This window comes from Ornithodoros turicata, chromosome 1 (genome assembly GCF_037126465.1).
Source record: "Ornithodoros turicata isolate Travis chromosome 1, ASM3712646v1, whole genome shotgun sequence".
In the NCBI taxonomy this organism is placed as follows: Eukaryota; Metazoa; Arthropoda; class Arachnida; order Ixodida; family Argasidae; genus Ornithodoros; species Ornithodoros turicata.
The window spans coordinates 26,016,937-26,089,025 of record NC_088201.1 but is presented as its reverse complement, the minus strand read 5'-3'; the positions used below and the strand labels follow the sequence as shown (position 1 = coordinate 26,089,025).

The window sequence follows — 72,089 nt, the reverse complement described above, 5'->3', positions numbered from 1 at the left end:
CAAGATCACCCACGTATCTCCCTGTCTCTGCAACAACAGATCACACTGCAGAGATACAAGATCACCCACGTATCTCCCTGTCTCTGCAACAACAGGTTACACCGCAGAGATACAAGATCACCCACGTATCTCCCTGTCTCTGCAACAACAGGTTACACCGCAGAGATACAAGATCACCCACGTATCTCCCTGTCTCTGCAACAACAGGTCAAACTGCAGAGATACAAGATTACCCACGTATCTCCCTGTCTCTGCAACAACAGGTTACACCGCAGAGATACAAGATCACCCACGTATCTCCCTGTCTCTGCAACAACACGTCACGCTGCAGAGATACAAGATTACCCACGTAACTCCCAGTCTCTGCAACAACAGGTCACACGGTAGAGATACAAGATCACCCACGTATCTCCCTGTCTCTACAACAACAGGTCACACTGCAGATTTACAAAATCACCCAGGCATCTATCAATCTCTGCAACAACAGGTCACGCTGCAGAGATACAAGATCACCCACGTATTTGTCTATCGCTGCAACAACAGGTTACACCGCAGAGATACAAGATCACCCACGTATCTCCCTGTCTCTGCAACAACAGATCACACTGCAGAGATATAAGATCACCCACGTATCTCCCTGTCTCTGCAACAACAGGTCACACGGTAGAGATCCAAGATCACCCACGTATCTCCCTGTCTCTGCAACAACAGGTCAAACTGCAGAGATACAAGATCACCCACGTATCTCTACTCTGTAACAACAGGCCACACTGCACATTTACAAAATCACCAGGTATCTATCTATCTCTGCAATAACTTGTCACACTGCCCAGATACAGGACCACCCACGTATCTATCTATCTCTCCAACAACAGGTCACACTGCAGAGATATAAGATCACCCACGTATCTCCCTGTCTCTGCAACAACAGATCATACTGCAGAGATACAAGATCACACACCTATCTCTATCTCTGCAATAACTTGTCACACTGCACAGATACAAGACCACCCACGTATCTATCTATCTCTCCAACAACAGGTCACACTGCAGATTTTTCAAAATCACCCAAGTATCTATCAGTCTCTGCAACAACAGGTCACGCTGCAGAAATATAAGATCACCCACGTATTTGTCTATCGCTGCAACAACAGGTCACACTGCAGATTTACAAAATCACCCAGGTATCTATCAATTTCTGCAACAACAGGTCACACTGCAGATTTACAAAATCACCCAGGTATCTATCAATCACTGCAACAACAGATCACGCTGCAGAGATACATGATGACCCAGGCATCCATCAATCTCTGCAACAACAGGTCACACTGCAGAGATAGAAGATCACCCACGTATTTTGTCTATCTCTGCAACAACAGGTCACACTGCAGAGATACAAGATCACCCACGTATCTCCCTGTCTCTGCAACAACAGGTCACACTGCAGATTTACAAAATCAGCCAGGCATCTATCAATCTCTGCAACAACAGGTCACACTGCAGAGATACAAGATCACCCACGTATCTCCCTGTCTCTGCAACAACAGATCACTGCAGAGATACAAGATTACCCACGTATCTCCCTGTCTCTGCAACAACAGGTCACACTGCAGATTTACAAAATCAGCCAGGCATCTATCAATCTCTGCAACAACAGGTCACGCTGCAGAGATACAAGATCACCCACGTATCTCCCTGTCTCTGCAACAACAGATCACTGCAGAGATACAAGATTACCCACGTATCTCCCTGTCTCTGCAACAACAGGTCACACGGTAGAGATCCAAGATCACCCACGTATCTCCCTGTCTCTGCAACAACAGGTCACACTGCAGATTTACAAAATCACCCAGGCATCTATCAATCTCTGCAACAACAGGTCACGCTGCAGAGATACAAGATCACCCACGTATCTCCCTGTCTCTGCAACAACAGATCATTGCAGAGATATAAGATTACCCACATATCTCCCTGTCTCTGCAACAACAGGTCACACGGTAGAGATCCAAGATCACCCACGTATCTCCCTGTCTCTGCAACAACAGATCACTGCAGAGATACAAGATTACCCACGTATCTCCCTGTCTCTGCAACAACAGGTCACACGGTAGAGATCCAAGATCACCCACGTATCTCCCTGTCTCTGCAACAACAGGTCACACTGCAGATTTATAAAATCACCAGGCATCTATCAATCTCTGCAACAACAGGTCACGCTGCAGAGATACAAGATCACCCACGTATCTCCCTGTCTCTGCAACAACAGATCATTGCAGAGATGTAAGATTACCCACATATCTCCCTGTCTCTGCAACAACAGGTCACACGGTAGAGATCCAAGATCACCCACGTATCTCCCTGTCTCTGCAACAACAGGTCACACTGCAGATTTACAAAATCACCCAGGCATCTATCAATCTCTGCAACAACAGGTCACGCTGCAGAGATACAAGATCACCCACGTATCTCCCTGTCTCTGCAACAACAGATCATTGCAGAGATATAAGATTACCCACATATCTCCCTGTCTCTGCAACAACAGGTCACACGGTAGAGATCCAAGATCACCCACGTATCTCCCTGTCTCTGCAACAACAGATCACTGCAGAGATACAAGATTACCCACGTATCTCCCTGTCTCTGCAACAACAGGTCACACGGTAGAGATCCAAGATCACCCACGTATCTCCCTGTCTCTGCAACAACAGGTCACACTGCAGATTTACAAAATCACCCAGGCATCTATCAATCTCTGCAACAACAGGTCACGCTGCAGAGATACAAGATCACCCACGTATCTCCCTGTCTCTGCAACAACAGATCATTGCAGAGATATAAGATTACCCACATATCTCCCTGTCTCTGCAACAACAGGTCACACGGTAGAGATCCAAGATCACCCACGTATCTCCCTGTCTCTGCAACAACAGGTCACACTGCAGATTTACAAAATCACCCAGGCATCTATCAATCTCTGCAACAACAGGTCACACTGCAGAGATACAAGATCACCCACGTATCTCCCTGTCTCTGCAACAACAGGTCACACGGCAGATTTACAAAATCACCCAGGCATCTATCAATCTCTGCAACAACAAGTCACACTGCAGAGATACAAGATCACCCACGTATCTCCCTGTCTCTGCAACAACAGATCACTGCAGAGATACAAGATTACCCACGTATCTCCCTGTCTCTGCAACAACAGGTCACACTGCAGAGATACAAGATCACACACGTATCTCCCTGTCTCTGCAACAACAGATCACTGCAGAGATACAAGATTACCCACGTATCTCCCTGTCTCTGCAACAACAGGTCACACTGCAGATTTACAAAATCAGCCAGGCATCTATCAATCTCTGCAACAACAGGTCACGCTGCAGATATACAAGATCACCCACGTATCTCCCTGTCTCTGCAACAACAGATCACTGCAGAGATACAAGATTACCCACGTATCTCCCTGTCTCTGCAACAACAGGTCACACGGTAGAGATCCAAGATCACCCACGTATCTCCCTGTCTCTGCAACAACAGGTCACACTGCAGATTTACAAAATCACCCAGGCATCTATCAATCTCTGCAACAACAGGTCACGCTGCAGAGATACAAGATCACCCACGTATCTCCCTGTCTCTGCAACAACAGATCATTGCAGAGATATAAGATTACCCACATATCTCCCTGTCTCTGCAACAACAGGTCACACGGTAGAGATCCAAGATCACCCATGTATCTCCCTGTCTCTGCAACAACAGGTCACACTGCAGATTTACAAAATCACCCAGGCATCTATCAATCTCTGCAACAACAGGTCACACTGCAGAGATACAAGATCACCCACGTATCTCCCTGTCTCTGCAACAACAGGTCACACGGCAGATTTACAAAATCACCCAGGCATCTATCAATCTCTGCAACAACAAGTCACACTGCAGAGATACAAGATCACCCACGTATCTCCCTGTCTCTGCAACAACAGATCACTGCAGAGATACAAGATTACCCACGTATCTCCCTGTCTCTGCAACAACAGGTCACACGGTAGGGATCCAAGATCACCCACGTATCTCCCTGTCTCTGCAACAACAGATCACTGCAGAGATACAAGATTACCCACGTATCTCCCTGTCTCTGCAACAACAGGTCACACTGCAGATTTACAAAATCACCCAGGCATCTATCAATCTCTGCAACAACAGGTCACGCTGCAGAGATACAAGATCACCCACGTATCTCCCTGTCTCTGCAACAACAGATCACTGCAGAGATACAAGATTACCCACGTATCTCCCTGTCTCTGCAACAACAGGTCACACTGCAGATTTACAAAATCAGCCAGGCATCTATCAATCTCTGCAACAACAGGTCACGCTGCAGAGATACAAGATCACCCACGTATCTCCCTGTCTCTGCAACAACAGATCACTGCAGAGATACAAGATTACCCACGTATCTCCCTGTCTCTGCAACAACAGGTCACACGGTAGAGATCCAAGATCACCCACGTATCTCCCTGTCTCTGCAACAACAGGTCACACTGCAGATTTACAAAATCACCCAGGCATCTATCAATCTCTGCAACAACAGGTCACGCTGCAGAGATACAAGATCACCCACGTATCTCCCTGTCTCTGCAACAACAGATCACTGCAGAGATACAAGATTACCCACGTATCTCCCTGTCTCTGCAACAACAGGTCACACTGCAGATTTACAAAATCAGCTAGGCATCTATGAATCTCTGCAACAACAGGTCACGCTGCAGAGATACAAGATCACCCACGTATCTCCCTGTCTCTGCAACAACAGGTCACACGGTAGAGATCCAAGATCACCCACGTATCTCCCTGTCTCTGCAACAACAGGTCACACGGCAGATTTACAAAATCAGCTAGGCATCTATCAATCTCTGCAACAACAGGTCACACTGCAGAGATACATGGTTACTCAGGTATCTATCTATCTCTGCAATAACAGGTCACGCTGCACAGATACAAGACCACCCACGTATCTATCTATCTCAGCAGAAACAGGTCACACTGCAGAGATACAAGATCACCCACGTATCTCCCTGTCTCTGCAACAACAGGTCACACGGCAGATTTACAAAATTACCCAGGTATCTATCAATCTCTGCAACAACAGGTCACACTGCAGAGATACATGGTTACTCAGGTATCTCCCTGTCTCTGCAATAACAGGTCACGCTGCACAGATACAAGACCACCCACGTATCTATCTATCTCTGCAGAAACAGGTCACACGGTAGAGATCCAAGATCACCCACGTATCTCCCTGTCTCTGCAACAACAGGTCACACTGCAGATTTACAAAATCAGCCAGGCATCTATCAATCTCTGCAGAAACAGGTCACACGGTAGAGATCCAAGATCACCCACGTATCTCCCTGTCTCTGCAACAACAGGTCACACTGCAGATTTACAAAATCAGCCAGGCATCTATCAATCTCTGCAACAACAGGTCACGCTGCAGAGATACAAGATCACCCACGTATCTCCCTGTCTCTGCAACAACAGATCACTGCAGAGATACAAGATTACCCACGTATCTCCCTGTCTCTGCAACAATAGGTCACACGGTAGAGATCCAAGATCACCCACGTATCTCCCTGTCTCTGCAACAACAGGTCACACTGCAGATTTACAAAATCACCCAGGCATCTATCAATCTCTGCAACAACAGGTCTCGCTGCAGAGATACATGGTTACTCAGGTATCTCCCTGTCTCTGCAATAACAGGTCACGCTGCACAGATACAAGACCACCCACGTATCTATCTATCTCTGCAGAAACAGGTCACACGGTAGAGATCCAAGATCACCCACGTATCTCCCTGTCTCTGCAACAACAGGTCACACTGCAGATTTACAAAATCAGCCAGGCATCTATCAATCTCTGCAACAACAGGTCACACTGCAGAGATACATGGTTACTCAGGTATCTCCCTGTCTCTGCAATAACAGGTCACGCTGCACAGATACAAGACCACCCACGTATCTAACTATCTCTGCAGAAACAGGTCACACGGTAGAGATCCAAGATCACCCACGTATCTCCCTGTCTCTGCAACAACAGGTCACACTGCAGATTTACAAAATCAGCCAGGCATCTATCAATCTCTGCAACAACAGGTCACGCTGCAGAGATACAAGATCACCCACGTATCTCCCTGTCTCTGCAACAACAGATCACTGCAGAGATACAAGATTACCCACGTATCTCCCTGTCTCTGCAACAATAGGTCACACGGTAGAGATCCAAGATCACCCACGTATCTCCCTGTCTCTGCAACAACAGGTCACACTGCAGATTTACAAAATCACCCAGGCATCTATCAATCTCTGCAACAACAGGTCTCGCTGCAGATTTACAAAATCACCCAGGCATCTATCAATCTCTGCAACAACAGGTCTCGCTGCAGATATACAAGATCACCCACGTATCTCCCTGTCTCTGCAACAACAGATCACTGCAGAGATACAAGATTACCCACGTATCTCCCTGTCTCTGCAACAACAGGTCACACTGCAGATTTACAAAATCAGCTAGGCATCTATGAATCTCTGCAACAACAGGTCACGCTGCAGAGATACAAGATCACCCACGTATCTCCCTGTCTCTGCAACAACAGGTCACACGGTAGAGATCCAAGATCACCCACGTATCTCCCTGTCTCTGCAACAACAGGTCACACGGCAGATTTACAAAATCAGCTAGGCATCTATCAATCTCTGCAACAACAGGTCACGCTGCAGAGATACAAGATCACCCACGTATCTCCCTGTCTCTGCAACAACAGGTCACACGGCAGATTTACAAAATCAGCTAGGCATCTATCAATCTCTGCAACAACAGGTCACACTGCAGATTTACAAAATCACCCAGGCATCTATCAATCTCTGCAACAACAGGTCACGCTGCAGAGATACAAGATCACCCACGTATCTCCCTGTCTCTGCAACAACAGATCACTGCAGAGATACAAGATTACCCACGTATCTCCCTGTCTCTGCAACAACAGGTCACACTGCAGATTTACAAAATCAGCTAGGCATCTATCAATCTCTGCAACAACAGGTCACGCTGCAGAGATACAAGATCACCCACGTATCTCCCTGTCTCTGCAACAACAGGTCACACGGCAGATTTACAAAATCACCCAGGCATCTATCAATCTCTGCAACAACAGGTCACACTGCAGATTTACAAAATCACCCAGGCATCTATCAATCTCTGCAACAACAGGTCACGCTGCAGAGATACAAGATCACCCACGTATCTCCCTGTCTCTGCAACAACAGATCACTGCAGAGATACAAGATTACCCACGTATCTCCCTGTCTCTGCAACAACAGGTCACACTGCAGATTTACAAAATCAGCTAGGCATCTATGAATCTCTGCAACAACAGGTCACGCTGCAGAGATACAAGATCACCCACGTATCTCCCTGTCTCTGCAACAACAGGTCACACGGTAGAGATCCAAGATCACCCACGTATCTCCCTGTCTCTGCAACAACAGGTCACACGGCAGATTTACAAAATCAGCTAGGCATCTATCAATCTCTGCAACAACAGGTCACACTGCAGAGATACATGGTTACTCAGGTATCTATCTATCTCTGCAATAACAGGTCACGCTGCACAGATACAAGACCACCCACGCATCTATCTATCTCAGCAGAAACAGGTCACACTGCAGAGATACAAGATCACCCACGTATCTCCCTGTCTCTGCAACAACAGGTCACACGGCAGATTTACAAAATTACCCAGGTATCTATCAATCTCTGCAACAACAGGTCACACTGCAGAGATACATGGTTACTCAGGTATCTCCCTGTCTCTGCAATAACAGGTCACGCTGCACAGATACAAGACCACCCACGTATCTATCAATCTCTGCAGAAACAGGTCACACGGTAGAGATCCAAGATCACCCACGTATCTCCCTGTCTCTGCAACAACAGGTCACACTGCAGATTTACAAAATCAGCCAGGCATCTATCAATCTCTGCAACAACAGGTCACGCTGCAGAGATACAAGATCACCCACGTATCTCCCTGTCTCTGCAACAACAGATCACTGCAGAGATACAAGATTACCCACGTATCTCCCTGTCTCTGCAACAATAGGTCACACGGTAGAGATCCAAGATCACCCACGTATCTCCCTGTCTCTGCAACAACAGGTCACACTGCAGATTTACAAAATCACCCAGGCATCTATCAATCTCTGCAACAACAGGTCTCGCTGCAGAGATACATGGTTACTCAGGTATCTCCCTGTCTCTGCAATAACAGGTCACGCTGCACAGATACAAGACCACCCACGTATCTAACTATCTCTGCAGAAACAGGTCACACGGTAGAGATCCAAGATCACCCACGTATCTCCCTGTCTCTGCAACAACAGGTCACACTGCAGATTTACAAAATCAGCCAGGCATCTATCAATCTCTGCAACAACAGGTCACACTGCAGAGATACATGGTTACTCAGGTATCTCCCTGTCTCTGCAATAACAGATCACGCTGCACAGATACAAGACCACCCACGTATCTAACTATCTCTGCAGAAACAGGTCACACGGTAGAGATCCAAGATCACCCACGTATCTCCCTGTCTCTGCAACAACAGGTGACACTGCAGATTTACAAAATCAGCCAGGCATCTATCAATCTCTGCAACAACAGGTCACACTGCAGAGATACATGGTTACTCAGGTATCTATCTATCTCTGCAATAACAGGTCACGCTGCACAGATACAAGACCACCCACGCATCTATCTATCTCAGCAGAAACAGGTCACACTGCAGAGATACAAGATCACCCACGTATCTCCCTGTCTCTGCAACAACAGGTCACACGGCAGATTTACAAAATTACCCAGGTATCTATCAATCTCTGCAACAACAGGTCACACTGCAGAGATACATGGTTACTCAGGTATCTCCCTGTCTCTGCAATAACAGGTCACGCTGCACAGATACAAGACCACCCACGTATCTATCAATCTCTGCAGAAACAGGTCACACGGTAGAGATCCAAGATCACCCACGTATCTCCCTGTCTCTGCAACAACAGGTCACACTGCAGATTTACAAAATCAGCCAGGCATCTATCAATCTCTGCAACAACAGGTCACGCTGCAGAGATACAAGATCACCCACGTATCTCCCTGTCTCTGCAACAACAGATCACTGCAGAGATACAAGATTACCCACGTATCTCCCTGTCTCTGCAACAATAGGTCACACGGTAGAGATCCAAGATCACCCACGTATCTCCCTGTCTCTGCAACAACAGGTCACACTGCAGATTTACAAAATCACCCAGGCATCTATCAATCTCTGCAACAACAGGTCTCGCTGCAGAGATACATGGTTACTCAGGTATCTCCCTGTCTCTGCAATAACAGGTCACGCTGCACAGATACAAGACCACCCACGTATCTAACTATCTCTGCAGAAACAGGTCACACGGTAGAGATCCAAGATCACCCACGTATCTCCCTGTCTCTGCAACAACAGGTCACACTGCAGATTTACAAAATCAGCCAGGCATCTATCAATCTCTGCAACAACAGGTCACACTGCAGAGATACATGGTTACTCAGGTATCTCCCTGTCTCTGCAATAACAGGTCACGCTGCACAGATACAAGACCACCCACGTATCTAACTATCTCTGCAGAAACAGGTCACACGGTAGAGATCCAAGATCACCCACGTATCTCCCTGTCTCTGCAACAACAGGTGACACTGCAGATTTACAAAATCAGCCAGGCATCTATCAATCTCTGCAACAACAGGTCACACTGCAGAGATACAAGATCACCCACGTATCTCCCTGTCTCTGCAACAACAGGTCACACTGCAGATTTACAAAATCAGCCAGGCATCTATCAATCTCTGCAACAACAGGTCACGCTGCAGAGATACAAGATCACCCACGTATCTCCCTGTCTCTGCAACAACAGATCACTGCAGAGATACAAGATTACCCACGTATCTCCCTGTCTCTGCAACAATAGGTCACACGGTAGAGATCCAAGATCACCCACGTATCTCCCTGTCTCTGCAACAACAGGTCACACTGCAGATTTACAAAATCACCCAGGCATCTATCAATCTCTGCAACAACAGGTCTCGCTGCAGATTTACAAAATCACCCAGGCATCTATCAATCTCTGCAACAACAGGTCTCGCTGCAGATATACAAGATCACCCACGTATTTGTCTATCTCAGCAACAACAGGTCACACTGCAGAGATACAAGATCACCCACGTATCTCCCTGTCTCTACAACAACAGGTCACACTGCGGATTTACAAAATCACCCAGGTATCTATCAATCTCTGCAACAACAGGCCACACTGCAGAGATACAAGATGACTCAGGTATCTATCTATCTCTGCAACAGACTTGTGCCCGTTACTCCAAAAAAGTAATTGATTACCGTTACCGTTGCTCTTCTAACAAAAGTAATTGATTACCGTTTTAAATTACTCGACTCAAAACGTAATTGAGTAACGAGTATAAACGTAACGCGTTACTCAGGCCGTTACTTTCAATTATCCAAAACTTTCCGCCCCTGTGTCCGCCTAAAGTGTCACGTCGAGAGAGTATTTGCAAAAAAGTGACGCGTCTGCGAAGCAGATATAGCTATCACCAATGTGCAGATGGAGAGAGATGGACAGGAAGGAATGGGAATCAACCTGCCTTAAAACCTGATTTTAAAATGTCATACCCCAAGTTTTAACCTTGTTAAAAATTCTGTCACGACTACAGGAGTTTTCGAGCGTAAACATTTTTAGGGCACGAATTTCAGTATCTCCATCCCCCAAAAGAAAATAAAGCGAAAAATACAGAGGTACCGTTAATTCTCGAAGGGATGCTTTGACAGGTTACATGGTTACAGGAAGACTTAAGAAAGATATAGTGATGATATAAATTGTTCCTGGCGGATAAAAGGTGTGTCATATCAGTATAGTACATTATCTGTGATCTCCACCAATTCTTGACTTTCTGTCGCTGGGTTTTTGAAAGCCGACAGCTATACGGGGGGACATCTTTCAGGACATATGATATGCAAGGGTGCTGTTCCGCACTTCAATTTATAATATGAATAGTCCGGGCGGATAGGTCCGTCGTATATGTTGTCTTCCGAGGCTGTGAGCATTAATTGCGCAACTATATACTCCGGCTCATGCAGAAGCCTGTCGAACTTTAGTTTGTATGGAGCGCACGTGCGTAATAGGCCGCATACGGTCCGGCGTCAAGTATTCCAGACAGCCCTTCCAAGCCACAGACAAAACCTCCTCACAATTCCAGAAAGCCGTCTGGCAACACGTGTCGGCTTTTCTAACCCCACCAGCTGGACTCGGACGCCACAGCCGCCTCGTTTCCACCACCGTCCGCCAGCGTTAAGAACGAAAAAAGCGAGAAAAATAGCGCTACTCTCATGTACACCCACACACGAATTAAAAGGAAGACCTTCCCTCCAAAATCAACAAACACTCGACATCTTCCAGCGAATACTGGCAGCCACAAATAAGAAGCATACGCGTGCAGACACAGAGAGAGCCACTCACGTATGCATATATTTATCACCCACCCTCCCCCTCAGCGAATACGTGCCACCCTTGCAAATCTGGCAACCTTTGCGGCACGTGCCAGTCACGCTCTCCCTTGGCGAAACAAAATGAATTTGCCGCCAAAAAACAAAATGGCTTCCAAGATGGTGATTCGGACGACCTAGAATGGAAGGAACAGCGCCACACCCGTACAGCAGACGGATAGTACGCGTGCCTGGCGCGTGCCACCGTCTTCCCCCACCCCACCCGACCCCACATGCATGTTGCCACCGCATCCAGTCTTTCAAGAAAAGAGTCGTTTCCAGAAAATGCCACCGCTAGACGTCGTTCCCTGTCTGGCTTTGAAATGTCCAGCCAGACATTCGCGTCCATATCCGCTCACCTTTTATTCGCACCGATGACAACCGGAAACGGCTGCTGTAACCCCCCTGAGCAGAGGGCGCCACGTACTATATATACTCGAAGGACCTCTCATTCAGTAGTGGCTTTATTTTTGCGCAAGTCCAGGGACACCACATGCGGTAGATGTGTGTCTAATTCTGGTAGATTCGTCTTCATCTTCCACCGGGGGATAGGTAACTTTCTTCGGGGAGAGCGACACATGGTTCCTGATGAAGGTGAAGGTTTGAAAGATGTCAAGGGAGGTCACGTGGCACGCGCTGGGGAACTTGGTGGGTAATGATGGGGATGCTATTTTCAACTGGCAGATGGTTTCCAGTGGAAGTCGGATGCAGTCGTAAAGTACGGTCATGTTCCTCCTGTCCGGAGTTCAACGGGCATACTAAGAGAATCGGTGTTCTTAGGTCCCACTTAACAATTCTGAGAGGAATGATCTACCATATAGAAAAGCTCAAGAACAGAACGGTGTTAGACGGACGTCATCAAAAACGTGGCAATAGAAAGGAATAGCCGTTGAAAGACGTATAGTGCAATCTTTTCCCTGGCAACCTCCAGCATTCATGTCCGTCCTCCAACGCGATGAGCAAACACTAAGGACATTGGAAATGAACTGACAACAGAAAGTCAGGTGCTCAGCTTCATCGGCTCCTACAGCACAACAACAACAACTTTATTTTAAGATGATGAATGGGGAGTTTCATAGCCAGAGGCGATACTCTACCCCATTGCCGGTGGTGATGTGGGGAATGAAATAATGAGCCCCTTCACAATAAGGATCGAAGTCCGATTGTGTCCAGAAAGGTCAAAAGAACTTTGAGCGCAGAGCGTTGGTGGGCTGGATAGGGCCAGGGACCAAACAATTTCGATAGGGAGAAGGGGCGAGAGCCCAGCTGACTAAGAGACCCGGAGAGTGCGGCTCGGGAAGGTTGGTAGTGTGGTCCTACAGCACGTCGTCCACGAGAGCGGTTCCTCTTATTCATTCATTTTTCTTGCACTATGCAGCGCCTGTGGTACAAGAGGTCTTTTAATGCATTCGCTATGGCACCTCTGGTTCTGATAAGGGCACTCTATGGGCATTAGACTGCCTTCACCCTACGCACTTTATTCGCAGCAGTCCCATGGTCACTAAGAATAAAAGAAATGACTGGAGGAGTGACGGAAACTCCCAGTAGCTCTTTCAAGGACTGTCACCAGTAGACGACCTTCGCCGCCACGTCATCAACTACGTTTCACCGCCGCGTAAAGTATGCTGGTGGGCACTTATCAGCCTTATCAGCCGACGCGTTTTTCTCGCTTCTTGCCCACCACAGCAAAATGTAACCGGTCCTCTCGTTACGTCACATGTTTGTATGCAGAGAGTCGTCTATACGCAATAGTCAGTGACGGGAAGTACTAGATGTAACAAGCACTGTTCTACTTTAAGTACGTTTCTGAGTGCTTGTACCTTACTGTACATTTCAAACTGTGTCCTTTGTACTATAATTAAAGTACTTTTTTCGAGTGCTTTCCCGTCAAGTACTTAAGTACCCAACTGGGACTGCGTTATCTCCTGACTCGTGTTTTTTTTCTCCTGAAATTATGTCTGTTTGCATTCTCCCCTATCATCAGAAGACTGCGCACTGGGCAGATGGATCAGTCAGGAAATAATAATACTTTGCACTACACGACAGAGGTGATCACCTGTGTGCATGTAAATGCAAATTATGACATTTGGTTCAGTTCATATTCACAAATAAGCAGTTAACTAGCAGGGCTTTGTAACTAGCAGTTTCCAGAAATGCTTACTAAAATTTTGTTAAAACATTAAAGCGTAATAACCTTTCTCACTTTTGCAACCAAATGGTGAAGCGGTAAGTGACATAAACTAAATTTTCAGTGTATAGTTAAAGTATTTTGCCTAGTACTTTGTACTTTACTTTAAGTATATTTGCAATGTGGTACTTTGTACTCTACTTAACCATTGGCGCCATGTACTTACCTTAGTTAGTACAATTATGAGGTACTTTGCCCACCACTGGCAACAGTGACGGTTGGTGCTTATAGCACTCCGTGGTTTCGCACTGGCACCTAACTTCACACTGAGGGAGAACATCAAGGTATGTGTTACTGTTACATAATCCAGTGCGTTGCAAGGAATACTGGTAAGACAAATCGGATGGCATAGCTTTCGCGAGTTTTAGTAGATCGCCAGGGCCAGGTGTTCACAATAACGACCCGATAGCATAAGCCAATCGCCTTATTCCTTTGAAGTGGATGACGTCACGTTGCTGATCCTTGATTGGACATTTTTTTACATTTTTTAATTACATGTATTATACTTCACAAAATAATAGAGTTGGAGAAGAAGCTTCCTCTATCGTATCGTTTGCGTGGAGTGCTTATGTGACCTACCGATACTCCCTGGTGGCAGAGCCGCTACATCCCTATTACAAAAAATACGCTGATGCACGTCAGGAAACAGAGTTTGAGATACTCGTAAAAATACTTGCCCTGTTATTCATCGTATTCGATAGGATTTAACGCGAGTGACATTGACATCGGAGAGGAGTCGTGAAGGCAAGATTAAATAACCCTGCTGTGTCTGAAGATTTTGTGTGTGTCTGTTTTTTGTGTCCGCGCCTCTGGTTTTCAACATGATTCAGTACCCGCGCTTGCCTGCACCCTGTCTCTTCGGTCGAAGGTCTAACATATAAAACACGTGCAAGCCTCTGTGAACGCATTCACAGCAGGAAGTATATGCATATGATCTATTTTCACTGAAGTGTACCGCAGGACTGAGATACTTACTCCCCCATTTCTTTCTTCCTCTATGGCATCACATCACGCTTATTATAACAATATATTTATGAAACATGCAAACACGTGGATGCCAAACGCAATAGTACTAAGTAAGTAAGTGCATATTTGTGCGGTATCCTGGCAGTAATACTGTCGATACCCGATGTCCAAGAAAACTAATAATCGATAGCAAGCCAGTTGCGACGAGAAAAGCCTGAGCATGGGCGATATAGAAACAAATTAGATTACACCAAGGCAGCTTGTACAAGTCAGTTACGCCCGTTGAACTACAGAACAGCACAGTGTTATATACAGAGGGACCGACTGCTGTGCTTCTGGCTTGAATATGGCACTGAGCACGAATTGTCTAACAGCTGTTTACGAAACCACGAACATCAGTGTCTCATTGCGGCAATAAATCCCGAGTTTGTTGTCGCAAGGAAGTGACGCTTGTCGTAACGTGCCGACTTCTGCAGAATGTCGGCCGACAGGCAGCTGACAGACAGACGACCCATTCCACTAGGGATCTACAACGTTTACGGAAGCAGACACAGCTAGCTGCAAAGCAGAAACAAGCACCGTCTGCCGGCGAACGAACAGACACGCCGCTGTTGTTACTGAAGCAATAGAGACACCCATTCTGCCTATCATCGATGACTGCGTTGTTTCCTCGTGGCAGTGGCTAACAATGCACACGATGCTTATATGGACAAAAACCGCGAGGATCAAGCCTTAAAGCAGGGAGGATTGAAGAACGGAGGAAGTGTTGGCAGTTCATCCTGGCTGCGTTTTATGTGCAGGCTGGTGGAAACAAAGCAGATGATGTGCCAAACTTCTCCGCGAGATGGATTACCTTGTCGTCTGGCACCGCACGAGAGAGTGTTAGAGTGTTAGCTTCGAGTTCCAAATGACTGGGAGGTTCATGAGACGCGCTCGAGTTTGTTTGTTTGCTTGCAGAAGCACGAACTGAACTGAAAGTTTAATGAGAAGATTCAGTTTCGGAGCCGAGAGCCTGGACGCCAAGAGGAACGAGCCCGTGCAACAAGCGCTGTGGAAGCGTAACACTAGAAGAGCACCATAGCTTGATTTGTACGTGTAGATAATGGGTTTGATACTCTCCTCGCACGTGGATAAAAATGGTGCGTAGTGGTTGTAGCACCAAACATTTATTGAAGGAAGTGCCTTACGGCCATAACTGGGATAAGACGAGGTAAGGGTTAAAGACGATAAATATTTGTGGTTGAAGGCAGAGCCGTCCTGAGGTAAATTTCCGCCTGGGTCAGGGGGAGGGGAGGGAATAAGTGTGACCAACATTCAACCTGGAACACTGTAAGAAAAAATTCGGTAATTTAACTGCACAAGTGACTGCTAACTTTGTTGCCGGTATGTGTGCCGTAACCTATATGCTGCACAAAATCCGTTTTGAGTGCACACTGAACAGTTCCGGACTGAGCTTTCGCAGTTTAATATCCCTTTAATCTAAGCGTCTTTTTTTTTTTCGCTTATGGGAGCTGTACAGTGCGCACTCCAAACATTCTTTTTTTTTTTTTTTTTTCAATAACTATAGGTTACGGCGCATATGCCGGCAACAGAGTTAGCAGTCAGTTGTGAGGAAAATTGCGAATTTTTTTACAGCGAAAAAGTGGGGCTCTCAGGTTTCAAAACCAGCGTTGTCAGTGTCGAAATTTGTGAGCCTTTTGCGCCGCTGTCTCGACTCTCTGCTGATCCACTTTGATGGTATAGTGTTCACCCCAAAAGGCAGGTGTTTGCATGAGCTCATGTGCAGTCCCTGTTTTGAGTGAAATTTATCTACTCGCGTTTGACAGGGCCATCAGGGACAATCTGAAACAACTTCATGAGAGGAACTGGCCACCATTTTGAGATACGTAGATGATTATTTAATCTGCCATGGCCGGTCTGTGAAGAAGTAAAAAAATCGTAAGCTCGGACTACATTTTGCTGAAGAGGAACCTGGCGTCTGGATATCTTCGGTTCCTGGATCTTCAACTGTCGGAATTGTGCTGATTATGTCAGCAACGATTAAAAAAACACACACACACTTCTGCATTGGGACGAAGCTACCGTCACGGCGCGGTATCATCGCTCTCAATGGCCAAAGACTCGCGTTCCCCCTTCTTCCCTTTCTCAACTCTGATTTCCTGGAGAAGTCCGTAGACTGTCCAGAAGCCAAAGGCCGGGTGGTATCGCATCTTAGTTGAAAGTGTCTTGCACCTTTTTGACGGAAGGAATTTCGTCGCCCATTGAAAAAGCTGTCGACGCAGCTTCGCAGCGGTGCCTGCGTAAAGCTGTCGTACTTTTGTCTTTTGCATTCGACAGCAGTAACCACTGAGCCCCTTTGAGAGAGTTCGCCGTTGCTTTTCTTTCCTTCTTTCTTAATACTCGTGACTATCTTTAGTTGAACGACAGTGTTCGTCATGTCACATTGGCTCATGACGGTCACGTATGGACGCAGTTCCCGTAGCTTACAGTAACCTATTAATTTCGGCGGAAAGCATACGGACAGTATTGTACTTAGTGAATCATTTCTGGGGCGAACGGGAAGGGCACAAAGCAGCACAATCTACCTACCGTGTTCGACGCCGTGATGGAAAGTAGCATCTTACTTTCGCCATTACTGACCCACGTCGGGAAGTGCTGCGCAGTAGACTTCGAAATATTCACGATGAACTCAGACTCAGTGCGGTTACTTCCCGCATTTCGACTTTCCTTTTGCTGTCGAAAACGCACGAGATTTTGATTGAGATGAAGTCTCAAGTTGCCCTTTTCGACTTTGACCAAATGTTGCGAATTGCGCAGTGGAAAGCGCAATAAGCAGATGATGAACGCAGCGTTGAAACCTGCGGGTTCCTATAGCGAATACGAAAACGTTGATGCCTCCAGCGATACTGCTAGTCTTGAACTTGACTTTTTCGACAAAACTGTCTTGTTATCCTAGCATCCTCATGCAATAATCCTGTTGTTTTGTTTCTGTTAATTCAGGCTTACAAGATAGGTATCGGAAGGTATTAATGGTATTTTTATGTTACATTCACGTTGCGCTCCATGCACGGGCCTCTTTATGCCGAACCTCACAGCAAGGCTTATAAATGACGCTGCAGCTTCGTGTGTGCTTGGCGTCACATAAAAGCCGGGAGAGGTAACGGAATCTTTTTCGTTTCCTTTACCGCCTCCGTTACTGGCACATATTTGTTTCTGTTTCCGTTACCACCATTGTTGTTCTCCTTCTTCTTCTTCTTCTTCATCATAGGGATTGTTGTTGTTGTTGTTGTTCTCGTTTCCGTTAGTTGTTTTCCTTCTTCTTCTTTTTTTTTACGTTTTGAAACCGTGACAAAACCTGATATACAAAACTGACAACCGTGACCTCCACGTATATATTCTGAAATATATTTTGAGGACTTTAGGGATACGTCCTCGCAAGAAACATTTATGCGAAAATATATACGTGACTTCTTCGTACTAATATGAGGTAATACAAACATGGTTTTCACGAATGTTACTCACGCTTGCAACTTGTGAGTCATGATACGCGTATAAGAATTATGCTTCTTCTGTTTATTATACACTATTTACTTATGTACTCCAGTTTGACTGTTCATTGTAGTTTTACTTCCTCAATTAATTTTAGTTCGTTTCACTCGGCTTTATTTCATAAATTTATCTAAATGAGACGGTAAAGGATTGTAATAATTCGGGTCCTCCAGTACCCGAATTATTAGCCTGAATTATTTTCGTCTTCGTTTCAGTTTCAGGTATTCTGAGTGTGCAATACCCGTTTCTGTTTCTGTTACCTGCAATATTACCGATATATACTGTTTCCGTTTCTGTTACCTTTCCCTGGTGTAAAAGTGTGCCAATATGCTCTGCGCTGCTGCTGCTCGTTGTTGCACCACTGGGGAAGGTTGTTGGAGCCTTTAGGGGCTGTTAGGTGGCCGTTGGTTGTTGGCTTGTGTCATGCATGTAGCTGTTGTCGTTGTCACGAAGAAAGTAATATTTCCTCGAATTTGGGGTAAGATGGGAAAGACGAGGCCCTAACGGGAGATGAGCGGGCTTTAATGCACAGTCCGTAATGTCCACTTAGTTCTGTCTGCTGTTTGCCTTCTAACCAACTAGCTTCCCTTCTCGTGGTATGGACATCTTGAGAATCTGTATTTAAATACAAATTATAAGAGCTGAAATCAATTTGAAATATGAAGCATTACACTTCTCGAGCCTTCTGTTGGTGGTGGGAATGAACCGATGATTTCCAGCGACTTCACTGCCTCCCGGGGCTAACCCTAAAAATCACATTCTTAACATGTTGGACTCCACCACTTTAACTCGTTCATCTGTTTGTATTTTCTGTGTGTAACCGTCCCGGGGTAGCCAGTTCGACTTCGTCGTGACTCACATCCCAATTTTTTATTTATTTGTCAGATTACCATCGCACCATCACCCATTCTTAATTTATTCTCCATTCAAAAACTGCATTCAGTTTTTCTTTCGAAATAACACGTATGGTAAATCACAGTATTGCCATCTTGTACTAGGCATGGTTTCATTAAACATAATCCACTGTGGGATTGATTTGATTCAATTGATGTGATGTGTGATATATAGCCACGAGGTACTCTTGGCGCACTACGATTTCGTTACACCCATTTTAGGTCGTTGCATTACAAGTCCCATGTCGTCAATGCATTTCAGTTCGGAGATCACGAAACTTAAACGGGTTGTGAGTTGTTACACTTTGATATATGTCGTTGATTGCATCACGCATGCATTATGTTGTACGCCGGAGCGGTGAAAAAAAAGAAGAAGAATTCTACGTAGCGTAGATGGCGAGATGCAAGCCCACGAACACTCTTCGAGCTCTGAACGTCAGAGGAGCGAGAGTACGGCGAGACCCTCAGCCATTTCCAATGGGTACTCGTAAGCACGTGACCTCTCGTTCGGCCGGCGAAAATGCCAGCCGTGATGTCAGAACCGGATGAGTGTCCATTACCCCGTTAGTTGTAAAACTTGGAATGCAGATCTACATCGGTGCATATAAACGTCTTTTACATTTATCCGGCATAACTTACATGCGGGGCGAAGTGTCACACGTCATCGCGGCGCCAAACCGCACTTTATGACAACCTTCGGCGTTACAGTTAAAGCAATGGGATAAACGAATCAGAAGCACCACATATGTGGACCGTGTCACCTGTATTTGGCGTGTGCGAGCACGGACACCCCCGCAAAGTGACTATTGACCGCGATATTGATTTCTACCTTTTTTCGTAATACATACGAAATTTACGCAGATTTCGCCCTGTATCATATTCCGTCCGACTCTCCCGGGGTCCTTCCGCTCTGGGTTACGTCACCGGCCCCCCCAAAAAAAATAAATAAATAAATGCACTGAAGGCTTTTCTGTGCTAAAGAGGTTGTGAGAGTTTGATAGATGTCGAACAGTGGAAGATCCATCGATTGGATAAAGGTCCGTTTGTTGCATCATAGCATAGGCATTGTACTACACGCCAGAGTATTCAGGAAATAAGAATTTCTTGTATACGTGTCGTACGTATTGAGATATAATGCCATTTCTATTTGATTTTGAAAGCACGTGACTTCTTCCGCGGCGGCCTCACTGATGGCGAAGATGCCTGGCATTATATCAGAGTCGGATGAGATTCGTTATTCGCGGTGCCAGCTTTTTACGCATCTTTTTCATGTGTGAAATACGGAATGCAGGTTCACATCGATGTAGTCTTTTACATTTGTCCAACATGATTTGGGACGAATCATGTTGCGCGTATATGCAAATGACAAATTTGGAACGAAGTGTCGCAACTCCGTTACGGTTTCAGCACGAGCTCTATTTGAGAAAATCGGACGACTCGGTGACATACAAAAAATGTCGGACGCTTTTGTTGCCCGGCTAGTTCAAGTAACTGATGCCTTTGGATTACACGTGGTTACCTGCTACGAGGCAATGACTGCAGCTGAGCTACTCTCGAAGCCGAAACCAGACGGCGCCAACCGCGAGCACGTCGTCTGTTGCCGAATGCTTAGACGGACCATGCATTTTCGGGAAGCAAATGATGTCATTGCTTGAATCCTATCCAGGTTTCAGCACACTTGCACCACTCGCAAATTTGTGTTTTGTCTTTCCGCCTCTTTTTACGCTTGCTCACTGCTATCGTAGCTCCTCGAAGCTTCGCAGAGCATAAGGTGGGAGCAGGTTATTTTGAACCACCGGCGGCCCCAAGATATTTCGGAACCAGATGATGGGCAGCGGACCAACAATTTGCACGAGTAAAGCAAGAGCAAAAGCAACAGCGCATGCGTGCAGACATCGAGACAAGAGGCTCCAACAAGTGCTGGGGCCTCCACCTGTTAGTGCGTGGGTTAGGACCAAGACAGTGGGAATACACGCACGTGGAATCACGAACCTGAACGATCAAGTACGATTGGATATCAACGAACGACGGGAAACACAGTGCGACAGTTGAAATTGTTTTACGCAGACGACAATAAGAAGTCGAACCCATCGAAGCGAACGAGAGTTATGCATCGTGGATGAAGGTTCTGCTTCGGCAGCTGTGGAGGACTTGTGGAGACGTTACACACGCTGCTAGTGGTCTTCAGTGTACTTATCATGTTTCTGTGTACAAACTGGAAATTTTACGGATGATGGTGAGCGGAGATGCGCAGTTAAGCGCGCAGGTTGATGACGAAACCGGGGCTGGGAGCTAGATGTCATCGTCGAGTTAGGCTTGCAGCGGAGTGCAACTTCTGTCGGATATTTACCTTGGTAGATTTCTGGTAAGTCGCTTACAGATGTGAGGTCGAAAGGGCATGTTCGTTCATCGATTACATGGTTACGTGTCTACTCATCTTTCAGAGCGACCACGTATCAATTACACTGAGCATTCTAGTTTATCATCCGTAGATGGCCTTGGCATCCGTTGTGGAGAGTTTTTAATCTCCTTCCAACGGTTGTCTTCTACACTCTAAAAACAGAACTTGGCCACATAACACGCTCATGGCTAATGAGTATTCAGAGGGACGTCGTTCTGTCTTCCGAGGCGTATGCGCCTTTTCTGTAACACTTTACACACGCGTAAAGTGATACAAAAATGGCGTACGTCCCTCGTCCTCAACAAATCAGAAGACAGATCGGTTTCATTCTAAATGCTGGTGCACCTTGAGCGTGTTATTCGACGAAGTCCTGTTTTCAGAGTGTAGTTGAAGTGCTCGCAAACGTTATCCAATCAACACGCGTGTTGCCGTTCTCCAGCATTTCGAGAGGTGATCGTTGAATGTCTATCTATGGTGGCATGTTGCTGAGGGAGATTTGTGCGTCGTGGACGGCTCCACGGGGACCTGCGTCTGTTTGAGATTGCATGTACGGCATTAAAGGACGGCCACCTATAGACGCGCCGCAGGCGTATAACGCTTTGGCACGTTTGTATTTTTGCGACCATGTGTTTCTTACGAAACGGTTGATGGATGCCACCAGATTTCCATGTGGGCATCCCTCAATCGCAGTAAAGTGAACTCGCTAGTTTTTTTTATCTGACTGGAATGTGCATGAACGTCTGTGGGTATCGACACGCTTGAACCAATACAATCTATTGGTTGATGCGTTCTGGTACAGTGTGTACACGTGCTCTTGTGTATCTGTATGCATGTACGTGCTTCTTTGAACCTATTGTGAAAATCTACGCCAGACCACGGCACAGTATACCTTACTATATGGCTTCAGAAATGTACAAGAACAGTTATGGGCAGCTGTCAGTATGTCTTCTGCTGCCACCATGGCGTACGCTTGCGGTAACTGTCATGTGTTATACGGGAAGAGGTTCCTAGTTGTTTTGGTGTATTGCATGCGACGCCAAGAAATAATTACACGGGGTGCGGAGCAATTAATGCGGGGTGCAGGATAATTGTACTGAAACACCTCGGTGTGAGGGAGAGGGATATATTTACTAGAACAGAAAGGGGGAAAGAAGGGAAAGGAGGTGTTTCGGTCGGGGCGCTCTACGAATTTCTAGTCGACATGCGCATCTCGGCCCTTAAACCAATATTGTAAAAGTTAGCTAATTAGTCTTATTTCATTAATTAGTTAAGCGCAATGAAAAATAACTGGGGACTTCGATACACGTCTGCTAAACACACTGTTAATTTCAGTCGTGTATAGGGCGCTCCGTCTTTTTTACAATCTTTGTGCACATTAGCTGGGACACTCTGTGTCTAGACTCCTCTGGTGTACTCGATTGGATCAACCAAAAGTTGAGGCTAGAGCAAGCAACAAAATGACTCGTTTTATGTACAAAGCTGGCGACGGTGGGCCTCTGCAAGGGTATAGTTTCCGTAAACTGTTTATGGCTCCTCAGTAGCCTTTTTGCGGAATTTCCCACGTTAGATTTACATTAGATTTTTGTTTGTGTGTGTGTGTGTGGCAACCGTATATGACTTTTTTCGGCTTTAACGCTCATCCTTCGAATTTCTGTGTTAAAGCATCTCACTGCCGTGACCCACTTCTTACGCATCATAAATCCGTCGTCCAGTACCGGACTGCGTGGCCCAGGACCAGAAGACTCCACCATGAAACAAACACACTTTCCTCGCACACAGTATAACGGTATAAAATTTCCGCTTTACAACCGAATCTTCCTCCCCGCCTGCACTAAGAGGGCGAGAGAGACCTGCTGACGCACAACAGCCTTCGTATTTTTTAGGGTTTCCCGACCACAACCATCCTTCTCCGCACACCGCAGTGGTCCGGTGTCGAGTTTCACTTTTAGTACCAGGCGACTCTGTTCTCAAGCATAATCTTCCCTCGGCGACAAGTAAAAAACACATGAACGCAAGAGAGGTCAGTGGGCCAAACTAAAGGCAAGGGCGCGGCTGGGAAAGGTTGGGAACAGTGCTGCCACAGATGCGAAGCAGGCGACGAGGCACACGGGACACTTGTTGCTCCGTCGTCTTTGTGGGAAAGTTTTCTTTTTTGGAATCGGGGGGGTTGACTTCCATGTACGAGTGCCGTTTAGTATCTTCAAATTGAAGTGAGCCTATGTACGTGTGTTTTTTTTTTCTTTTATTAGATAAAGATTTTTAAAAAAATAAAAAGTATGGGAATAGAATACATGCCGTTTTTGCGGGTGAGTTATACGGCAAGCGCGACAATTCCTTCGAAGAGAGTATGTAGCTACTAGATAATTACTTAACATTCATAACTAACTTTTTAATTGGAGGTTTTCGGGGAATGTGAGATAAGAGAATTGAAGCCAGTCATTATTTCTGAAAAATCTGTGTCGCATAAAAATAAAACACTATGTATATGTAGTTTGCCAGCCACTTGGTTTGCTGCAGTGGATGGGCTACGACTGGAGGCCGTCTACGCAAGTATCGAGCCCAAAACGACAACGAAGACATATATGTAGAAGTAAAGTAACAGACAGATCTCGATTTGCGTACATCTTGAGTACTGTTCTGACGCTATTTTGAGGTCAGCTACAAGTTAACAAAAGAGCAATTTATTTACTGAAACCGTGTGGTAGTGCATAGAACGAGGTTAAAAGAATGAGGTGTGCAATGTCAGTACAGGAGGAATACTTTATACGCAGTGTGGCCGGCGAGGAAGCTCTTATTTAATTGTTAAAAATAAGCTACATGACATAACCATTCGCAACATCTTGAGCATTCAGCATGACATTCAGCTTTTACCGCACGCTATGGTACTTTGCATTCGTGCCACGCATTAGTTTAGCTAAGTTTATTAACTGAACTTGAAAATTTGCCAAGCAGAGGTAGCATTTTTCTTCATGAATTCGAAAGCATGTGGCCACTATTCCGATTAAAATCTCGCGGTTTTTCGTAAGGAATTCCCACGGATTTTTTTTTTTTTTTTTTTTAGACTTCAGTCGTCGAGATGTAACGTGCAAAGCTGGAGATGAGGATTGTACAGGAGGCGAATAAAATATTCCCGCCGAGACTGGGAGGTGAAGCGGGTTCGAATCCCCGTACCGGCTGTGCTGCCTGGAGGCTGTGCCCTGGGTTTCCTTTCGACTTTCTAGACGAATGTCGGCACAGTTCCCCCCTGAAGTTGGCCCAGGACGCATACTAACCCGCCCCCCTGTTCCCCTATTCCTTCCTGCTCTCCATCTGTCCACATCTGTACGCCGCTCATAGCCACAGTTGCTTCGCGGCGCTAACACGGAATTTAAATAAAATGCTCCAGCAAGAAGCGCCACACAAACGTGCAACAAGAGATAATATTGCGAAGTTCTGACGAAAACTTTTTGGAACACTTCAAGGAATATCTTCATTCATGAAGTGCTTGCTCTACGTGTCACATCTTTCCTATCTCAAATTTCACGATCCACGCCCTTGCAGCGCAACACTTTTTGTGAATACATATACAAAGGCTCACACCCCTTTTAGTGCTGTAAGCATCGCGCTCGAACATGCACTAAAACCTTGATACATGAAACACGAACGTCCGCAATTTCGAGTTGGCCACGTTGAAACGGGGAGAAATGCTTGCACACTTCCGCGTCGGATCAGGCTGTATCCCCACCAAAGGCGCGACTGCCACTTAAACTTCTATCTCGATGCCAGTTATGCGTAGTGTCGCTCGTTAATCCTAAAACGTGAAAATTTTTGAAGTAAACTCCGTTGAGTTTTTTCTTCTTCTTCTTCTTGGCTTGTTCGACCGGTTGGGGGGGGAGGTATATGTTTATTCACACAAAAGGAGATGTCGGCCAGGCAAGCGCCATCTTGCTACTCCTTAAAAAAACGATTGGAATTTCTTCGAAAGTGCCAACTGCCAAATGTCTCGTGTGCTTGACGCTAATGCATTACGGATCCCGAAGTGAGATAGTGAGCTTAGTACGCCGCTCAAAATCACAGTTGCTTCTCGACGCTAAGACGGAATTAAAAACGAAAGTGAGCTCGGTAAGGGTAGTGTGACAATGCACAGGAGAACTGGGTGAGGCGCTCCTGTCTTTGAAGGACTGGACAGAGTTCAAAATATTTCTGTAGATGAGACGTGCCCAAGAGTGATATAAATGCCAATGGAGAACGAAACAAGAGTGTCCATACGTGTGGCGTAGGTTTCGTTGTCGGTGTAGGTTTAGTCATTATTTTTGTTTTTAGTGCAGGTTTAAACGCGTTTGGCCGCCACGAAATGATATAAAAAGGCGTTTAGATGTTTCCAGATTTGTTTAGCTCTTCCAGGATATTGTTTGTGCACAGGAGCAATGTCTCCCGCAACTTTCTAGCCAAATTCCGTTTCCTCTGTGCCGCAGTCTCAACGACGTTTGGCGATCAAGGAAAGAATGGCAAAGTAGTATTTAGCGCTTAGTATAAGCGCTTATCAGCGCGGGTGGCATCATCTACAAAATAATGTAAGCGCAATAATTGGGCACTCGCAAATCCATATTTCTTAAGTGCTCGGTTGGACAGTGTCAAGATTCCACTCGGAATATTAACGAGGCTCGGACTATTCAGAATGAAAGAAATAGTACCTTATTCAATAATTACCACACGCGAACATAAGAAGAATGGGTTTCGATGTACGACTGTTAAACCCCCGCTGAGCTCCAGCCTGCAACACGCAATCGTACACACGCGCTATCTGTATCATCTCGTCGGCTAATAAACACATGCAAAGAGAAACAGCCGGATGGTAAGCCTAAACAAAGAAGAAAAAATCCACACGGAGCAGAGAGAGGAAAAAGAAGGCCCGCTACCGAAATTCGACACCCGATACCTTCTGCCTCCTCCCAGCCCGCACTCAAACCCCGATGTGGAGAGGAGGGGTCAAAACATAAGAGGGGAAGGGGGTTGAGAGGACGATCCCGAAACGTCACCGTACCTCATCTGGAGGTTTCTTGCAGAGGGAACTGTGATCTTCACCGGGGTCGGACCGCAACGGAAACCCCACGCCGCGGGAGACTTGAAGGCATAGGACTTCTCTGGCAAGACGTGAACATCTCGTCGAATTAAGCGGAGGCGATGCCCCGAGCATTTCTCATAACGAACCGAAGGTACAAGAATGAAGTCGAGTGTCAGGAGAAAACGCAGGGAGAGAGAGGTAAGTCATTTATTTAGTTTTATCTATTTCTTTGTTTTGTTTTTTCTCTCTCTAAATTTCGGTGGTCATGTTCTCCGTACTTTATGCGAATTTTTCGTTTCTTTCTTTTTTCTTCTTCTTCTAAAGATCACATCTTTTCTCGTCATAAAGTTAAATCGATGTGTATAGTTTAATTTAATCGAGGGTGACCCAAGAAATTGTCATTTCACGCACCGCGCTGCAATTTCGATGGCTGGGAATCGACATTTTGGTTGTGGTGCGCAGCACACTTGTCTTTTCCCACGCTTATTTACAAACACAAACACACAGTGCACATTCCGCCCAACTGTTCAGCTGGCAACAACTGAAAAGTCGGAACCATATGGTTGCAATACCTGACTTGGTTCTGACTTATCGGTAGTTATCCTTTTCCGATCCTCTTCGGTGTTTATACCATAGAGTGCGAGGCTTATCCTAGTCTTTGAAGTGTGTTTTAGAGGGTCCACAGAAGGTCAGCTATGTAGCCTAAATGGTCTTCCGACCTGCAGCACGACGGTAACGGTGCTCATTGGGCTGTGGACATTCCTCAAGTGGAATAGCAATAATCTCCAATACCGGCCTCGGTGGGATCAGTTGCTAGCATGTCCACCTACTTACCCCAAGGTGGCGGGTTCGATCCCGGTCGAGGACCCTAGCAAATTGGTGGTAGAGTGCAAGTTGCTAAGACACGCCGTCTTCCGTGAGGGACGTTGAATGTGGTGTGCTGTGTGTCGATATATCGGCGCACGTTAAAGAACCCTCAGGTGGGCAAAATTAATCTACACACCCGATAACTGTGGTGTCGCTCATGATCACAGTTGTCTGGCGACGTAACCCAAGCAGCACAATGTACTGAAAGTCGAGTGCAATAGGGGTGGACGGTATGTGTCTTATCGATGTTCCTTAGTTTCACGAGTCTGTTCAAGGTCTTCCACTTACCCGTACACCCCTATTGCACCCGACTTTCAGTACATTTTGCTGCTTGGGAAAGCCCCAGGTTATCAACAATAATCTAATAAACTAATATAAATCTTCATTTCTTCCCTTCGCTTCTTTTTCTTTTTTAAGTATATACGCATGTTGGATGTCCTATGTGGCCTCGATATGGCTTAATAATTATGAGTGGGAAAACAAAAATGCTGGAGGCTCTCAAGTACAGTAAGTAGCTAAGTGTGTCCATCATCGGCAACGTGAATACCCAACACTCGTGGGTTAGAATCAGTTGTTCCCATTTGGCCTTCGATCCATGGATTTCATACTAACGCTGTCGATAATAGAGAGTTTTCGGAAACCGATTATAACGTTACTTGCGTCGAACCGTATACCAACTGGAACCAGTCAGTGGATAAGATTCTGAGTCACGCACGACTGCGATTGGCTCCGATAGGCACGATAACCTTACCAACGGTTTGCTAAAACTGCCTAATATGCCCTCGAAATTCGATATTTTAGGAGCGTGTGCTCCGTTATCAAGTTTGGAGAGAGGCAATGATAGTTGGTCTTACAGATATTTATTCTTACGAATTGCTGTCGTGAAGGCGTTGCATAATACTCAAGCTGTTGCGCGGCTTAAACATATTAAGCCTAAATATATTTCTGTACACACATTTCAACAGGTATGTGATTGCTAAAATAATTGCGCGTTGTGACAGAAGCCACAGCTGGACATGCTCTATTTAAGGTCTCAGTGGCTGTCCTATATTGAAAGGCATCGAGCGAACGATAAACAGACATCTATACATCATGGGCTGCCTTATGGCCTTTTGTGCATTGCTGTGATGGTTTCTTTTGGAGGGTATGAAAACGATGTAGAAAATACGCTGTCGTGAGAATGAGAACCAAGCTAGACGATTTTTTTTTCTTAAGACTGCCAAACACATAAAGCCGTTACAATTTCCGACAAGATTTTCTGTATTGTAACTATGACGACTCACTCTATCTCGTGAGGTAAGGAGGCAGGTTATGCCCGGTCAAATCATTTCCTCAATCGCTGAGGTGACCGATCTCGAGGCAATTGAAAGTGAGGTCATTTTAGAGACCTCTGGTTGGAATCATTTTCAGTGCACTTCCTTGACGCTGTGGCAGGCTGAACGGTATTTATTTATTTGCACGTTAGAGACCTCTATTAGTGGTCTTTTTTTACTGCTTAGCAACCAACACATAGAGCGCAGAGCGGAAGAATAGCAAAGGTTCATGAAATTTGTGGTGACAGATAACGCGCCCCCCCAAAAAACAAAGAACAGCCTAATTACTATTATAATTACGCCCTAATATAATAACCAGTGATTGCCACTAACTACTTCTACAGTGATTTAACTATAACTAGTACTAACTACTTCGCGATGGCGTAGTTTAACTAGTAGTTTAACTACTTTTCAGGAGAGGTAGTTAAAACGACTTCTTTAACTACCGCAATGTAGTTTAACTGCATCTATAACTACTTAACGTACGTTGTCTATCAACACCAATCCCATTCTATAGCGTTCTTGGACACCTAAATATGAATCACAAGCACTGATAAAAGTGAAGATGTAGTACACATGAACGGCACAATTACTCTGAACCTTCGTTCTCATCAAACGAGTAGCTCAAGGTAAAAGTCGGAAGCACAATCGTGCCGTAATTCTTGCGGAAAAATCGGAAATAGTTGGCACCTGCAGTAACCTAACTACCGTAGTCAACTACTCGAAATATTAGTTTAACTAGTAGTTGCCACTACATTTCTGCAAGTAGTTGATAACTACTGTTTAAGTACAATCAGGTAGTTTAACTAGTAGTTTAACTACATGTAGTTAACTACTGTAGTTAACTACTACATGTAGTAGTTAACTAGCCATCACTGGTAATAACACTCGATACATTGTGACGAGGAAAGGGGCAATCGAGTACGGCAGTATAACCAAGAGGTTAATGAAAGAATGAACGAATGCCAATTCATTCTCTCCCTCTTCGTAACAATACCATAATGGTATTGCTGTTTGGTGTATCATAATAGTACACCAAAGTGGCCCATTAGCAGAGTTCTTCAGTGTTTGTTTAGCATGTTTAACAATATTATATTGTGGAAGGAAAATGCAGTTTATTATCAGTGTTTAAAATTTCACCGCGCAGAACAATAGTTAACGTGCTAATCTGGACAAATAGCAGAATAAACGTATTAAGCATTGAAATTAAGGGCATTATTTATTACTTAGTACATATTCATAAATTTAAGCATTGTTTGGACATTCTTCGCATATTGGGTTAGAATGGTTCGGGTGGACAGAATAAATGTCGGTAAACACGATGCAACTTTACTTGCGCAACCACTGCGCCATGCGAAAGGCGGCTGTTCGCTTGCACGAGTTGCGGGGGAGATTACTTCTGGGCGGAATCAACTGGCAACTATCAAGCGCAACTTTTCCGTTCTTAGCACGTTGTACGCGCCGTCGCTGACGTAATAAGTGCTCTGGGCTGACATTTGAAATTGCGAAGTGAAATGAGCAAAAATCAACCACCGTCGCACGTAAGAATCTTGCGGTTATTGCCTCATGAGTTGCGCAGCAGTTGCGCAACTCGTGTGTCACGCTTTGCGAGGACGTTGCGCGGATGGAAATCGACCACAGGCCGACCGCGTCGGTCTTAATCTCGCATTCGAATGGCACTAAAACGTGGAACACCGAAAGTGGGTTCCAAACGTGCTGAAGGCGTAGGCTGACCAAGCCTAGGCTCTACGGGAAAGCTTGTTCTTTGTTAAATATATTCTTTGAATGTTGCAATCTCTTTAAAAACTTATCTGAAAGAGACTCGTGCGACCATGCCAGGCAATGCCGCGGAATCAAAGAAGCCGTTGAATAAAGCGAAGAGCGTAAAACTATGTTTTGTAAGCGTGCTTTGAGATGTCAAGTCATAACAATCATTCCTAAGTCATATCAGACATTAGCGAGTTTTAGTACATCGAAAGAACTCCAAGAAAACGATACGATAAAGGAAGTTATCAAATCCAAGCTTAGCAACGTGATGTCACCTGCTTGAAAGAAACAGGGTGATTGGCTTATCATGTTTTCGGAACTGTTATCGTGAACATTTTCCGATGTACTAAAACTCGCTATAGGCAGACAAATCTTAACATCACGGCCCCATTATTATTTTTTATTATTAAAACCCGCTATTCAGTTAACGCGGCTGTAAACCTAGTTTCGCTTCGACCCTTATTTCGTTTGCCATAGCTTTGGTGCCCCCCCTACACCGTGTAGGTCCGTCCGTGGCTTTAGAAGGCCACGTGACATCACGTGATCGCAAGACAGTGTTTGCGGTACACTGAAATTGTGTTACCACTACAGTAGCAAAGCAAAACAAAAAAAAACAATTTCACACAATATTACAAGGCTTTCCATAAAAATTTAACAGCATTTCAAAAAGTTTTGCCAAAAATTTACCACCAACGATGACCCCATGAAGACACCGCATGGTGATGGTAATCGTGATGTGATGAAGAAAAAAAACTGGCAGATATGACGCAAGTTACGGTGGCATCAAATCCACCACAGCGACAGAGCTGTTTATTTGAGCTCGCCTGTCGCTACGTACATGGTTCGCGCGCCCTGTCGATTGTAGTTCGCAGGAAGATAATCTTCAGTACGTACACTTCTTAGGACGGCCCATAATGCCGTTGTTCATCTCCGCATACACACGCAATACCGTCCCCGCCGCTGCAGTGGGCGACGAGAAGCCGTACGACATGCTATGACATGTAACGCCGCTGCCACTTTTTCTCTGGGGCACGCGACGCCAACGTCAGTAGTATAGATATAGACTGTATAATTTTCGAGCGGCATAAGAACCGAGCGGCATAAGAACCGAGCGGCATAAGAACCGAGCGGCACAAGAACCGAGCGCTATAACGGGCTCTTTTTTTCTAATCCAAGATGGCCGATTCTAAGCCAACACAATCCAGTTCTAAGCCAACACAAGCCAAATCCAAAGCCATCTGATTGGCAGCCATTAGCTCCGCCCACTTCACACGTTGATTGGCCCATGCTAAGCCTACTGATCTTTGATTGGTTGACCGTAGCTCCTTCATGCTAATTAATTGGCTCCGCCCCCACTTCACACGCTGATTGGCTCATGCTAAGCCTTGACTGAGCATTGATTGGTTTACCGTAGCTCCACCCCTTCATGCTAATTACTTGGCTCCGCGCGCGCCCGTTGATTGGCCACCGCTACTGATCGCGCGCGCGTTGATTGGTTCACCATAGCTCCGCCCCCGCCCGTTTATGTTCATTACTTGACTCCACCCCAGCGGGCTTCACGCTGATTGGCCGGCGCGACCGCTGATTGGTCCAGGCGCGGCTGCAGCGACCCCGCTGCGGCCCTATCTCAGATGTCCAAACTTACCCATCTGATTGGTCCATTCTAAGCCACTCTCCTAGCCCCCCCATCTGATTGGCCGTCGCCACTGCCTTCACCGGCACCCACCCGTTGCGGCCCTATCTCAGATGTTCAAACTTATACCGATTGGCTCGCCACCAGACGGCGCGCGGCGGCGGCGGCGGCGGCTTCAGATGGTTCTAACCTATCTCAGATAGCTCTATGAGATCGAACAGACAGGGAAAAAAATACCTTTCAACTAAAACCTATCTCAGATAGCTCTATGAGATCGAACAGACAGGGAAAAAAATACCTTTCAACGTTTATTGAGTACATGTTTGAGGAAAAGCATGGCAGTTTTGGAGAGGTTGATTCCCTTGATGCTGGGCATGGTTCCACGGAAGTGACGGATCATGTAGACGTCTCCGGGACAGCGGCTGAGAAAAATTTCGTCCTCCGTGAGTTGGCACTTCCGCGTGCACTGGATATCTTCGTAGCTGTCGCTCACGTCCAGCGAGTGAAGGCACGTACGCAACGATCCAGTAGCGTTCCTGTCCAGGTTAATGCCGGACCGCATAGGTACCACGTGCCACTCTCTGATGGCCAAGATGTCGCCGGGGCATTCGTGCGCGTACGTGTGCTTATCCTTCTCCAGCTTGATGCTCGCAGTGCAGTTGCCGGCGTCCAGCGCCAGTGCGCACGAGACGAGCGAGAAGAGAACGAGGTACCACATCCTTCCAGTGACGCAGGTCAAATGACGCTACTCCTACTCATCCTCTGCATTATCTGTGCGACGGAGGAAAGAATGCCGTGTGAAATCCCGCTATCTACGTCATCCACTCGAGCTTACCATATTCGCAGCTTCCGTACGGGTAGGAGTCCACGTTATTGTAGAGGTACCGTTTGTCGTCGTACGCCATCAGACTTCTTTTCACGTTTCGGATGGTGTACATGCACTGTTTCTTTCCCACTATTGACACCTGTTCGTGCGATACGCTGGCGTGCTTGAATAGGGTATCGCGGTACGTGTCATGGAGGAGGTGTTTGCGCACAATGTTCTTTTTGACCCCTTTAGCTCTTGCAATTTGTTTTCCCCCGGCTAATTTGATGGAATACATTTTGGCTTTCAGGCATATTACTTCCTCGATGGGTACGCTACCCGTTTCACTTTTGAACGCGCCAAGTCTACCGCGATTCCTCTCGCTGTACAGTGGATGATCACGATCGAAGGAAGACAAGTCTAAATGGTCGTCGGCGATCGCGCGTAACTGATCTTCGTAGTCCTTGCAGAATAGGCCGAGGATCAGAGAATCCGTGTCAAAGTAGCAGGTAATCACCGGACAAGTGAGCTTGCTCAGCAGGGTTTCATAATAGAACGAGTACATGGTTAACTTACTCAGTTCTAAAATCGTGAAGCCAATCTGCAGGGGGAAATCGCATCGCACTTTTCTCTTGCGCATTTCGTACATGACACAATCGGGGGACAAAATTTCCATTCGCGCGCATTCCGCCCGACTCCCGAGGCGACTCGCCGTCTCCTCATCGAAGGCTACTCGAATGTCTCGCATATTAAATTTATTTAGCAACGTACGCCCGAAGACCGCATTATTTGAGATTTTATAGAAATTTTTCTCGAACGTCGTGCTCGATGCGACGCGTCTGGCAACATTGTCCTCAATGTAGGGACGCAGGAATGGTGCCTGACGAAATTTTAGAATTCTGTGAATTTTCGTCACCCGCATGCCCAATCTACAATAGAGCGCGAGCAGCGCGTAATGAACGACGTACTCGACCTTGTCCTTGCACGTGAGCAGCAGCTTTTTGCTGTTCGCCGGCTGATACATTAACTCTTCGAGGAGCCCTCGCTGGAATGGTGAGAGCCATTCCTTCGGAACGACAGCCTTCTCGGGAGCCAGGGGGAAGTACCGCGTCAGCGCGTGGATAGATTTTGGATACTCCAAATCGCACACGTACACGTATCCCACGTCCGAATCTGTGGGATGACGCATAAAATCCACGGAGCTAAAATCCTCGACCCATTCGAAATCGCCGACTGGGAGGTGCTTTATCATACTGAATCCGTAAAGATTGTTGCAATCTATGTACGATATGTACACCTCCTCTTTATCGGGATCGTAGCCACTGCACAGCGGGTTGTTAGCCCGTAAATGACGCCTGCTCGCCTGACAGAGTCCACCTCTAACACCCGATTCGATGGTCCGGTACATGTCCTCGGCGATGATCAGCTCCAATTTTGCCCGCGTGTAATTTAGAGCGCATTGCCACGAATAGGATGCCAGCGAAACACAATGAAGCAATTCCAATCCGCGCGCGTCGTAGCACAGGCGCCGGAAGTGCTGCATTACGTCAGCATGTAACAGGGCATCCGTTTTCAGGTACAATGCATTATAATCCCTCAGATTCGAGCATCCAAAACGTTCAAATACGTGCAGCGCGTACTGATAGTCTTCGTCGCTTATATCCTCCCCCGTCAGATCGTTTCGGAAGGCTGATTTTGCCGGCAGAGCCAATTCGTCGTAGACCGCGAACGAGCTAACGTGGCTGTACGGGAATACACCTTTACGAAGCAAAATTTCGTAGTCGTCTCCAAATACCTGCTTCAGGCATTGGAACGCCTCTGCGCCCCCCATGGATTTGACGGTTTCCACGAGCTCTCCCAGCGACGAATTTAGGTACTGCATGGTATCTCTGAATAGGAAGGTGCCAATTTCGAACGATCGGATTTTTTCCATGGAACTGGCCACGATGAAGGGAGCTCGCTTCCACCCGAGAAGGTGAAATTCCCGCAGTAGTCCGGCCAAATCGTAGGCCAGATTGTGCACCATGATGGGCAGTTTTTCCCGCGTCGTGCACGCTACGTTACAGGGGTTGCACAGCGTTGCGATGTAATTTGTCTCGCCAGCGGTACAACGCTTGGAATGGTCGTGGTGCCGGACACGGGATACATCTTGCGCGAACTCCCGCCCGCAGTACGCGCAGTGGGTGGCAGCTCTGTGCCGCGCTCGTTGCTCATCATTCAGCACCATTTCCGCGGGGCAGGCGTTCAGGGCGATCATCTCGTCCCGCATTTCCATCAAAGCTCTGACGCACTGCCTCGCAGAATCTTCACCGTGGTGCGTCCTGATGCGCATCACCTTCGAGTCGTGGGTGCGTACGAGCACGGCACAAAAGCTCGAGGTGACGTGACGCTGCATGCCAACACCACTGGGCGCGAGTACGCTCTCCGTGTCCAACGCGACGACGTAGTTGTACTGCTGCTTGTACTGTATTTTAGTAAACTCTACAAAGTTTTTGCCCGGTTCGCAAAATTCCAATATGATTTCGTTTACGTCCGCGCACAGGCGACGATGTTTCGCCATGCTCTCTTCCTTGTTAAAAGAGCGCGTGCAACGCTCGCATACGAAACGCCTGTTGTCTCTCATCAGTAAGCGCTCGAGAGACTTGATTCCGAAAAAATGTTCATCTACAGCCAATAAGTGAATTTTCTTTTCATACTCGAGTTTTGGGGATCGCGACACGTGCACTCCCTGATCGACGTACTCGTATACGTACACGGATATCTTGTTTTTATCTTCGAATTCGTCCAGATCAGAGTAGGAAACGGGGAAGCGACTAGGCCACCAGTACTCCGCGGCATAGTTTTCACATTTTTTCCACGAATTACTTTCCTGCGGGTGCAGGAGGGCAAGCGTATTGTATTTAAAACACTCACCCTCCTTATGTGCCGGTAAATGAATATTCGTCAGCACGTTCCTGCGTTTAGCCAAATGATCGGGAAGTGCCCCTTTGCATCCGAATTTTTTAGTTTTCACCGCGGAAATGCATATTTGAACCTTTTGGACGTCGGTGGACACGAACCCGCTCCCTTCCCGCTGATAATTTTCTACGCGTCCCGTGGACTCCTGAATCGCGTCCATTAGGGTATTCGCGACGGCTCCGTCGCTGTGGACTTCGCGAGCAAACGCCATAAAGTGGGCTATGTGCGCGGTTATCTCCCCCCGAGTTTCCCTCACCATTAAAACATCGGAACAAATGCAAAACCTAAAGGGTATTCTTTGCGCTCTCAATATGGCGAGCATATCGTGAAAGTGACTCATTAAATATTGTCGTAAATCCTCTACTCCCTGATCGTGAACAGATGCCAATAGCGTGAATCTTTTGACGATACCTCTAAATGCGGCGTCAGTCTGGAAGAAGGGCAGGAAGGATGTATCCACGTCGGGGTGCGATCGCATCACGTGAGCAGACAGTGTAGGAGGTGCGCCGTCCCGAGAATCGTCGTCGTCGTCCGATTCATCCTCGATATCGTGAGGATCAAAAAAGCAGAACACACACCGAGGCACTGAAAATAAACGCGCATCAGTAAGAAACGTGCAACAAGTAAAGGAGGGAATAACTTACTTGTGAAGCGAGTGAAAGCAGACTGTTCCCCCCCTGAGGCGATCGCGCGGCTTATAAACCGGCATCCACGCTACATGCGCCAACACGTCGGGGCTCGCTTGTTTCCACGCGGTCGTAAATCATGTGGCACCTCGAGGATGAGGCCGCGTTGGGGGCCATCTGTTTAATATCAGAACGCGCGCGCGCGGCCGCAATGGTGAGCATTCACCGTCGAAGAAAATGTTGCGTCAAGGTAATGTAAATAGGTCTTCTCCGAGAAATTGGGTCACCTTGAGTCGGTTGCATGTTCCAACACGTTGGGGTCGCCTGTTTTATATCAAAATGCGCTTCATGGTCAAAATGAGTTTATACTATAGAACGGTGAGCTTTGTTTTATTCTCGGGGAAGTTGCGTCAAGGTAATGTAACGAGAAATTGGGTCACCTTGAGACAAGCCCCAACACGACGGTGCCATCTGTTTAATATCAAAAACGCACTTCCACCCATCGTGGCGGGCCCTAGTGAAAAAAATGTTGCGTCAAGGTGATGTAACGAGAAACTGGGTCACCACGTAAATCATGTTTTCCGAGGCCACGCGTATTAAAACCAAAAGTAAACTGTTGTGCTTGATGAGACAAGTCTATCTGAAGGAAAATATCCCTATGAGCCAACCAACTCATTGCCGAAACAAGCGCCAAAAACAAAAGGGTTCGCTTATGCAGTTTCCAAATGTCCTTCGCGCGCGCATCATATATCACATGCTGTTCCCGTGTGATTGTGTAAACAGAATCGCACCACCCTTGCGCTCCTCCGGAGGTGCTTTATATAAAAGTCGCGATATATACAACTCATTTGAGGTCTGTGAAGCCGTCGGTCGACTCCTCGTGAAGCGCACAACGAGAAAGGTATGTTTCACTATTGTCTTCAAGATGAGGAAAGTTAGGTAATAGTCGTCCTCATTTTCAGTTCATTTGGCGTGCGTAGAAACTTGCACTGAGAGATATGTCATCTATTGTCGAGAAGCTGGATAAACTAAAGAAACCCGGTGATGGAGACATTCAGAAAATGAGCATTGTTCCAAACAACGAAAAGCTCGACGTGTTGGACTTACGCAAAGTGGACACTATCTATGGGGAGTCCGTGTACGTGGAACTCCTGATGAACAACGATAAACGCGTGAAGGTGTAGCTACCCAGTCGTTTTAGGCGACTCACGGATGAAGATTTGCAAGAAATGCGAGAATTACCAGATCTGAAACTAGAGAAGAAGGAGAGATTCGGGGATGGTAAAAGAGCCGCATCGCCCGACATCATCTTTACTCACGCGAAGAAGAAGTGACCGCGACGAAAGTCCGCGTCCCATATGTAATCAGCGGGAAAAATAAAAATACATGTATTTCTGATTTTAAATGTTGCGTTGTTGTGATGGATTAGGAAGATAGGCTGATATGATGGGAAGCTCTATTGATAGAATGATATGATAGGGAGCTATAGCGCGTATTCATTGACTAAGCAAGTGTAGTTTGTGGGGAGCTATAGAGAATAAAGGACGCCAGGCGTTTTTAAGCGACAAACAACTTTTCTAGCAGCTTTATTGATTTTAGGTCATTAGCGGCGAGATTATCGGAAAACAGGGATACAATGCTCTTCAGTGATTTCCCTTTCGCCAACAATGTCGCCGCGATACAACAGTACACACCACACATTGGAGAATACAGGCTTTGGATACAGACATCATTATATTCGTCGACGGTGAGGCGTTTCAGCTCGGGTTCGATGGGCGGCAATCCGAAGGAATCAAAGTAGATGAGGTCATCCTTCATTTTCGCGTACAAAATCCAGTGCTCCCCAGCTTGCTGTCGCCGATCGGTGTTCACCACGATCATACCCGGTCTATCCAGTGCGGGCAGACGGTCGTCTCGAGCGTATACACCGCGGAAGAGTGCCGAAGTGTAGTCGTTGTACTTCAGGAGTCTCTCGATATCTTGCTCGAACATCGCTAATCCAGTGTGACGTTCCTGTTCTTATCGATGGACATAATTCGCACACTCTCGGACAGTATCAATACGGTTGTGGGTTCGGCTAAGGCACGTCGGAACTTGAGCTGCAGACGAACGTTTCCACGCCTGATCGGTGACAGGTGGACGGAGGATTGATCCGGATCCAGGTCGTAGTACAGTAGGAACTTGTTTCCAACGTAGTGGTCGTATTCGTAGGAGACGTGCTTCTCACACAGCTGCTCCAGGAGGTTGAAGTAGCTTCGGTGGTTCAGGTTATTGCTGAAGTCGAACGTGTCTATTCGCTGCGTCCCGTTCACGGTGAGCGTCGCCGACTCAATGTCGCAGTTCACGAATCGGTACGGGTCCCGATTGAATGCTCCCTGGTAGGCTAGGGTGGGCACGAATGCGACCACCACCTTAGACGGTATCTTCTCAGGAAATAAATCTTCCAGGCATGCATCCAGGTTGCCAACTGGTAGCGAACGAATACGCGATTCACTTCCGGCCAGTGTGTAGAGAGCCTTGCGCTTCTGCAATTCCGTTTCGTGTCCGAGGAATAGGCTGGGAGACACGGTGATTTTCTTTATGTACAAGGTGGCACTCATGATTTCCACTTTATGCGCGTGCTGCTCCTGATCGGTCTTCATAATGCGGAACGCGTCGGAGCCTTGATAAAAAACAAGCCTAATTTCCACTCCCGATATGAGTAGCTTAGGCTGCAGGAAAATGTCCGAGTTGATCTTGGAAACCAGGTCGATGGTCTTGCCGCCGCGTGTGAGGTTGTATCGTTCGGCCGGTCCACGAGCGCGAATGTTGTTTTCCGTTTGACGCGCTTCTTCTTGCGTGTACAGACCTGCTTTATGCACGGTATTTTGCTCCGTGGTGCTGGCGTGAAGCAAAATATCCAAGTAGCTTCTATAGCTATACAAATCATTATTCGTAATCATGGTCTGATTCAAGAAGACGGCTACGTTCTTGAAAAGCGAGCTGGCGAACGCGTTGACGGGGTAGACCTCGTCGTAGGTCGTCCGATCGCCAGCCTGTGTTTCCGGTAGCGAACCATCGTCACGTACGATGCGGACTTTCGTCACTATGTACGCGGAGTTCAAATCGAGATAGTGGTGCCCCAAATTCGAAAGCTGGAACTCTATGACGGAGGATATGTCAGCGACCGGGTAGAATACCTCATATTCCCCCTTCAGTATATGCCACTGCGTTCCCGGCACGGAAAATAACTGTGTTTCCGACTTATCCAACAGAGGAGTGTCGGGATGTACGACGTTAATCGTGTCCATCTCGCAACTAAATTGTGGCCGCGCAACCAGCGTGATTTATGCCGTCGAAGACGTCCGGTTTTCTCCTCTTTCTTCGCCCGCCAGCCCCTCCGAGGTCGCGGAGAATTTCACGGCCCGTATCTTTCGCCGATCTTTTAAGCGCACTTCGGAAAGAGTCTCCCTCCGACAGATTTTTGGCCACGCGCTTAGCGGCCGCAACAGCCGTCTTTTTTAAGTAGGGCGATACGCGTTTAAAGAGTGGAATAGCGAAACGCCCGAGCTGAGAAAAGAAATTGCCTCCCCTCTGGTACAGGTGCGACCTGTATACCGTCGGAACGCCAAATCCGTAGATTGGTACCGCTTTAGTGTACATGCTTAAAGTGCAGCGTCAACGTCGATCTACCGCGATTTTGTAGCGGTAGCTTGCGACCGGTGTCGTCGCGTATGGAGACGGTGATTGAGGAAATTTCGCGCTGCACTAACTTAAAATACTGAACGGGTAGAAAGCTGAAACTCAGTTGTTCTTTCGTTCTATCGTATACGAATGGAATTAATTTCAGTATCGGATGCCGCCCGTTTCCCACTACGGAGGGCGTGACGAGATCCGTGTATATCATAATACAGTTAATGGGAAGATCTATGGTCACTTCGTCGACGCCCGTATCGTTTTCCGTAAATACGGTTTTCGCGCCGAAACCCAGTAGGTACGCAAAGTAATCGGATAATGTAAGCGACACGTTTTCCCGCAAGCTCAACGAACACTTCCTCGCCCATGCATCGTACGTGAGGGAAGCCTCCGGCTGCAGACGCTCATGGATGGCGCTCACGAGAGCTTCGGGTGTTTCGTAGTAATTCGGTGGAAGTGAAATGCGCCGACTTTCCGTCTCTCGAGTGTTTATGTGGATGCGGTACGTCTTCACTATGGGATTACACGTGATGTGCTTTCGGGATCCTTCAACGTGGATGTGCTTCACCTGAATGAGGTCCAGGAACTCGGTCGACAAGTTGAAATTCGTCGGGAGAGAAAGCGAGTAAGTGTTGTCTTTGTATTCCACCCGTGATTCTGTATCGTTCGTCGCTCTGAAGAATTCGTTGAATGTGTCGGTAATGAGCGATCGGGGTTCTAAAATTAGATCGTTATTGATCACTATCACCCGGCGAACTCGCATCATAACGGCTCTTTCCTCCGCGAGCGGTAACACGTTTGGGACGGCGCGTACTTTACCGCCCTCCCGGTGATCTCCATCGATGTCGACGATTCCAAAGGCGAGATGCAGCGGTCTGTCGATTAGTTTCGCCGAGCGCACGCGCGACGGTAGCTTAAACACGTAGTGATCTTCCTCGTAAGTCCACTCTATCCCATATTCGGGGAATATTTTATTCAGTAGCGTGTCCGTGTCTTCGAACGTGAGCTGTTTTGTTTGCCACTTCTCCGTTGATAGCGTTATCAGGTTATCAGGCGCTTGGTTCACGTTCAGGAAGCTGTTGGGAATGGAAAATCCCTCTAGACCGACGACGTACGAATCATCCAGGTGTAGCGGCTTATCTAACGCGATCGTGAAGTCATTCAGCGTGTTGGACGGGTACAGGTCCATGCTGGCGTTCGAGAGCAGATACACGTAAAATTCATTTTCTGACATCGTTGGCGGGCACCCAAGAATCGTGATCTTTGGCGTATCCGAACCAACGAACCAAGTAGTGCAATACCCCGTTAATTTTCTTCTTTCTAATCACCGCGGATATGAGTCGCTTATCGTACGAGGAAAGATGGTGGACTGGCTGCAGCTCCTGCTCGTAGAATGATCCCAGTATTTCTTTTCCCGTCGAATCTTTCACGTACACTACGGGCGGATCGGTCTTTCTCGTTCGCGACACCTCGAACACTTCGGCCGTCCACCTTTGATCGTAGCCTTTGGCGAACACGCCGCGGTCTAACGCGAGCCGCACCTGGTCCCCTGATTTATACTTGCTCTCGCGCGGGGTCGTCTTACGATTCAATCTGTTGAACAGAGCTACTTCATTTCCGGCGTTCACGTTTTTCGGCTTTTCGCCCGTGACAGAGTGTACCGAGTCGTTATAGTCGGCCACTATCTTCGGCAGCGCGTTGATATAATTAAACTTCCCCGTACTAGTGAAATGCCTGGCTATTCTTTCCCTAATTGTTCTCTGCACGCGTTCACAGGAGGCCGCTTTCATTCCGCTTTGTGTGCTATAGTGATTTAGCAGCGACTGAAAGTACTGACGAACTGGGGAACCCCAAAATTCGCTCCCGCGATCCGTGAGCAAATTCTTCGGAATTCCGTGACGGAAAACTCGTTGGAAGGCTTTCTTTACGTCTTGCGGGCGCTTTGTGCGAATGGGGACCATGTACAGGTACCTCGATAGCGTATCTATGACCGTTAGGATGTACCTGAAGCCCTTGTTAAATTTCTGATATTTGCGCATATCCAGAAGGTCTGCCTGATATAAATCCCGCACGTGAGTTGCGATGATGGAGCGCCGCTTAAATTTTTTCTTCACTGGCTTGTGAAGGGTGTAAGCATCTTCTTTTTTCAGCTGTTCCACGGCTTCTGCGCGCGTGAGCTTGTGATAACGTCGGTACCGATCCACTCCACCTAACCCTTTCTCCTTGATCTTTCTATAGGGCCCCATATTTGCTCCAGCGAGCAATGCGGTGTATTTTCAGAGCGCTTATAATTTTCGATACTTTTTTGTACCAGCTGGGTTTCTTGATGAGCGCGCTACGACGTGCTAAGTAGCTCACGAGAGCCACAATGTTTGAGCGATTGATTCGCTTCCCTCTATATACTAGCACATTATCCGCCTGCCAGGTGAAAACTTTCTTCAATTCTTTTAGCACAGATTTCGCGCGTGCTTTATCAACGCCTGAGGGTAGAAGATTAAAATCGAATGGATTGGGTTCCGGTTCGGGCTCCGAATGGACAGGTTCCAGAGGAGGAGGAGGAGGAGGAGGAGGAGGATGATAGTGAGCTCGCTTCAGCAAGTAATAGAGGGCTTCCAGTATTTTGCCCACTTTTACATCGTCCGAATCGTTAGATTTCAGAACTTCACCTATTTCTATTCTATGAGCCATGACCGATGGCTTTGGATATCGCTCGCCCGGCGACTCCCGCCACGAGACTTGATAGCCCTGAGAGGAGCAGTGGAAGTATGGGAATGAGACCACCTCGTTGTCCCCTAATATATTTCTTCAACTGCCGGGGGCACTTATGAAGTGACTTGTAGGCGAGGAAGCGGAGGATTTTTTTGTGTTTCTTCAGGTTTTTATGAAGTTCCGTCGAAAGTGGGATATTTCCGCGTAGAATGTTCAGACAGATTTCCGAAAGGATTCGAATGTCGTCGCAGCTGAGCTCTTTAAGTAACTCTGCGCGGTGCGTCGGTTTGCTGGCGGCCAATACTTTGAGGAGCGTGAGATGTCTTCTAAGATCGGCCGTCATTTCGCGGGCGTAAACAGGAACTGCCGGTCGTGCGGTAAAATACCCGTTCGCAGGCTACGAGAGGGAGGTGTTTGCGCGTGCAGATCCACAACTAAATAACCGTGCGCCTTCTCCGTCGCCTGGTTATATGCGTCGAGAAAATAGGAGAGCCCCTGTTTCCCGAATACCTGACGTCCGAAGGTTTCGATCTGTTGTACGGACCGCGCGTTCCGGAACAATACGATATAACTGGCGTTCAGCGATATCGTTCGAAAAGCGGCATTGTGATAGAACAAGGCTTGTGTGATCAGGATCACGGACGCATTCTTATGGTGGCTACCACGTACAAACAGCGACTCTACCTCCGATAGAACCCCCTTTTCCGTGATTTGATCGTCAATAACTATGAGAGTGGGATATCGCTCATCCCAATCTGCGGGTATCCTGTCCATAAACTCCACACCGTCGAAATCCTTTTCCCAGCCGGCTGCATACTTTCGTACGTAGAGTATCTTCTGCGGTGGAATGCTAAATAATTCGGGATGTCTCATTATATTCTGCGTGAGCACCGTCTTCCCACACATGGACGCGCCGGAGATGAGAATTCGAGCAGGGTGCTGGAACTGCATGCGCATCGTGGAATAACTCGAGCAGACTGTGTACCGAGGTGTGATGCATCTTTATTTTCATCCATAGCTCCTAGAGCGATTGATGATCGTCTCCAGGACTCTTATTTCTTCCTGACATAGTTCCTGAAGCTCGCGCAGTGATTGCTCCCTGTAAGCCGACAGGTACTCGTCCAAGATTTCGCGTATGATTTCCCGCAACTTGCTTGCGGTGATACGGGAGCGCAATATGTGGCAGCACATCTCGACGAAGTTCTCTCGCTCGTGTGACGCCTCGAAGCGGAACCGCGTGGAGTTGATGCACCTGAGTCGCGCCATCTGGTGGCACGAGGTAAGTTTGGTTGTATGAGATAGAGACATTGGGTTAGAACCATCTGAAGCCGCCGCCGCCGCCGCCGCGCACCGTCTGGTGGCGGGCCAATCGGTATAAGTTTGAACATCTGAGATAGGGCCGCAACGGGTGGGTGCCGGTGAAGGCAGTGGCGGCGGCCAATCCGATGGGGGGGCTGGGAGAGTGGCTTAGAATGGACCAATCAGATGGGTAAGTTTGGACATCTGAGATAGGGCCGCAGTGGGGTCGCTGCAGCCGCGCCTGGACCAATCAGCGGTCGCGCCGGCCAATCAGCGTGAAGCCCGCTGGGGTGGAGTCAAGTAATGAACATAAACGGGCGGGGGCGGAGCTATGGTGAACCAATCAACGCGTGCGCGATCAGTAGCGGTGGCCAATCAACGCGCGCGCGCGCGGAGCCAAGTAATTAGCATGAAGGGGTGGAGCTACGGTAAACCAACCAATGCTCAGTCAAGGCTTAGCATGAGCCAATCAGCGTGTGAAGTGGGGGCGGAGCCAATTAATTAGCATGAAGGAGCTACGGTCAACCAATCAAAGATCAGTAGGCTTAGCATGGGCCAATCAACGTGTGAAGTGGGCGGAGCTAATGGTGGCCAATCAGATGGCTTTGGATTTGGCTTGTGTTGGCTTAGAACTGGATTGTGTTGGCTTAGAATCGGCCATCTTGGATTAGAAAAAAGAGCCCGTTATAGCGCTCGGTTCTTGTGCCGCTCGGTTCTTATGCCGCTCGGTTCTTATGCCGCTCGGTTCTTATGCCGCTCGAAAATTATACAGTCTATATCTATACTACTAACGTCATAGCCAACGTGACTCTCCGAAACGACCAATCCGCAACGCGCGTCTTTTCCTCGTTTCTTCGCTTCACCTCGCGCCAAGAGAGAGAAGGGTTTTCGGCGATGCGACGTACGGGACAGGATCTTGACGAAATTGAGCCCTTAACAGCTGTCGCTGTAAAAAAAAGGGGGATGTTAGTTGCAACGAAGTCGAACTGGCTACCCCAGACGCTTACACACAGAAGATACACAGATGAACGAGTTAAAGGGATGGAGTTCAACATGGTAGAAGATATCGCATGATGTAAACGCGTTTAGCGCAATGTTCAAAGATGCTAGCCTATTTTTCGGAACATGTTTTGGTTCAACAACCGACTTTTTCTCGTAGTAGTACTGGAGTGGCTTAAACGACATAACCAAATGACGAAGTTGGATGACTCTCCCTCCCGCAAAAAAAAACAAAAAAACAAAAGAGAAAGAAAAAGAAATCCACCAGCTCAACAGAATCCAACTGCCGTCTGCCTGCTACGTACAAACTTTCGTTCATCCTGCACTTACGGCCGTAAGCCAAATAAACACCGTTTCCGTTAACAAACTCACCCTTCCTGATCTTACTTTTCACATCCCTCCATTCCACCACCCCCCCCCCCCAAAAAAAAAGAAAGAAACGAAGGAATAGCAAAGAAAGGTCCTGCACCCACTGATTTCGTTTCCGCAGAATAAAAAGAAAAAGAGGAAGAAGGCAAAAAGTCGGGCCTCTTCCTCAGAAAACGGAACGTAGAGACAACAAACATTACGAGACAGGCAAATGCGCTACTACAAAGCCGCCTCTGAAGGGGACGCGCATCGGTCTCTCTACGTGCCCTGTGATGGTGACCCCGTGCTCTGACGTAATCAACGCAAGACCACCATGACAGAGATCTTTCCAAATGGCGGTGGTGCGAATCTTTCATGCGTACGGCTTCGTTTCGGTATCTGTTCTCGACGGGGGCTTAGGAAGTCATTCTCGAATAATGGACTTCATTTCGGCTGCCAGCTGCACTATGGTCATTAAAGGGACACTAAAATGCAAAAATTTCTTCTCGTGTAATGAAAGATGCGGTTACTTTAACACCAACACAAAAAGAACGGGATTGATTGATCAGTTGCGTCGTTCGCGATTTATGCGCGAACGAGCTTTCCCTCCTCTCTCCTTCTCAAGAAGGGCGGCCATACGGAGCGGCCTTCTATTGGTCTCCGCAAGTGATTTGCCCACTCAGCGCGGGAGGCCGTTTCAGGAAGGAAACCAATGAGAGGACGCTCCGCATTTTCGCACTTCTTGATACGGAGAGAAGAGGGAAGGTGTAAACTAACTGTTCCGTTCGAGGACAAATCACGAACGATCGACAAAACGAACGAATGCCGTTCCTTTCGTGTTGGTATAAAGGTAACGGCACTTTTCATTTTGCGATGAGAAATTTAGTGCCCCTTTAACGGATAGTTAACTATAGAGGAAAGTAAGAAAATTTTGATCGGTACTTTAGTCATGCCTGACAGAGTAGTCAGTGTAGTCCCGCGTGACCCGCGGGCGGATAACCGGCACTTTCCTGCGGGTGCGGGTTTCGATATTGTGCGGGTGGCAGGCCGGGTGTGGGTGTCAGTTTTGACACCAACACGGGTAGCAGGTTGGACGAGGGTAAGACATTTTTTTTCAGAAAAGAGGGATAGAAAAGATTTAATGAGTCGCCCAAGTTGCATCCTTGTTTCGCGCGTAGTAATGACGCGGTCAACGAGTACAACAAACACTCTCGGCACATATAACTAGAGTTCTGCGCTTTCGATTTTAACCGAAAAACACCGAAACAAACCGAAACACCGAAAGAAGACCCCCCCCCCCCCCCCCAGGCAACCTTTATGTGGTTTTATGCGTCCTCAAAGTTACTATTGAACTCCTAAGCATACCTTTTCATTCACTTTTGTTTTGCAAATGTCGTGCTGTATCCCGGGGAACCCCTCACGCGTGCGCGTGTAGAAAATGTGTAGTGCTCTCAGTCCGACAACAACAACAAATAAGTGATGATGTAGTGGCAGTGCAACTTTATTGGCGAATATGTAAATCCGTATTGTGAGGGTTAACCCGTGCTTTTCAAGCTTGAGCATACAAATGCGCATAGCGGGAAAATTTCTCATGCTTTCTCTCAATCGGGACACCTTCAGAGAACTGATGCGAGGTTGGCCTAAACTGGAGCAGAATGACAGCTTCTTTTCCGCATTCCACCTCCATTAAACTCCATTGCTTCGGTCCCGCAGCGAATATAGCTGGACTTCGTGTGATGACAGAGAAACGCATTCCAGGACGTCGTGGCACGTTCTGGTATATACTTCCATCTGTCGGATAGGACAACTTTCTCATCGACCGTCTGCTCCAGTTCGTCACACCGTAAATTTGGAGCTTGAAAAAAGAAAAAGAACACTATCAAAGATTAGCTGTTTAGTAAAGATTTAGTCATTTCCGTCGATATCATAGTTATTTTCTTAAGGTCTGACCGCCGCAGTCTACACAGATCGTCCCACATGTCTACGGCGAGAACGGCTGTAGACAGGACAGACAAAATACAAAATAACCGTGCACTATGCGAGAATAAACATCAAAAGTTATCAGACGACGGCGAGGTCAGCTATCGTCTGCTAACATAAACACGGGGTCGTATCTGCTAGCAAAACAATCCGTCAGAGGGAAAGACAGCCCATTCATCATGTTTCCTTTGTAACTACACAGAGCACTATGGAGACGATCTTGTGTAGGCAGTGGACCTGAATACCCGGCGTCCACTTCATAGGGATGGTCTTTGTAACGCTGTTGTCCTCCTATCAGCTTTGGTGCCACTGACTGTTTCGGTTGTATCAGAAGCGGGCGTCGGTTGACTTCTGGTTCTGTTTTGAGCGCTTCTCGTGCATGCAGGCATGTACATCGGCAGAAATTTTAAAAATAGTTTTGCATCGTGCATGATTCAGGTACATCATATTTTCGCTATTAACTAAATGTGTAGTTTAGTCCCTTCCACAGATATTTTTCTCCACGTGCTCACCCTGAATTAGCATGTCAGAATAAGACTGGTGTCACGAGGCTCGAGCACACATTGCAAAATCGTCAAGATGGCTATTGTACTTTCAGTTCCCATATTTCCGGATTCGAACCCTGCCGAGCACGTCAGCAACTTGTTAGCATGATACATGGTGCTCAAGTACGTTGTCCTCCGAGAGGGACGTTAAATACAGCGTGCTATTTACACCGAGATTTCGGCGCGCGTTACAAAACCCACAGGTGGGCAAAATTAATCCGCACACCGACCACCACTGTGGCGTCGCTCATCATTACAGTTGTCTCGCGACGTATAGTCAAGAATTATCGTAATGCATTTTCTGATAAAATAAAATGTGATGTACATTAACGAACTACAGGCATGGCAGATGTAGCGCTAAAACAGTCCCGTCTTCCCCCAGTTCAGCCTCGCAGCATGTTTCCTAGGGCTAGCACCCCTATGTGTGACGTCACATCCGGTGAACGCGACATCCGGCGTTACCTTATCTCCCCGCGTTTGCTCACCGGACAAGAACACTTGCACGTCGCAAATGTGAAACCGGATAGGACCACCTTTGAAACTGAGTGTAGAAAAAAAGTGACGAAACCGGAAGTGGCCACATGTTGCATGCACCAAGCGGAAGTTCACCACTGAGACAACCCTCGTCTGGGCGCAGAAAAAAAAAGTAGCTTGAGTTGCGGTGTACGGAGGAAGGATGGCATTGCCTTTTTCGATTGTCTTTGCTTCTTCATAATTCTAGACTATACGCTTCTGGCCCTTAGATATACATATGTATATATATATAGATACGCATATAGCCACAGTACCGCTAGTGATGCACGTGATTCTGAGGCGACAGATATGTAACACAGACAAGCATGGAGCTAGGGGATGGGATTTTTTTCACGACAAACGTTGGGTATTCCGGATGCAAGTGGCCTTTAACAGGAAGCTAGTTATTTTTTCTTCGTTTTCCTCTTTTTTCCCCCTAGTTTGCGGGGGGGGTGCTATTTGGTGTTTCTTTTATTTATTTTTTGTTCTCTCTCACGTTGTGGAACTTTTAAAGTGGCATTGCTCCTGCTTTCGTACCGTAGAAAACGGCACTCGTGGCTTCTCTTCTACGCACTAGCCATTACGGTGCTTTGGGGACAATGTATTTTTTTCTTTTCAATTGCCTTTCTCCGTTTACTTTCAAACATTCAATTTTCAGAACCCTAAAGTCGCGTAAAAGGCATCGCAGTTTAATTGAAGACCCTCCACCAAGAGAACGAAACTTAGAAATTTGAAAATTATGCGTTCTATAATAATGCGAATGTTACTACGGATACTAAACTATAAGTGGGAGATGTCGAGAACCGAATTTTGCGAACACACTTGCGCGTACCGCGTTCAACATTTTCTTTGATCAATTTGCTTCAACAGGCGTAATCTGAAGAGCAACACGATAATGGCTAGTCCGTGCATGATGCGAACGTAGCCTCCATTTGTGCTGACTGTATATTGACAGTGACTGCGTTAAATTTAAACCAAATGTCCTATTTTGGAAATATAAAATGCTACTATCAGCGAGTGCAATTGAAGCGAGTGTGCATAGTTGAAGTTCATCCCAAGCAGCACAACATCTTGGCCGAATATTGGACCAAGATGTTGTGCTGCTTGGGCAGCTAAATTAAAGCGAGTGTTGAGGGAAGGGTCCCGGCACTGTATAGTTCCCCATGACGAGGTTTGTGCGAGCAAGGCGACCTCATTATTGCAAGACGACCCACTATACGCAGCATGCCATCGCTCAGCGGTCATGGGGCTCAGTTACGGAGACGCTCCGTTGGTCTTACTCATTCTTCTCCCTTAGCTATAGTAAGGTTTCATCGCAGACCTCTCATTCATCACAGCGACCCGATCAGGCAACCCCACTTTGAGTAAACCAGACGACTTCAACCACCACTGCTGCGATGCTCCCGGTGGTCTTGGCCCCGAGCCAGGTTCGTGTTGTCGTCTGCTTCTAAAACGGGATGCAGTAAAAGAAAGAAAAACTATGCCCATCGAAAACGCTTCGGCCATTGGCTTTTCCACCCGCCCAGCAAAATACAGGATCAATTTTCTCGCTGTAAATCAAGCGCGACTCCTATGATAACGGGAAGACTGTCTCCAGAAGAACAAAGTACAAAATGCTGCATTTTTTTTAACGACCGCGAGCACTGAGCAGCACAAATAGAAAGTACATTTTCGCACGAGCGAGCCATCGTTGTGATGCTTTTTCAATAAATGTCAATACTCCCCATGATGAAAAGTATACTTCCCATCTTCAACTTTCAATGCTTCCCATGTTGCACTATCGCTGTTAAATATTAAACATCTTTTTGGGTGTAATTCAGCGGTATACCCTAACTGACTCCTTTTTCGGTGTATATCAACAAGAGTACACAGACAAGAGTATACACCCTCCCGAAAGAGTATACTGTCCAATGTTTAACACCTTTTAGGGTGTAATTCGTGGTTGCTCGGATTCCGTTTTAGGTGCACATCAACACCCTCAGACAAGAGTACACCCTTCCAAAAGGATGTACTGCAGTGCTAGGTTACTAATATAGTGTGGCCGATTGAGGAGCTCTTTTCTGACGTGTAAACTAATTAATTACATGTAACACAAGTACTGTAATTACATTTTCGGTAATTAATTACTTCCAAGATTATTATCGATATTATGTAATTGTTACTGTAACCTAATTACATTTGCAAGTAATCTGTATTGCGCCTAAAAAAAGTACACTTGTACATCGATGACCACGCCACCATATTCGAGCGTGACTTTGAGACACTTTATTAAAAGTCGCAACACACATAAGCATAAATATATTTGTTAGGCATCTTGCAGATAATTTGAAATAAACATCTAAATACTGTACACTTCTGGACAGGTATATGTCAGTTTATACTACATGAGACGTCCACTGGACCGAAAGGAGCGCCTGTGTACATGTACATGATCGTCTTCTTGTGTTCGTCCGTATATTTTAGCGCTACCAAGGAAGTTGATATGTGCCAACATGCCCAAAGGAAAGTCTTTAACTTCCTCTTCCACCTTTCCTACGTGAACCCGCTTCAACCAATCGCCGCAGACGATTTCAAGTACAAAAAGTATGTGGTTACTCGATCCTTGGTGGTAGCCAAGGTCGTGCTGAAGACTGGTAGGTGGTGGGTTCGAATCCTACCACCGGCTGTGCTTTCTGAGGTTTTCCCTAGGTTTTCCGAAGACTATCCAGGCGATCGAATGTCGGCACAGTTCCCCCTAAAGTCGGCCCAGGACGCATACTAACCCCGCTGTCCCCTACTCCTTCCTGCTGTCCTCTCTTCATCTTTCTACATCTGTACACAGCCCATAGCCACAGTTGCTTCGCGGCGCTAACACGGAATAAATTAAAATAAATAAATAGAATATTTTGAAATGAGCCAGTTTATTCTGTACTGTAGCGTAAGTACAATGGTTAATCAAATGTATAGAGGGGTAAACACAGATCCTAAGCCCCACAACAGCTACTTGCAGAGTTTCAAGAGCGGCAGTTCACAAAAAGGGCAACGACGATTAATGTGGCTTGCACTTTGCAGTGCTTCTGTTTCTTCTTTTTTTGTATAAGATAAAAAGCACATTGACTTAGTTACAAGTCGCCTCCCTTTGACCGTCGCTCGCCAACCGTCGCTCAAGCAGACCTATTAATTCGCAGTAGCGATACTTGTAATTTTTACCGACAAGTGTCTATTAGGTAAGATCCCATTTACCTAATATCTAAGACATAAACGCGACATTTCTCCCTCCCTCTCTAATTACGCGCTATATACGTCTGAAAAGCTTTTCTCCCGTTTGAACATTATAGCTCGATTAAACGAGGCAAAGCTGACGACAACCCACGAGGAAGGAGGGCATGACTTCGTATCGTTCTGGGATGTTTAAATAGCTGTTTGGCACTTTTAGCTTTTGTCAGGTCAGCATATAGCTTCGCCGAAGACGAATCATTGCAGTCCTGCCTTTTCTTTGTTTTTCTTTTTTTAAAGCACGAACTACGGTAAATCTATTCCATGCAGGAAATATTTAAACCACTTAATGCAAGTCTCTCGCGAGACGCCAAGGGCACAAAGTTCAAAGAGCCCGCGTTCCAGATAAGTACCACGTGCCAGCAGCTGTAACGAATCTGAAGGCGACGCAATGTCGTGGCCTTAAAGACAACAGCGGTCGCGCCACCTTTGGGGTCTTCTTCAAGTCCTTCTTGCACAGACCATAATTCACGAGCCCAGAGCAGCCTTCTGGACATGTAGTGTACCTTGCACAAGTGCCTATGAAGCGAGTGGTGCCACGATGTTAGAGGTTCTGATAAGGTTCCACTTCGTCGAGTGGAAGATGTGTCGCGTGGCGTGCGTTCACCTGATACAATATCGTTCCCCTGCCGTCTCTCTCTCTCTCTCTCTCAGTTCCTGGAAAGTAAAGATAAGGAACGATACACATAATGCTAAAGTTTGATTACAACAGTTGCGATGTCAAGCGAACATTCACGTCGAAACATGCACGAATGATTTGTTGTGATAAAAGTGAATGTTTGTTTGTTTGTTTTACATCATCTATACACTACAAGCTCTCATCGATATTTCTGGTTCGTTTCAGAAGGAAGTCCTGAGCTAAGTGTCAGTACCGCAGAAGGCCCACTAGATGGCAGAGCGTTCCCTGGAGCAATGTCTACTGAAGACCCGGGAGGTCACAATAGTCGGGAATGGAAACCTTCCAGTCCTGGGTCTCCAGCCAACCTTTCGCGCGACACAAACAGCCCTTTTGATCTCGCTCAGGACCTTAGTCTCAGGACCACTTCAGCAGCAAAAGCACTTCTGAGTGAAACGTTGGTAAGTTCACTTGGCTGCTTCGGCTAAAGCAACCACGAGCGCAGGCAGGTTGTGCAGGAGCCCGAAACGTAAAGTCTGTTTAACTCACAGTTATCCTTGCAGGCGGCTTCAGCCAGTAGCAGCACCAGCCTTCTGGCAGCTGTACTCCAGCAAGTACGCGCAGTAGCAGAGCAACAGCAGCAAAGCCACAATCATCAGAAACGTTCTCTCGAGAGCTACAACTGTCCAGACTGCGGCAAGAGATATAGCACGTCCAGCAACCTGGCTAGACACAGGCAAACACACCGTAGCGTAACCGACAAGAAGGCCCGCAAGTGTCCTCACTGTGACAAGTTGTACGTGTCGATGCCAGCGTTCAGCATGCACGTCCGAACTCACGGACAAGGTTGCCAATGCCCTTTCTGCGGCAAGTGTTTCTCGAGGCCATGGCTGCTTCAAGTAAGTAACCTCATGCAAGTAACTTCAGGGTGTCGTCACACGTAGAAACATTGAGCGTCAGATGGTCAGTTCAGATGCAAATGCTAAATTTGTAGTAAGACTCCGTCCCGCCTCAATTTTTCCCTTCGAAAGAGCGGGGCTGGGAGATATGGTACTCGCTGGTATAGACTTGCGAATGATCTCAGGCAGGACTCTGCCTTTCCAGTATATTATGCGGCATCGATCACGAGCCAGTTTATAGAATCTCAGTTTCATACTGCCTGAGCAATGCATGATGCGGAGCATGATGCTGAATATATGCCAGCAGTATTTCTCAACGCCGTAGATTTTTAGCATTTGGGAAATCAGTGTCTGAGGATAAGGTTGTAGATGTGCTCCGAGAAAGTTGGTGTGTGAGAAACAAAGGTTTACAATGATAGCATGATTCACGGCAACTCTTGTTTCATTTCTTTTTTTTTTTTTTTTTGCTTCAGGGCCATATCCGGACACATACAGGCGAGAAGCCGTTTCGCTGTAACCAGTGCTCCAAGTCATTTGCGGACAAGTCCAACCTCCGCGCCCATATCCAGACGCACTCGCCCACCAAGCCTTTTGTGTGTCAGCGATGCGGTAAAGCTTTTGCCCTCAAAAGCTACTTGTACAAGCACGAGGAATCGTCCTGCATGCGGCTACACAGGGCAGCTATGACAGTCGGAGCGGTTGACCTCAACTCTTCAGCGTCGTCTTCGTCTTGCGAGGGGTCCTTGATATCATCTTCCGGTTCCAGCACACCCATAGATGTCGCGCAAATGCTCAGCGTCTGAACACATCGATGCACCGACGACGACCATATACCGAGTTGGTTATTAAGTGGACATTTTCCTGATAATCTGTTCGTGAAGTAGCGTTAGGGAAACACCAGTGTTTTTGCACTCGGAGGTCACTCCACTTGACGCTTCCAGTTTCATCCGCAAAATAGTCTGATGATATGCAGAATGATGAGAGTGTGCTATAACGGCCAAGCGTTTGGTTATTTAATATGATTTTTTATGTGTTTCTCTATAATTTTCGTGACGTCACGTCGTTATTGACCTGTAACTCCGAAACTGGTGTGAAAACGAAATTTGTTCTACTTGATCAGTTGTTGCTACTGTGGAGTCATTCGTAACGAAACAATATTGCCGCTGATAATGCATTTGTCTGGCGAAGTAAACTCTCGACCAGAAAAGCAATTTTTTTGCTACTGGCGGTACCATAAAATGCACATTGATATCGGTCTTGCATCCGAAGAAATTACTTATGCAGACCGGTGCTCCACTCATAAAAATGTACTTCACCGCATAGCACGCCCCTAGCCAACCATCACTTCAAATGATATCGTTACCTGCCATGATTTGTTGAAAACGGGAGGCGTACGCCTTTTTTATGAACAGCATAAGTGTCATACAAAAGGCGTACACCTCCCGTTTTCAACAAATCAGGGCAGATAACGATATCATTCGAGATTATGGTTGGCTAGGAGCGTGCTATGCGGTGAAGTTCATTTTTAAGAGTGTGGGACAGCCTTTGTCATGCGGTGATAACATATTGGCCAATTATTGCCTCCAACGTGTCTCCAACTGGTGTCTCAGCGTATTATTGCGTACTAGTGTGGGCCAGCCGTTTAAATATGCGTTTGATTTGTGATGCATCACGTTTATAATGCATTCCTAGCTAGAAGAACGGGTTCCCGAAGGAACCATCGTAAGTGCCTTATTTTTCTGTGAAGATGACAAGTATTGAACAAGCACAGACATCATGTTCATCAATTCATCCTACGTACCACAGGGGTGCGCCAACGCCACCATTTCTGTGACCACTCTCAAACAGTTGCTGACGGCAAAACCACCGTTTTGTCCTGGTCACGATCCATAGGCAATATCATTTTGAGGTCACATGTCTTTGTTTACGTTGTATTTTAGCGTTGGGAGATGTTTCCCACTGGCATAAAATGATTGAATGGTGGTGCTTCGCTGGTATAAATAATGCGCTTCCTTTTACTCGCCATTGGTATAGCTTTTGTGTCACCTGAGACATACAGAAACCTCTGCCACTTTGCTTGTCTTCTTTTGTCAATTGTCCAATGGCATTCGTTATTACATATGACCAGGACCTCTCTGAAGTGCGTTGTGCAAGTTAAGCACTCACGCACATGTAAGCATGATAGGGCAGGGCGCTCCCGGTGGCTATGTGCCTTGCCCTTTCTTTATGTTTTTTTTTTTTTTTTTCAGATTCTTCTTCTTTGTGCAAACAAGAAATATATCTCAGTATCTCATGAATGATGTAGGGGTGATCAAATATGTAGTTGAATTGCTCTTTTCACTTTCCAAGTTTGGTATCTACAAAAAGCAAACATTGCGATGCATAACAAAAAGGAACAAACACGGAAGTGCCGCCCCTATCGGATGGACTTCACCTCCAACTTGATTGGGAGTCACTGTCGAAATCGTTGCACACGTAGAACCCGTCTTTACGTTGGCATGAGCATATTGGCGGTGCGTGTTCATTTAGAAGCGGTATGTGAGTCTTACTGTATGTCATGTCTTGTACACATAGAGAACGACAGGTGTACAGTACGAGCATCGTTTATTTTTGTACATGGTAGACACGTTTATAGAATATAAATGTAGTAAAGTGAAGACACACATACACGTTGATATACATACAAACTTGTAGAGACGCGGGTATGACGGCTTGATTATAGAAATATTTTATGAGTGGTAGCTAAACTGTACAAGGTTTGTCGACGTGCAGGGGCGTCGTTTGCACGACGGAGAAAAGCGTCCTGTCCCTAGCGATGTATACGAGGTGCACCGACGTACCACCGGGAGAGCGAGCACTGTCGGGAACTATCCTGCACTCTTAAAAATGAACTTCACCGCATAGCACGCTCCTAACCAACCATCATCTCGAATGATATCATTATCTGCCCTGATTTATTGAAAACGAGAGGCGTACGCCTTTTTGTGACACTTATGCTGTTCATAATTGTCACAGAAATGGCGTACGCCTCCCGTTTTCAACAAATAAGGGCATATAACGATATCATTCGAGATGATGGTTGGCTAGGAGCGTGCTATGCGGTGAAGTTCATTTTTAAGAGTGTGTCATGTGATTCTGTGACACGTTACGAGGGGAGAGAGTACGTCTAAAAGCGCAGGCGGCAGTGATGTTGTCCCGCGTGGCGTTACGTCTCGCTTTTGAATCAAGCTTTTTGCCAGGCTAGTCCACCGCAATATCATATTCTACCTTTACCAGGAATAACAAGCAAACCCTGTCCGTCCTACTATCCCTTGTGGACAGGGTTCCCGGGAAACGTCGTATTGCTATTGATTGATTGATTGATTTATAAAAGAAAAAAAAATGAGATTTTAGTCCCAGGCCTCCCGGGACTGGCTACTCCAGGGCGTATTATTCAGAAAGGGAAAAGGAAAAGAAGGGAAAAGAAGAAAGGGAAACTACACAAATCTGTACACTTTGCTTTCAGTCTATTGTACCGATTGCACTTCTCGCGTAAAATCAGTTCAGTTTTGCAATGCAGAGACGAATTTTTATTCTCGCTGTGAACTGTGTGCACCACCTTGATGCTTGACCAGAGAAAATTTGACTTGTTCTGGACGGACCACTCTTTTGTTCTTTTTGTAAAAACTGTGGGCGTAGTACTGGGAACATTTCTGAGACATTTAGTGCTTCACAAATTGAAGGAACGCGTTTCACTTGCCAACGCGGAATAGTGCCTTCTGTTGTCGTGTCATGTAAGATTGTCATATACTACCTCTACAGTCGATGCCTTGTTGACATGTAGGCCGGACCGTGCAATACTCAAAGCTTTTGCAAGTGCCTTTGTCTTCCCCGAGAGGGAAATTCCGTCCCAAGTGACTATCTCATGTATTGTCTTAAAATGGACTTCTCCGTCCCTGCGGTTGTGGTACTATTTATCAAGAAGGGTATTGTTGTAACTTATATTACTGTGTTTTCCATGTTTCACACGATACGACCGGTGCAGATAGAAGTTCAGCAATCGGCTGTTCTGACCGAATGTAAATAACGACAAAATGTGCAATTTGTTTCCCTAAATTATTGGAAATATTCATATTCCTCTTATCGACATATTGTCAGACTGAAGCTATGTGAATAATTTCGAGCTTATGCTCGATGTTATGCAGCTTTGTGTGCCCAGGAGGATCTGCTTTGTCAGTCCTAGAGGTCTGCGTGTAAACATTATTGTCGTGGTATAGGAGAAAAGTGTCGAAAACAGCCCTATAGCACCAGCTGAAGTGTCACTCTTTGAAGAATACTTTAAAATACTTTAGATAATTTGAAGAATACTATAATGATGTAAAGATCGTACTGGAATGTTGCTCTTTGAAGTGCAATATTGTTTGCCTTGGCTAATGAACTCTGTTGTCGAAACAGGTAGCTTATAGCTTATATGGTATTTTATTATAAGCCTCGCTGTTCCTTGGAACAATACGGATCGTCACCACAAGTGCCTTACTTACAATTATTTGTCATTTTATATGCGTCATCCATATCAGTCGTTGTCTGCGTATTGTACTGGTTTCGTTTTTCAGAGCATTCACAACTTTTTATGCAACACCACAAAGTGCCTTATTTTTCGAGAAAAGTGGCGTCGACGAAAGCGGAAGAAAAGAAATGCTATGCTGATACCGATGACGACGCAGCCTTCCTAGTGCAGCTCAGATAGCGAAGTCTAATTGTATCAATTTAGAACGTAGTCATTACAGAACTAGTCTTTCTGTGTAATCTCGTTCATTCTGTTTTTATTAGCTTGTCGATCTATTTATTACGAATTTATGTACGAAACGATCGTCAGTTCCTTTTTCGCAGGAACGATAAATAAAGATCACTCGGACCACCAAAACTGTCTGCATCATTTTCTTCTCGTTTCACACTCGACGAAAAAAAAAAAGAGTCATTTTAGTCCTTTTGAGGACTAGAATGTATTGCCACAACCATTAGTCTCTTTCGGGACTAAATACACGGAAGTTTATGTGAAGCTTAGGGGGATTATTTGCATGCTGGAGAGTAAATTTAATCGTTAGGGGACTAAAATGGGGAGTAATTGCAAGCTATATAGGGGATTACAGAAGTTGTAATTGCACCTCAATTTACTCCCCTTTTTCCCTTAGAGTGCACCTTTTGTCTCATTTCTTTATTCATCAGCCCATTTTCTTCCTTTGTGTGTGTGTGGGACTGTGAGTGCATTGTGACCCGGGTGTGGGATTGTGCTGGCGATCACTATAGAGAGAAAACAGAGAAAAAACACCCTCTTCAGAGAGAAAACACCCACACAGCTCAAAAGCATGGGCCATGCGTCCTGGGCCGACTTCCGGGGAACTGTGCCGACATTCGTCTGGAAAGTCTTCGGAAAACCCAGGGAAAACCTCAGCAGCACAGCCGGTGGTAGGATTCGAACCCTCCACCTTCCAGTCTTCAGCAAACAGCTGGTAGCATGCCGTCAAATCGGCAGGCAAACGGCTCATAACAACACTACCAGCAGCAGCTAGATTTCTTAAAAATTGCACGAAAATACATTAATCAGGTGAAACATTAAGTTAAAAAAAATAAAAAATCGCGAGTTCGCTCCTGACCGGTAGCAATGTTGGGGGAGGTGAACATTGCTTCCAGTACCGTGTGTCGGAGATTTCTGGCGCACGCTAAAGAACCCCACTTTGTGGAAATTATCCGCAGTCCCTTCCCTTTATATATATATATATACATATTCAAACTCAAACTATCCGCAGTCCTACCTTGCGGCACCTGCAGCGTGTCGCCACTCGTCACACAGAACGGTGGTGGTGGTTGTGGTGAAAGGGTGAATGTTGGCAGACCGCTAGTAACGTCGAATCACGTGAAGGTGTCCGGGACCAATCGGAGCACGTGTGACTCGGGATCTTAACCGCTGATTAGATGCAGTACACTGTTAGAAAAAAGGTATTGGGTCATTGGTAGGTACAATAGCCCATAACAATGGTCTATTGTACCTTTTTTATACCTTCTGCTCCAAATATATACCTTTGGAAGGTATAGAAGTGGTGCAAAGTGCCGACTTATACCTCCAACCATGCACCAGGGTATAAACGAGGTATGAAGCAGGGATAACGTAACATATTTATACCTCATTATCACGTGTCTACACCTTGTGTATGGTGTAGACAACCGAGGCTATGCCTCCTAAGGTATATGTGAGGCTGTTTATACCTTCAGCGTTTTTACACCTTTACTTGCGCCACGTGTTGAATCACATAATTTTCTTTTATTGAAGCGGTATCACTTAAGATAAACCGTAATTTATTTAAGAAACGGAGACTTCGTTAGAGTTGTACTACAATCTATACACTCTCAGAAAAGAGGGTGTGAAAAGGTGCTAACTTCTATAGTTTCCACCTAAGTCATCTGACGAAAGGGTGTAAAAGGGTGCAGCACAAAATGTGTGCAAGAGCAACAGAAGCAATGCCCTTTCAGGGAGTGTTGCTTTCCCAGCATTGACAGTGCAGTGGACATTGAGCACATTGTGTACAACGAAGATAACTGCAGCTAAAATGTATTTCGGGATTTGCGCTAATCTGTTGTGCCGACTTCAACCACACTCTTAAAGATGAACTTCACCGCACAGCACGCTCCTAGCCAACCATCATCACGAATGATATCGTTATCTGTCCTGATTTGTTGAAAACGGGAGGCGTACGCCTTTTTGTGACAATTATGAGCAGCATAAGTGTCACAAAAAGGCGTACCTCTCCTGTTTTCAACAAATCAGGGCAGATAACGATATCATTCGAGATGATAGTTGGCTAGGAGCGTCCTATGCGGTGAAGTTCATTTTTAAGAGTGGTAGCAGGTAGAACTTTGCAACCTTTTACACTGTTAAAACAGAACTTCACCACATAGCACGCTCCCAGCCAACCATCATTCCGAATGATATCATTCTGTGCAATGATTTGTTGAAAATGAGAGGAGGCGCCTATCTGGGACAGATTATCTTGTCCCAGATAGGCGCCTCCCCCCTGTTTTGAACAAATCATGACACAGAATCATATCATTCGGAATGATGGTTGGCTAGGAGCGTGCTATGTGGTGAAGTTCTGTTTTAACAGTGTAGGCACAACATATGCGACAACCATTACCTCCTAAAAAGTGTAACTGCTCCACCCTTTTTGCTAAGAGTGTACAGGGTGAGTTTATGGCTACGTAATATATACTTGCAATAATTAAATCTTGCCGTCCTCACACATATGGTTGCCTGCCAAGCGAACACTCTTAAAAATGAACTTCACCACATAGCACGCTCCTAGCCAACCATCATCCCGAGTGACATCGTTCGCTCCCCTGATTTGTTGAAAACGGGAGGCGTACGCCTTTTTGTGACACTTATGCAGAAATGTTAATTGTCGCAAAAAGGCGTACGCCCCGCGCTTTCCACAAATCAAGAGTGATAGAGGTATTGCTCTGTACAATGGTTGGCCTTCAGCGTGCTATGCGGTGAAGTTCATTTTTAAGAGTTAAGGCTGCTCTACACTCTAAAAACAGAGCTTCACCACATAGCACGCTCTGCGCCAACCATTGCCGCGAATGATAAGGTTGTAGCTTCTGATTCGAGAACAGAGGGGGCGTACGCCTTTTTGTGTCAATTTGGATATATTGACACAGAAAGGCGTAACGCCTCCTCCGGAAAATTTTAAAAAATTTGAGGTGAGGTGAGGAAATTTTCATTTTTTAGGTGAGGTGAGGAAAACTATGGGAAATTTTTTTGAGGTGAGGCGAGGAAAAATTTATGAACGCACACTTTATGAAAACTTTTCCCGCGCGTACATGGGATATCTTTCCTTCTTTCCGCAGCTTCTGTCTCTCATCTGGGCGGGGACTGCCCTCCTCTCTCGCCGCTGATCTGACGCCCGACTTTGCCCGCCATTCGCATACCCGCATACAAAAAAAAAAAAAAAAGAAAGAACGTTACATTGACTAAGCAATTTAATGAGTTCAATTTCGAAAATGTATTTCAATGGCAAATTGATGAAACTATTTGTATTTGGTGACAAACTAAATGTCCAGAAGAAAGTTGTTTACCCCATATTTTTCCGTTAAGCCGTTTTTTTATAATGGTCAAATGACACGTTTCGTGCCGCACCCTGTATGCACTCACGCTTGAGGTACTACTATATGCATTTACATTGGTAGTCACTCAAAGCCAACGCGCATCGAATACACAATGATTGATTGATTGATTGAAAGAAAGAAAAAAATGGGGATTTCGAATACACATCTTCACATCGAATACATAAATAGCTTTAAAAAATTGAAATGAGGTGATGTGAGGAAAATTTCGGAAAAAATTTTTGAGTTGAGGTGAGGAAAAGTCTAAAAAATTCCTTTGAGGTGAGGTGAGGAAAATTTCAAAAAACATTTTTGAGGTGAGGTGAGGTCAGGAAAATTTTTCTCCGAGAAAATTGAGGTGAAGGCGAGGCTAGTGAGGACAAACGCCCACCTCTGGTCATGAGTAAGCTTCGCTCTCGGCGTTAAAAAGAAAATGACATAATCACGCGGCAGTTCTAAGATGGTGCAGCGACCAAACCTTGGAAAACACAGAATGGTTGTGGAAACGCGTTTCATATTGAAATGAAGTGGTGTACGGGTTTACATGAAAGGTTACGACAAGTCGAAAAAAGTGAAAAGAAAGTGAGTATACTGGCATCCCTTGCAGTTGTACTCTGCGCCGTGCTGTCAATCGATTGATATGCATAGCCCACAGTTGCTTTGCTTCTCCAGAAGTAGAAATCCCTCGGTAATTGTGCATGTACGTTTGTTGTATGTATGTTGTGTAATGTGTTGTATCACCTAATAGAAGCTTGTCCTACACTCTTAAAAATGAACTTCACCGCATAGCACGCTCCTATCCAACCACCATCTCGAATGATATCGTTATCTTCCCTGATTTGTTGAAAACGGGAGGCGTACGCCTTTTTTGTGACAATTATGAACAGCATAAGTGTCACAAAAAAGGCGTACGCCTCCCATTTTCAACAAATCAGGGAAGATAACGATATCATTCGAGATGGTGGTTGGATAGGAGCGTGCTATGAGGTGAAGTTCATTTTTAAGAGTGTACGGTTTAGAAAATATAGATTCAATAATCCCTACCTGGAATAGACATTCGTGAATACTGATCCTGGCGACGCCCATGTCCAGTACAGATTTCACTTCTAAGAAAAACTATAAACATCCGGGTTCGGCTTTTCGAATGACGCAAACATTAGACACCGAAATAAAGGCAACCGAGGGCCACTTCTGAGCCGACACCCAAAGGTATACGGGACCTTATATCTACAGGGCTCCGCGCTTTCAGTTTTTATTTTAGGGCGGATTCGGCGTGTGTTTTTCGGTGTTTATTTATTTTCATAAAATCGGTCTTTTTCGGTTATTTTTCTAGCGTGTACATGGTTTACACTGCAGTTATCGGCGAATATAAGTCGCAACGTAATTTCAAAACTGTGCGTCTCAGCGCAGCCTTACAACCAAAAACCAATACAAAATTAGCCCCTCTGAGACATCACAAAATGCATCACAAATCACATGCTCCACAGCGAAGTGGTGCTACCTAAATCGTGAAAGCAGAGCTCATTTAAACTTATTGTAATAGATGCAGGCATACTTGCCCAGGTTCCTGTCTGACATCCCTGTACGCTCTTTGCACGAGCAACATCGAGGACGCCCTCTATCGCCCCAATCTACCTCGGACATTCATTTGTATTCGGTGTTTTTCGGTTAAAACCGAATGATTATAAAATTTGCCGGCGTACGTGACCCGATGTTTTTCGGTTCAAAACGAAAACGCGGAGCCCTACATACCTAATACGGGACCCTATCCACAAGCAATGCTGCTCATAATGTTTATTACTTGATTACATGACAGCTCCGAACAAACATAATTTTTCCGGCTGCTGCGTTATATTATACTGAAGTGATCTCACCGCACACGCACAAATGATGGCCATTGTCTACACGAACGATTAGCCACGGCTAATAAGTGATTGTGATGTTCAGACATGTGCAACCAACGGTGCAATGTTCGGATCCTAGACGCGTCCACAAGCGCGCAGAGCGGACGGGCTTTCTTCCTCATCAGTTGACAACATTGAAAGAAGAGAGGCCCAAATTAATGTTGGTAACTGGCTCCCACAATAATTCACAAAGTTAGACACCAAACGTCCCCTTCAGTCAACATCGGCCAGTACGACGACTCACCAGTACGACGATTCCTCATGAAACCCACTGTCTTACCACACGTAAACAACAGATGTAGGCCACCAATCACGGGCGATGCGCAACTCCAGGGCCTATACAGCTCCCTGCACTACAGCAGGGCGGCCAAGATTTCAATACCTATATGTGTGTACGTCTGCCTGGGAAAGAGCAAGAACCCAAATTGTCCATATATCACCGAACGTCTGGATCGGTGACGTTCATTCGCACGTGCACTCTAAGTTCTGTGGGCCGGGAAAGGTGGATGTCTGCCGTTGAGTGACATGCGCGCGACCTACTGCACGACATCCGTTGCTGCGCTTTCAAAAAGAGCAACACTGAACGACGTGGGAGCCGCAGTCGACTAGGGGTCTCGAGGTGCATCTAAATCGGTCCAGACGAACGAACCGCCTCCAGGGTGTCTTGATGGAGAACTATAGCGTGTGTGTTTATAGAGAACGCAGACAGGGCGAAAACAATTCAAAGTGTAGGCATTAACGAGTCATTGCTCGCGAGCGCCCCACGTGAAGGCAAGGTGGTGGTGCTGAAAGAGCTCGTCGTTGTTGGCCTCACCAGTGAAGGCAAATGAACAGCACTATAGCGGTCAACAAGTGCAAATCACGTGGCTTACATGCTAGACGCACATTCTCACGCGCTGTCAATGGCTGCGTAGTATATGGAAGGATACACTTCAATCCCGTCAGCGGTTCAGGGAACATCCACAGGGCCTCAAACCAAGATAATTACGGGTTACATAAACAGAAGGGACAACCCCAGTGGCGCTTCGAAGCAGTAGTCAAGGGCAACTTGGTATAGCGTAGACGACGTAGGGAAGAGTCAGCGCGACCTCTCTTTATATTGTGCTATGCTCCTTTCAGAACTTGTTTCGCACTAACACCACAATTACCGAGCCCAGAACAATCTTGGAAAGGTTTACTATATGACTGTCAGTGCCGTACGCTGCCCTTGCGATGAATCAATTATACCACGTAACATGTGTCTCTAACGATAAAAATGATAGAAAGCAAGCGAGCATATCCATAACGAAAACCCGAGACTAGGGGAAAATAAATGAAAAAAGGACGCACACAAACTCAAGTCTCAGACTTGTGTTTGTGTGCGTCCTTGTTTATTTATTGTCCCCTACTCTCGGGTTTTGGTAATGGATATGTGTCTCTAAGCACAGTTCTTGCAGCCTGTGTATGGCAAGTCAGCATACCCCCCACCCCCACCCCACCCCAAAATCACGAGGGTAAGTAGTGCATAATTTCCTTTTCTGTAGTATAGCTTTTGGAGGTTCCCTATTGAAAAATACTTCAGAAAATCTTACAAAAGAAATCTCTCAGACTGTTGAAGGAATTTCTATGAGGTTATGAGACTAAATCTTACAAAATTTCTCTCAGAGTTCCTTACAGGGATCCTGTAGGATTCCAGGGAGGATTTCTTACAGGCAGGGGCAATGCAGCTTTCTTACAGGACTTCTTACAGGGTGGCCTGTGAGGCTTTCTCACAGGATTTCATACAGGCCTCGAGACCCGCAAGAAAGCCCATGAGAAAGTGTAATGGGCCACGTTGCAAGAAACATCCTAAGAAAGCTGCACTGCCACGTATGATAATTGAAGGATCCCATACTTACTTGCTGAGAAGTATTGAGAGTAAGTCGCATGCCGTCACTGTAAGGAATGTTGCAGAACATTTGTGGCCCAGCTAATAAGTTCAGAAAGGCATGACCCAACGCATTGTACACGTACTTGAAATGTCCAATGCGACGACCAAGAAATTTCTTCATGTGATTATGACAAGTTTATGTTTCGCACATTGGGAACGCGTAGGCTTTCTTCCGTAAAAGCGTCGTCCAACTTTCTCGAGACGAGAATGGGTTACGACCACGTACTCGAATCCAATGCGTTTTCCCGCTGGCTGCCGTTTCTTCCGAGTTTAACCTAGAAGAAACAGCATTTTAAAAGGCACGGTTACAACAACATGTGTGTGCGTGAGAAATAGGCATAGAAATATGTAACATACTGTTTGCCCAAAGCACAGTTGCTATAACCATCTCACTGCATTCTACCTTCCGATCCACAGAATACGTGCGAACAGGGGTAAAGACGCATAAAGAATGAGAATGCGTAGTATACGGACGATTATATACCACACACACACACGTGCTATATACCTCAAAAGCGACGAAAATCCTGAATTCCTGGCGATATTTGCATGAGGTGCGTATCTGCGTCCATGCGCTTCATCGTTTCAAAGCAGACTAACGAACTTGCTGGCAGTTGGAATAAACGCTGTTTCTGAATCACGCTGTTTTCTCATAGAAATCACAAGGCCAGACCCTGAATTATCCCACAGGATATTTTCACATTGGTGTGCCTGTGATGATATGTATTCGAATCTGCATCCTTTGTGGGAAATTCTGAGAGACGAAGACGCTTCTGTAAGAAATTCTGAAGGAATGCTATGTTTCTATGAGATTTTCTGAAGTATTTTTCAATAGGGTTCTTTTGACCCTTGCCGCTACAGCTCCACTGCGCTCACTGCTCGTGTAATGCGGGGATTAGTTTCCCCAAACACAAAACAGCTTCCCACACTCCCTCACTCTCTCTCCACATATTCTGCATTCGCTACTGACTGTCATGTCATAAACACGGCATCAGTATGGTGACAACAACAATAAATGAATGAGTAGCGATGATGACACGGGATGCTTCCCTGTGGTGGTCGCAGGGCCCTTCCCTTATTATGCCCTGCCCTGCTCTCATAGTTAATATGATAGGATCAATTAAAGGGGAGCACAAAGGGGGGGGGAGATGACAGGTCAGAGGCCGGTAGCTCGAAGAAAGACAAAGAGGGGGCGAAGGGCTCGGCACTGATGCGCAGGAGTGCTCCATGGGCCAAGGGCTTTGGACAAGCTGAATGGTCCGTGGTCCAGGAGCTCAAGTTGCTGTCAAAGCACCCGTCGTTCGCACGTGTACCTGTCGCAGACCTCGATGATGTGGCGAATCGTAGCTGGAGTATGGCAAGTTCAGCACAGCATCGTGTTACTGTGACGCAGCCTATATACCGGAACACTGGAATGAAGGCTACGTTGAGTCGTAGGCGACGCACAAGTGACCGGAGCTGCGAGGGAAGCCACCTGGCATTTTGAATGACAATGTCGGGACCAGTGCATAGAGTAGGTATGGTGACGAGAGTGCGGCCCAACTATGCGATTTTTGCTGCGGGTGACCATCTACTATAACTCGACAAATACCGTACTCTTTGTAATTTTCATGCTGCATTGGGCTGATTGTTGTATAGTTACGGACACAGGAGGCACACATTTGGCAGTACATATCTGCACACTTACGTGCACATTTGTAGGTACACATGAAACAGTATATATGGCATGACTTCTGTTCCTGAACATCACCAAGTTTTGAAACATGAAGCGATAGATGTAGGTAGTCTTGAACTTGGCGACTGCAGTGGCAGTCATTTGCGTGTTCATCAATGACACGAACCGAGAAACATTGATTGGCAGGTGCTCAACCTACTGGACGACTCGTCTCTAATGCCGTGACAGGTTTGCATCAGGAGACAGAAACCTCCTTTGAAGGGAGGCCCAGTTCGCATACCAAGGTGTGTCTAAATTGGGAGATTGGGAGGGGAAACTTCAGGGTCACCAGGCTGAGCGTAAGCATTCCGAATCGTTTACCATCTCTGCTGGCACGCTGTGTTCAAGAACTTGCTGCGGGGCGAAAAAAGAAAAATCAGTAGCTTTAACGACCACATCTGACTTGATCACTCCATCCCAGAAAAGTACTCGCATTTGATAACAGTAACTTACTAATCACAAGGTAGCGTGTTCAAATACGATCGAGGCCGCCGGCAACTTCCCATACAAAGTGCATAGGCATGCCGTCCTCCGCGAAAGCATGCGCCGCACGCTGAGATGTCGGTGACGTTAAAAACCCTCGGGTGGATAACATTAATCTAATGACCAACCAGTGTGGGGTCGCTCGTGATCATGGTTGCCGAGCGACGTGAAACCCGAATGATTCATTATTATTGTAGCACAATGGGGTAACTCTTTAATACGTGAGAACGCGAGTTCCCTCTTCCTAGCGAAGAGCATAGGCCGTGTTGTTGCCGAGCACGAAAAGCTCGCGGGACGCCAACATGACCAATAAAAGTTGCTGGTTCAGGTATAAAAGCCTACATGGCACTGCCTCTCCAACGTCACACTGAGACGAAGGCTGAGTGTTATTTTCAAACTAAAAGCAGGTGATAAAGAAAAAAAGAGAGCATTCCATCTGCACGTTCTGTTACGGTGGTGGTGGTGGTGCTTCTGAAAGAGCTCGTCGTTGTTGGCCTCACAGAGGCCGCTGTTACAGTTGAGACTATGTTCAGTACGTGCCCAATCATTGTGACCCTTTTACTCAACCATGATGCCGTATGCAAAAATGAGGGGCCAGAATGTAACAATAATATTTATGTGCGACCTGGTAGCAACTTGCACTCCGCGTGTGAAATGTGATCTGATCATATAGCGGTGCACTGCTAAACCTAAGGGGCTTGCTAAATGGGACTGCGAGAAGTCAGTCTGATCCACAATGGAAAGTAACGGTGAGGCTGAAACACACAACGGACGAATACAACATAAGCCTCAAGACCTCAAGCCTCGACGACTGCCATATTTCAATTGTTCATGGTCCACAGTGGTCGGATTGTGGTTTCCTTTGACCACCTCAATTTTAGAGCTGCGTACCTGAACATTTTTTACCTGTCTTTGGATAACTGGCCTTGGGTAGAACTCGCACTCTTGTGATCAGTATGCAGGCGCGCTTTTCCACGAAACTATCAAGGCTGGTTTGCCAACACTCAAGGAAATTCAGCAATCTAGTGTCAACAAATACAAGGATCGTTTAGGTTGACGGAGTCTTTTATTTCTTTAAATACGATGGAAAATTCGGGAAGCACCAAACTACGTCAGTTTTTCAAAGTATTCAACGTGCTCATCGAGACACCGCTGTCATCGCTGTGGCAACTCTTTGATGCCTTTGGCGTAGAAAGAAGTGGGCTATGCTATCGTAGCCACTGCAGGATATTTTTCTGGAGGGCTTCATCTGCGTGGAACGTCTTTCCTCCAAAGTGCCCAAACAAATGGCAATCGCTCGAGGCTAAATCTCGGCTGTAAGAGGCATGGGGCAAAACCTCACAGTGCATTTCGACCAGAGTTGCTACTGTCAAATTCGTCGTGTGAGTCCAGACATTGTTATGAATAAGAATGACCCTTCTGAACAACATCCCAGGCTTTTTCTTGCGAAGAAAAAGCTTGCCCCTTGCTCCAAGAAGTTCACATGGATGACCTCCAGCACGTTCCAGAAAACAGTTCCAATGGGCTACCCAAACGACGGTTGCATCTTGCTTTTCTTTGGCCGCCAGAGAAAAGCAAGATGCAGCCTTCTTTTGGTAGCCCATTGGGACTGTTTTCTGGAACATGCGGGACATACGACATACGGCTTCCTCGCCGGGCGAGGAAGCCGTATGTCTCCATTCCATGCTGCTTCTTTTTGTCTCTGGGGTGAAATGGTGCATCCAGGTTTCATCACATGTGATAGACCCCTCTATACTTCACGGCGTCGGACGCCAAGAGAGCGCTTCGTAACATACGTCACGACGCCTGCAGACGTACATGGTTGGTTGACATGGAGTGCAGCTTGTTAGCCAGAGGCGACCCGAATTTACGCTTCTGTCTTCCGAGTCGCACGCCGCGTGCCATTGAATCATTAGTGCACCACTTTCGGCCAGACGTCCCTTTCAGCCGCACCCTATTGTTCAAGATGGGAAAGTTAAACTCGCCGAACTGCCTCACGTGTGATGATGAAGTGGAGAACACTGAACATATGTTAATTAACTGCTCCAGATACGGTGTCCAACGTAATGACCTCAGAGCCGCCTTGGAAAGACTGGACCACCGTCCTCTAGACTTAGTGAAGCTCCTCGGAGAATGGCCGAGGTATCTTAGACAGCGTGCGACAGCTCCTTTAATGACATTTCTTGTGGACTCTGCAGCGCCTCTAACTTTTCAGACTTGCTGATTCTTATTTTCGTGGGTCTTGATGTAGCCGGCCCCTGTGTTTTGTAGGAGCCGCCATCTCCATATTTTTCTCTCCTAATTCCAACTCCAACTCCAACATTTGATAACTGACTGCGAAAATTATTTCCCCTTCGGATTGAAACAGGTTCAGCAGCTGCTCAGAGACTGCCATATGCGCTCTCTCTTAAGGGCACAAGTGAGGTGTCGGGGAACCCATTTTGCACAGACTTTGCGGAACAGTAAGTGCTCGTGAATGATTGTCTCCCCACTGCTGACACCAATATTACTCTGGGCCGCAATGTCCCGAAGTGGCATACTCGCCAATTCTCGAGGATGGCTTGCTCAACGCCTGCGATGTCACTGGCGGTAACGCGTGCGCTTGGAGACTGGGAGGTCCGCGGTTCGAATCCGCGGGCCGGCTGTGCCGTCTGGGGTTTTTCCTGGGTTTCCCTCAGATGTGTAATAGGCGTATGCCGGCACAGTTCCCCTGAAGTCGGCCCATGGACGCAGCTATCCTCCCCCCGAGCGGATTCCGCTCGGTCTTCCACTTCATCCTCTCCTCCTCTCCACCACCTTTCCCTTCCCGAGAAACATGCCGCCTAATCAGGCAGGCAGACCTCTCGGTTCCTCCCTACGACACTCCTCCTCCTCCTCCTCCTCCTCCGTGACTACAGTCGGACGAACGTGTCCATGTGAACAAGAGAGAAACTGATGTTCTGAGGCTGGAACACATAGAAGGGACAGATACAACAAAGTCTCACATTGCCTAAGAAATCAACGATGAAAGATGAAAGTCACTGAAAAGGTTAGCCAGCTGTAGGGATCGAACCCACATCTTCTAGATTACCGGTCCAGGGCTCTACCTGGTAGACCTGGTAGAGCCCTGGACCGGTAATCCAGAAGATGTGGGTTCGATCCCTACAACTGGCTAACCTTTTCAGTGACTTTCATCTTTCATCGTTGATTTCTTAGGCAATGTGAGGCTTTGTTGTATCTGTCCCTTCTATGTGTTCCAGCCTCAGAACATCAGTTTCTCTCTTGTTCCACAGGTGCCGCTAGCGTCGATTTCCGTCGTATGAATGTGCGTATGAGTGAGCAAAAATGTAAGAGTGAAAGGAGGGTGAGTGAGAGTGAGTGGCTGGTTTGTCGTCCCTTCAGATGACGCACCCCGAAAGTTGCTGGAGAGGCGTGTTAGCTTAGCTCATTTGGTAGAGCCCTGGACCGGTAATCCAGAAGATGTGGGTTCGATCCCCTACAGCTGGCTAATCTTTTCAGTGACTTTCATCTTTCATTGTCCATGTGGTTCATTCGCCACCATATCCCGTCCTTCGCCAAACTGTCTACACCATTCGTACACTCTTCCCCTGGACATCGTTTGTTCCCCATACTGTATCGGTAATCTTTGCAAAATCTTTGTCGGTTTGACGTTCTCCTTCACAAGGAACTTGATTACGCATCGCTGTTCCACAGCTACAGCCACAGTGCTCGTCGCCATGATAGCTGCCTGCAGGCTGCATGTTCCCTTAAGCATTGCACGTCGTCCTCCGAAAGTTTGATTCAGTTATAATTACTCACCGGTTTTTCTCGAGAAAAGGTTTCGGTTAACCTTGACCGTTCAAGGTTGATCGAAGCCTTTAAAGGTGGGAGCCGCGGTTATTTCGGACAGAAAACTATCCTTGCAGTAGAACAAGCTTTATATATTATTGCTGCTATATTGTTGCTATATATTCAGTTCTAAAAATTCCCTGATTTTGAGTTTTTGCTTTATATCTATCCGATTTTTAATTTTATTTTTTCAAAAGCGTTCGACCCGCAATATATCTTACCGGATTACAACGTTAGTAACCGAAGAGAAACACTCTGGTATTAAGGGCTGTCATATCACCCACTGTGAGATTGTGTGTTATGTAGAAGTGAAAAAGAAACATCCGATGCAACCTTACGTTATCTGGTGAAGTATTCCGGCCGGAGTGGCTGTTCTTGTGTTTTTGTGACGCATTACATGACTTTACTATCGCGATGATGCGCGCTGATAAGTACCCTAGCAGCACAATGTACTGAAAGTCAGGTGCAATAGGGGTGGACGGTATGTGTCTTATCAATGTTCTTTAGTTTCACAAGTCTGTTCAAGGCCTTCCGCCTACCCGTCCACCCCTATTGCACTCGACTTTCAGTACATTGTGCTGCTTGGGTACGCATGCTCAGTGCATTACTTATCAGTT

General features: G+C 46.4%; 2 protein-coding genes across 2 annotated transcripts; one reads left to right on the top strand and one right to left on the bottom strand.

The window, feature by feature from the left end:
• The first annotated feature begins 21,171 nt into the window (after window positions 1–21,171).
• Window positions 21,172–54,849, top strand: LOC135377712 (zinc finger protein SNAI2-like). Its single transcript, XM_064610325.1, has 5 exons — window positions 21,172–21,611; window positions 26,693–26,889; window positions 52,828–53,060; window positions 53,163–53,498; window positions 53,972–54,849. The coding sequence occupies exons 2-5, from the start codon at window positions 26,811–26,813 to the stop codon at window positions 54,299–54,301; spliced, it is 978 nt and encodes a 325-aa protein (XP_064466395.1). The 5' UTR covers window positions 21,172–21,611; window positions 26,693–26,810; the 3' UTR covers window positions 54,302–54,849.
• Window positions 32,567–36,885, bottom strand: LOC135377710 (uncharacterized). Its single transcript, XM_064610323.1, has 3 exons — window positions 36,679–36,885; window positions 33,107–36,619; window positions 32,567–33,042 (listed from the first exon to the last, which is right to left on the bottom strand). Coding segments are annotated over exons 1-3 (3,534 nt in total). The 5' UTR covers window positions 36,680–36,885; the 3' UTR covers window positions 32,567–33,022.
• Window positions 54,850–72,089: the final 17,240 nt, after the last annotated feature.

Bases quoted from the DNA above. Each gene is read 5' to 3' on its own strand.
- LOC135377712 (XM_064610325.1), top strand. From the start codon at position 26,811: ATGCCCCGAGCATTTCTCATAACGAACCGAAGGTACAAGAATGAAGTC. The intron at 53,061-53,162 runs GTAAGTTCACTT...TTATCCTTGCAG, and splicing joins CACTTCTGAGTGAAACGTTG to GCGGCTTCAGCCAGTAGCAG. The intron at 53,499-53,971 runs GTAAGTAACCTC...TTTTTGCTTCAG, and splicing joins CGAGGCCATGGCTGCTTCAA to GGCCATATCCGGACACATAC.
- LOC135377710 (XM_064610323.1), bottom strand. The intron at 33,043-33,106 runs GTAAGCTCGAGT...TCCGTCGCACAG, and splicing joins GTACGGAAGCTGCGAATATG to ATAATGCAGAGGATGAGTAG.